Source organism: Mytilus californianus, unplaced genomic scaffold (genome assembly GCF_021869535.1).
Source record: "Mytilus californianus isolate M0D057914Y unplaced genomic scaffold, xbMytCali1.0.p SCAF_14, whole genome shotgun sequence".
Classification (NCBI taxonomy): domain Eukaryota; kingdom Metazoa; phylum Mollusca; class Bivalvia; order Mytilida; family Mytilidae; genus Mytilus; species Mytilus californianus.
The window spans coordinates 27187822-27259910 of record NW_026262626.1 but is presented as its reverse complement, the minus strand read 5'-3'; the positions used below and the strand labels follow the sequence as shown (position 1 = coordinate 27259910).

Sequence of the window (72089 nt, the reverse complement as noted above, 5' to 3'; positions counted from 1 at the left end):
GTTCAAATTCCCGTAATTGTTTAAAAAAAAGGATTATCATCATACTGTGTGTAAAATCATATGGCACTATCAACTTCTGTTTATATAAAATAATTAATGGCAAGTGCGATTGGTCGGGTTGTGGTAAGGTGGGTTTGATGGCTGTAACTATTCACAAACGTGTGAATTTTGGACTGGTTTGTTTAACTAAAGACTCGCCATTTGAATATGAACACATATTGTTTATTAAATTGTTAATCCTTTCTAGATCATCCCGACGAATGATATAGGGTGAAGAGTTGAAAGAACAGAAAATAATTGGTGCCAACGTATACAGAAGAGAAAACAATGGTAAACAAATTACGAAAAGAGAAAGATTACTTAAAAAACACAGACTTTTAATAATATTTTTAAACATGCAAGTGTTCAAGAATCATGTTTATTTGTTGTAGCAATTTGTTTGAAAGTTTTTCAAAGTGATTGATATGATAAATACAAAACTTACAATACCCATATTTCTTTACCTGTTTAATTGAATGTTTTAATGAAAACAAATTTGAACGTTTAAGAACCACAAATCGTACAAAATTTAAAGCGAGGACCAATTCAGCCTACGTTGTGTTGTTTTATAGAAATTTGATTTGGTCGTACCTAAACAGTCCAGTAGTCATTCATGTGATGACTAAGATTGCGCTACGAGAACGGGTTTGAATTCCTGGGGACAAATAGTCGTTATTTTGATGTTGAGTATACAAAATAATGGCATATATAATGTTTTGTGGTATTGTGCACAAGTTAAACAAGGTATAATATCGATTTGTACATTAAAAATTAATACTTGATTTGGGACTAAGATAAGTTTTACTTTGAAAGGAAAATATCACAACAAAGTGGTTTTCATTGCTTATGCATCATTTGAATTTGTTGATTTTAATTAATTAAATTTATTTGACATCAATAATCATTCTGTTAATCTTGTTCGAATTCCCTTATTGTTTGAAAAAAGGATTATCATCATACCGTGTGTAAAATCATAAAACACTTTCAACTGCTGTTTATATCAAATAATTAATGTCAAGTGCGACTGGTCGGGTTGTGGTAAGGTAGGTTGATGGATGTAACTATTCACAAACGTTTGAATTTTGGACTGTTTTGTTAAAGTAAAGACTTGGCAATTGAATATGAACACATATTATTTATCGAGTTGTTGATCCGTTTCTAGATCATCCCGACGAATAATATAGGGTATGTATAGAGTTGAAAGAACAAAAAAATAATTGGTGCCAAAATATACAGAACAGAAAATAATGGGCATAACATTACATTGCCAAGCACTTTTCATTAGCATTATTACTTTAGATTAAATTTGTTCTTCAATGTAGAAACTAAGAATTTTTAAAATCAATTGAATAGTCTCAGTCTATGCTAACTGTCTGTACACATGATTTAACGTATTACACACAATATTACTAGTATTCATTGTAAAACTATATCAAAGCTAAATGGCAGAATGCTTTAAATAAGTCACTTCAAAAAAAAAAAATTTTCTGTCTAGGTAACAATTATTGTAACGAGCACATGTTTACTACTAAGATTGTACCACTGTGTAGCAATACCAAAAAATGACACTTCTTTATTGCATTTATTATTAACTGAACAGTTTGATATCTTGCCATTGCCGGAAAGAGTTTTTACTGGCCTCTAATGAGACTAATCACCGATTTTGTACTTGCGATGATATTTTTAAAAAATGCAGGTTTCCAAGAACCAAGCGTTCATTGTAGCAAATTGTTTGAAAGTTTTTCAAAGTCATTATAATGAAAAATTCAATACTCACAATCTGTTACCAATATTCAAAAACATCTTAAATTAAACATAATATACAGTATACACATTTCATGCATATAGGTAAAAATATTATAATGCTTGTTTATGTCTTATAACACCTGGTCTCGCTCCTTTTGGGATTTATGCGATTCTCTCGGTTTTTGTTTGTTGCCTCTTCTTAAGCGAGTTGTGATTTGACAGCGGTAAACTACTGTGCATTAATTCAAAGCGTCCATGTGTATGATAATTTGTGCACAATACACTGTTTAGAAGCAAAATCGCACTTTTATCAATAGACTGTGTTTTTCTCTTAAACGAACGTTGACAAATAGTATATTTTTCATGCCATCTATTAGTTTTTATAAGTACTTTTGTTTCACTCTAACAAAAAAACGAAAATAGTAGTATTTAACAATGAAGTTATATTTCTGTATATCTTGGCAATTCCTTATGACATTTCCCGATCGGCCAAGAACGTTAAATGCTTTATCATTTAGATAATAATTATTGAATAACTTTCAATTTACATTTTTCACATTATGACTTTAACTTTTTCTGTTCAGACACATTGTCATTTACCTTTTAAAGCTTTACCATTTCATTTTACAAAACCAGTTGCAATCAATTACGTTTCACGCATGGGTATTCGGAGGCCACCTCACCCTTCCCAAAATAAGGTTTGTCTGGAATATGACGTGACGATTTAATTTTCATCTTGTTCCAGTGCAGTTTAAGAACCTGTGATCATGATTTAGTTAATACAGTAAATTGGGTTATTTTGGTTGTAGTTTTATTTTGGTTTATTTGGTGCCTCCAATGAAATTGCCAAAATTAAACACACGAAAATAAAGCGAACACTAAAAATTGAAACGCCAAATTTGCGTACCGGTACGACAATGTGTAATGCTAATTGTTGGGGAAAATATTTTATGTTATTATATCTTCCGTATATTTCCTACAATTCTATACATAGCCAAATCTGCAAATAAATACCTGGTATACGTTGAAAACAACACTATATAATTTTTACTTAATTGTCAATTTTCTGAAATTGTTAAGAAAACACAATATAAATTTTTATTCACACATGTCATAAATATGCCAGGCTATTGCTGATTAGACGCCGTTTTTGGTAATTAGAATATCAAAACTCCTTGTAATCCTTTATCTTCAATTAATTAACATGTACTGCCAGAGGCATAAGGATTAAAATTTAAATCCTTGATTGTCAATAGATTAACATGTACTGCAAACGAGATGATTAAAGTTTATTTCATATGATATTTGTAAAAGATAAATAATCTATTTAAAAAGTGATTTTAATGTTTAAGATTTTATTTCATATTTTCTTTCATCTTCGAACCAGGATATACGGAATTAGTTGCAATTGCATCCGTATCCGATTCCTTTCTTATATTAAATTGGTCGTGTTTCTAGTTTGAGAATTTAATGATATTTTGCCAATAAACAGGTAAATAAAGGCAAATATGAATGAGCTTGCTCACTACTGTTGTTCTAAAATTAAAACATATCAATTGGACGAAGCACCAAAATTACACACACCAAAATAAAACACATGCCTTTCGAGAGAAAACCGCCAAACTATCTCGACGCTAAAATTTCCCAATTTACGGTAAAAGAAATAACATCCTTTGCGGGTATTTATCAGTGGAAAATAAGTTGCAGATAGGCAAATTGAGTTATCTCCTTTCAAAACCTTTTAGAATAGATAATTCAGGGAATTCATCCGGTAAATTCCAACATATTTGTAACGTTAAAACAGACTCGACAAATTATTTGTACGATATCATTGCTAAGCAAGTAATAGGGTACCATAAGATAATCACAACACATTGTAGTATCTTGAATTGAAAATTGAAAATCCAAAGTCAATTTCTTTTCCCATCCTTCTAGTATCATCAAAATGAACAGTGTAAATCTATGTTAGATTCGAACATTGTTAACGCTCTTTCCAATTAAGTCGAGATTTACATCGATACATTTGTTAATAAAATATAGTCTATACATTATCTCTTCGATGAAGTAACACACTTTGACTAATGATGACAATTTGAAACAATGAAAACCAATATTTTAAGTTCATACGATGTAGAAAAAGAGAATTGACGTTATCAAGGAGGCAATACAAAAATAAAAACGTGGCATCCCCCCCCACCCCTCCCCCAAAAAATATACAACAAAAACCAATAATAGTCCATTAAACACTTCAACACTTGCAAATCTAACCCAATAAAAAAATGGGCAAGCACTGAGGTGCTCCGAAATGATAAGCAGTTGTTGTTCCGCTGATGGAACCATTTTGTTTATCTAGACATTTAAAAATCCGATGGAAATTCACATTCGGTGATGTCATTTATGTTTTTAATCAACTCATTCTTGATGCGGAGGATACCATGATTTGCCTTATCGTTATTAAATACCTGTAATTACTACATACATATGATCTAAATGTCGTATTCATATTCTAATGTTCGTTTTCCCGTTGATGACAACACCGATTATATCATAACACATCTCTTTAAACCTTTCTTTCTATAACAAAAAGATTTTATGGACCTCATTGTATACAGGAAAACAAAACAACCATTATGTTGAATATTAGAGACATATATTTTTTTCAGCGAGACATTGAAATACGGAAGTGACCTCTAGATGGCTAGATAGGTAAACGTTCTTGTACAATCTGATAACAAAACACAGAACTTCTTTTTATTCCGGATCATTGTTATCCAAATGAAAATCTAGAACAAAATATCAAAGTCCTTAATTTTTACATTCTTTTTAAATATTTGTGTCGTGTCAGCATATCCTTTCAATAACATGATAATGATTGTATGCATCTGTCAGGTTCAACCGAACGGTTCACATGGTTCATACAAACCAGATCTTCCGATTTAAGTCTAATCTAGTCTCAAATATATACACCACAAATAATAAAGTTTAAGAACAAACTAAAATAATTGCAAATCTTTCCATGTTTTAGTTAAGTCAAACAGATACGAAAACTTGTAAAACTATAAGATATAATGAATATTTTTTTGCACTTCTTTGAACAATTCTAAACGGAAAGTCCCTAAGCAAATGGCAAAATCAAAAGCTCAAACACATCAAACGAATGGATAACAACTGTCATATTCCTGACTTGGTACAGGCATTTTCTTACTGAAATAAATACGAATATATCCTAACTATGAAACTTATATTTTTTAGTTTAGTGCTAGTACGAACAGATAATTTTCACTCGATAAAAAGATGAAGTCGTGTTGATTGTAGTTGCACAAATGAATCAGTTTAACGGTTCACGTGCACCTCTTAGGAATTGTTTGGTTTGCACTTCCAGGCTTGTTTTTGCTTCCGGTTCACAAAATTAGAAAACAATCGTGGATTTTGTCTGTGATATAAAACTGTTCAATATAATCGTAAAATGTCGACCTCACCCCACCATACAGTCGTTTTTAAAAAATATCTTCACAAAAGAAAATGAAGAGACCTAAATATTGAGACGCCAAATAAATAAACCATTAAAGAGCATCCAAGCTAACTTAAAAATGGAGAAAACGATCCTGAAGAGAAACAAACAAACACTATTCATATAAACAAGTTTTCATTCATTTGAACACGGTTTTGTACTGCCACATTTAAGATGCTATATGACACTTATATTTAAAGGAATATTTAAAAAGAATAAGTATATCTCTGAACAAGAAATGTTACATTGTTTAATTGTTATATATCTAGCATGAACATATCCTGACTGTGCAGTGATTTTGGGATAAATTTTGTGTTTGCACATTTTAGTCCATTGTTTGTAAGAATCGGGGAACCTAATCTATCATGAATCTCCTTGAACAAATGATGCTTCCTGTTTGAAAAGTCAATGTCTGTGCTAACTCGTATAAAAGCTTTTAGTTTTTCTTCACGGACTTCCGACGGATCTAACTGATGGTAATTTATCATTATGATTTGTCTTTCCTTGTTTTGTTTAAAGCTATGCCAAATATATTTCCATTCAACAGTTGTCCAAAACGTATCTTCGGTGTGATATTTGTCACAGAGTATAACTATATAATTCTTGCAAATATTTATATTATTAATCAATGCTTCTTCTCTGATATCCCCGAACTTACCGTCTCGACACGGTATAAAAGTCTTATAACAAGCGCCTTTCAAGTAGGAGGCCAATCTTTTCATTACCCAAAAACGCAGTTCCGTGTCATTATCATCAAAAGATATGAAAACATCGTATTTCAGTAATGGGCATATTCTCGTAGATTTCTGATTCATAAACCGTCTCTTTAAGATAAACAGTTCGTAGCGGAATGTATACAATACACCGAAAAGTCCCAATAGCAGAGCAATTACTATTCCAAATGAAATGTTTAAGAATGTCAAATTGGAGTCATTATTGCAGAAATCCCCTAAATCTAAATCAATCGTTGAAACATATCTATTCCCTATAAAGCAGATAATTTCGGTTGTGTTTTTGCATTTTTCTGCTCGCTTGTTTTTCACCCAGTCTACAAGCCAGTGATCACCACAACCGCAAGATATTTTTATTTTCCCCAATTTTGTTATACAGGGATCAAATGATTGAAAATCTCTAGGCAACGCATACATATTGTTATCAGACAAATCAAAAACTGCGTTGCTGTCTATAGATTCAATGGCATTGCTTGAAATTGTATGGAGTTTATTTTTTGATAGACTAATGACAGACGATCTGTTGAAATATTCTCGATATTCTAAAAATTCTATATCGTTTTCATCAAATAACAAAGTCAAATTATCGCCTTCAGGAACATACTTTGGCAACTCAAGTAATCCAACTCCGGTACAATTGACCACAGTTCTTCTGTTTTTCAGTTGATAAAAACAGTAACATTCTTTTGGACATTTATCAGCAGACGACTTGTTACAAACAAGCAAATCAAGTTTATCCCCCTCCATAAAAAAATCCGTAATTGACACCCCACGGTATTCCGGTGGATCCCAACATGTAAGATTATAGTAATCACGCCAGATTCTTTTTAACACATCTTGTGAAAGTTCAAGAAACGGTTCCATTCGACAATCACAAGTCCATTTCATATTTTGCAAAGAAAATCCGAATTGCATGACTTTTCCTAGAATATTAATGTCGTCTATTCCTAGATCTCTGAAGTCAAACCATTGTGTGATATCATTTGAATCTAAATAAACGAATCCTCCATGATAAATTTTGTCGACATCAATCTGAAAATTCTGTTCACTAACTATTTCAACGATTTTGTTTGAGGAAAAATCATACCGACAAAAACGATTTTCTGGAATTAAATTACTCAAATCAATTTCTGTCATATTGTTGAAGGACAAATCGGCCAAAAAAATTGACATCGTTGTTCCTGCCAGAGCGTACGGTTCCATTGTTGTAATACCATTATAAGTTAATCTCAATACTCTTAATAAAGGTAAATATTTAAACGTGCTATTTCCAATTGAATCGATTGAATTATGACTCAAATCAAGTGTATCTAGTATAGGTAAACATGATATGTTTCCAATCGATAAAATTCTATTATAAGTGACTTCTATTTCTACAATATTCACAAAATTGCATACGTTGGTTGGTAGATGCGATAAGAATCCATTATTATGTACCAATCTTGAATTCACTGTTATATCTCCTATGAGTTGAGCTGTACCCCCTCTTCGTGTATACTCCAAAACTAAATCATAAGTCAATGGATCAAATTTCCAAGACGGTTCAGCCCAGCACGTGCAGCAATCATTTTTCGTCGTAACATATTGTGTCGGGTCTCGCGTACAATGATCAGAAGGGCAAAGTAGATCTGTTCTGTTAATAGATGGCGGAATCCACTTTTCCCATGTCTCCAATTTTGCGTTTTGTATACATTGAGCAATAAACAGAAGAGAAAAAACATGATTAAACATTGCTTTTCTCACAATTTATGTTCAGTTGCAGCGATGTGTACACTATTTAACTATATCTTTCGTGTTAAGAATAAAATAAATGTTTATTAGTTATGTTTCAACCAATAGAAATGCTAAATACAAGTATACTGAACATCTAAATGATTGATTAAATGTGATTAATAGATGTTTGTATGTTCTTGCAAAAGGTTAATTCTATCATGAATGTTACAAAAGAATGCATTCAGCCATCAAAAGAACATAAAAAAGGTGGAATCTTTTTTTTTATTGTCCAGGAGAAGCGTTTTGTAAAGATTGACAAATGAACAGAAAAAAGATATGTCAAAGTATTGCTTGTCACGCCTTTACTGTTCAGCTTCAGTGATATCAAGGTAAATGTGTATTACTTTCGTTTTACAAAAGTTGAATGATCTTTTGAAATTGTTATATTTTAAAGGATAGAAAGTTGTTAATTTTGCTCACACATTGTTGTCAATATAATGGAACTATATGCGACTGTCATAAAAGTGAGAGGTTTAGCTAGCTATAAAACCATGTATCATTTACCACTTTCTACATACATAAGAAAATGCATATACCACGTCAGGAATATGATACTTGTTTTCAATTCGTTTGATCTTTTGATTTTGCCATTTGTTAACGGCCTTTCTGTTTTGAATTCGGTATTTTTGGTATTTTACTTTTTAACACAGCATCGACCATGCCATGTGTTTTTGCAATAGGTAAATTCTACCTAGATTGCTTCAAAAGTTAATAATCAATTTGTTACTGTTGTAATCGTATTTGCTAAAAGGAAACTGCTTGATTTCAGCTAATAAGATATTTGTTGCATATATTTTGCAATTTTATGTAATATCGGGATTAAATTTTTCATTCGATTATCTAGCTTTAAGATTTCACGTAAAAAGGTAGAAAATAATGTATCAAATATTAAATGTTACAGTCTTCTAATGGGAACATCTAAAACTTGCATTCAAGACTACAGAATCATGATACACAATGTTTTAAAATATGTATTACACAAAAATGTTTAAACCCGCCACATTCTTTATGTGCCTGTCCCAAATCAGGAGCCTGTAGTTCAGTGGTAGTCGTTGGTTCCTGTCTGTCATATTTGTTTTTCGTAAATTGTTTTGTTATTAATTAAGCCGTAAGTTTTCACAATTGAATAGTTTTTTTTCATGTCTGGGCCGTTTAAAACCGACTGTACGGGTATGGGGTTTTCTCATTGTTAAAGACCGTACGGTTGCATATTATTGTTTACATCCACTTCATTTGAACTTTGGTTGCTAGTTGTTTCATTGGCAATCATACCACATCTCCTTATTTTTATATTAAGTAATTAAAGGGATAGGATACAAAATAATTAGTTATGATTGCAGCAAGAATAGAAATTCGACATCTTGAATAAAACACACCGAACGCGACAATTCAAACCGACGAGACAGACTTATAACTTAGCAAAACCAAGCGTATACATTAGTTAGATATGTCTGACAAATGACAATACTTTGAGAGGATGAGTACAAAGTGTGCAACACATGTAGTCACTTCCTTTCTCACTATGAGAGAACGAGATAGTATAAATACTGTATTCTTTCTGAAAAACGACGAAAAATATCGTTCATAAGCTTTCTGATCGATGAACCTAAATGAACCAATTCCTTTTATATGATGGTATATTATGCGAATGTGATCGTTTTGGTTAAGAATTCATTATCGAGATCGCTTAGCATGTGAACGTTATTTGCTAGAACGGAATTGACCTTCTGAATTTGTTTTCTGTGGATTAAGATCCATTTTTGTGATGTTGATAATTTAAAATCATAGTATTAACATATTGTTGTGCTGTGTTCTGGTATTGTGCATACGGAATAAAGCTTTTAAAAAGGGGCAATACCGATTTGAATGTTTAAGACAGTTTATTAGTAACCAATGACATGAAATACATTAGAAATTTTCTATTTGATTACAATTCCATGATTTAGAGAACTGGTCTGTAATACAGGTATAATACAGAAGAACCGGTAAGTAAATTTTTTTTACTGGTCTCAATACAAGATTTTGACTTTCGTTTTTTTGGGGGTTCAAAAAGGAGTCAGATCAATGTGTCACACTGTGTATTACATGAAATATTACATTTCTTCAAGTTTGATGTTAAAGTGTTTGTTATTTTGCATATCTAATAAACAATATTTTTCTTTGAGTATATTCAACTATAGAAAGGACGAATATCTAGAATTGTCAAACGTACCATATTATTTATCTGAGAATGTAGTCCGAAGTTGAAAAAAAATTTGTCGAGTTGACGATCTTGGATATGCACCGCATATATGACGATATTTTCAGGCTTATGCAGAAACCTAACGTAAAATGGGTTTATTTCGTAAATTTAAACAATGTACTGAAACAAGTCAAGTTATAATTATAGATTTGTTGAAATAACAGTGTTATGAGTTTTTGTATTTTGAAAAACGAGAATAGCGACGCTCTGATTTAAAAACCAATTAATATATAACATGCACTAAAAAGATTGTATTAAGTTTGACCTTCACTTCGTTAGGATGCAAAACACAAATATACGGCAGGTGAAGCAGGGTAGAAAATAACATCTCGAATATTAACCATTTATATACATTTGATTCGATCAATTGATTTTAACGACGCAAAAAATATTTAAGATCTAAAGATGCAAGAATAAATTTGAATAAATTGAATTCAACTTAGAAAAATGTACATCCTCTCTATACATTTACATTTCGGGGCATGCACGTACAAATAATTTTACATTCAAACGCAAAACAGATCTATCAAAACAGGAGTTAAAATGAATTTAATTTTTTTTTCAAAAACACATTGAAGCGAGACTTATGGTACTGCAACTGACCTCGAAAAAGATTTTAGATTAACGAGTTTAATGTACCATATTCAAACATGGCTTAACATTGTTTAAACTGATAGAACAATATATATATTTTAATTTTCGTCTGATCACAGACAGTTTCTATGCTTACATTTTTTGTTGCTTACTTTTTATAATAGGTCAACCGAATCATTGTAATAAGATATTTTCCTAAAAATGACTAGTTTTGGAAATCCTTTAAAGTTTATTCATAAACGAGTGCTAAAAGAAAAAGGAATGAGGAAAATGTATCGTGGGTCAATAGAGCATGTAATATACATGCGATTCACGATAACACAATATGATTGAAGCTATGTATATTCTTAGAGATTTGGTTTACGACAAAGTTACACAAGACTAAGCATCACTGTAGTGTTTTAAGATTAGAAGCAGAAGACTATGTGTGTGTGACCAATCTGAGATGTAGCCCCACAACCTTACCCATTGATACAAACACGCTATCAATATCCTCCTTGAAGTTATCATCTCGTCTCAACCTCGAAAAGAGACAGATCTCTACACGAAATCGAGTGACGAGAACGTGTTCACGGTCTATTGAGTTGCGCAAATGAAATAATGATTTATCCATGGTTAAGATAATAATATATGGAAAAATTTGGGGTACTTTGCTAATTTGCATAGCGGCCATACTGCCTTATCATTACAACAGTCGTTACAATAGGGTAATAGATGCCCCTAAATATAAAATGCAAAAAATGACATTTCCTAAGTCGAATCAACAAGTTGTCCGCAAATTTGTGAATTGTACATGTTTTCTTTTGTACAAATTAACATTGTCTATTTTAAAAACTTCCGGTTTTTTCAGTTTGAAAAGATATTAATAAATACGAGCTTTTATCACGGATCAACTATGAGATAATTATCGTATACTTTTATACTATATGCAATATATGTTTTTTTATTATATTAATTGCTTACTTCCAGTGGCTCTCAGTCCACGAAGAAAATACTTTTAGAATTATACAAAATATTTGTCAATATCGGCCAAGGGAATTTTTAAAAGACACATTAGTTTCAGATCCAATACGAAAAAGACTATTATCCGAAAATTTGATATTTAAATCTTAAATCTACAACTAAGAGAAGTAATTTAATCAAATTAGCAAAAGTAGTATGAGTAAAAAAAAAGTGCCAAGGAATGTGCCATATGACGAGTGCATATGTTTTTTTCTTCAAAAGTTGTCTACCAATCAGCATGCATTATGAAGAATTTATTGAAATCAACACTTGTGCAATCAGACAATACAGATAAAGAGAAATCTGTGAATGAACTTGCCTTGAAGTCTTTTATTATAATTGTTAATGACAACCTGTTATTGCATACAAAGGGTTTTCTTAATGTCGCACATTCTTACCCCTACCGATCAATTTTGCCCCATAATGTCTCCATCATATATTTGTCAGCCAAACTTCAGAGCAAAGTAATCAGTTATAAAGTCAGCTAAAACATACTTCAGGCGCAGGGTGACCACGGAATGTCAAAAAAGTGTGCCATTGAAAACCTTTTTATTTCCCTTGAATATAACCATAGTTTCAATGAAACTTTGTTAGTTGCTTCTATAAATAAGAGTCTCGCATCGCTTCTCAAATTCATTTGTTGATTATTAGTTCCATATATATGAGGGACGGAATTGCTTTGGTATAGTTTCTTAATGTTTAGTAATTGATTACTTTTAGAGACTTGACTCTTGGTATATAAAATATGCAGTGTGTTAAGCCCTGTCATGTCAAAATTTTTACCTGTTGTACATGCTTTTACAGGAAACCACATCGTCAATGTTTGGAATAGAACCAAACAAAATGTTTACAAATTTAAAAGGACAATCTTGATAACTTAAACGATTAAGACCATCTTTCAGACGGTAACATTGTGGAATATGGTGCTGTCAGCACAACATTTGTTGCAAAGTTATATGACCAGGATTGATGGTCAAATGGGATCACTGTGATCACTGTGATCTGAAGAAACTTAAAGTAAGGAATGTTAAACAAAAAGTTGCTAGCCTGTTCAAACTGCCCCCATGCAAATGAAATTTCCAGCAACATGTCATCAAAGATTAACTGTAGACCAGTATTTGGACTTCTTCACTCTTAGCATAACCGTCAGAGCAGTCTCCTTTAAACTTAGAATGGAGGAAAAGTCCGTCTTTATTTGAAGGAGACCATGTCCTCGGATTGGTTCGAAAATAACTTTGTTCCTGCAAAAGTAAATCTTTGTGCTCAAAAGGTTGTGAAATATACTGAACTTTGTTCGTGTAATGGAAATGAAGCGTGTTATAGTGCTAATACGCGAAGCAGATCCGCAAACGATTACGAAGAGATTGCCGTCTATCTTAGATGTTTTTACCCAGTATTACCCAGTGTGACTTTTAAAGCATTTTTCCTGGTAACTCCTATTTAATAACGATCAGCGCTGTAATATGTAGCTCTTCAAAAACAACAAGTTACATGATGGCTCTGGCCGATTGTCAAATTAGAAACCAACGTTCTAATCATTCACTTCTTTAAAAATTAGTGAGACATAACATTATTATTAGGATAACCCAATCAAGAGAATGCCCATGGCATAAAACTCCTCACCTTCACCTCGGTTGACAATGATTTTTTTCAAAAGTTTATAAACCGGTCTGTCGACTTTCCATTACACTATATTTTTATATACCATCATACTCATATTTCGATTTCAAAAGACACACCATTTTGGGTGCAGAATGGAAAAATACAGTCGTATTTACGCACCTTTGGTTTTTTGAAAGGTAGAAAATAACTGAAATATGTTAAGAATATGATGTATTACATATTAGAAAATAGTTCTTTTTTGTAGCTTTTTACTTAATATATCTCTGAAAATTCCATCTGTTTATCTCATGTTTGAATTTAAGATATATTTACAGTGGTTTAAGAGAAAGTGTGACAAGTCGTACTAGTAGTCTTATAGAAAGCTTACAAACACAACCACTGGACTAATAATTGACTATTGTTAGTAAATTCATTCTTTACAATTTTATTCGTTAACAATAAACACAGCACAAAATTATATAGCTTGGTACACTTAACTACAGTTGATAACACTTCACGTACCACAAAACTAGCGTGCTTTGTACACTGTTTCAACTAATTGTTTGATTGTCCTTTTTAGAAAATGACAACATAAACACATCTCATTAAATTTCTTGATAGCCGACATTATTCAGCTTAGAAAATAGAAAACAAAACAATTTCTATCAACATTCAGTTGTTTAGAATGGAGTACATAGATTATATTTAAAAAACAATCTTTTATATAAGATAAATGTTATCTTTTTTTTATAGATAAACACAACTGCGAAAATTTATTAGGGCTTTGAAGGTCTTAATCTTCATAGTCCATCGCATATTGCTATTTCAGAGAAATTCAAAGCAAATCTGGTGATTTTTGAAAATTTGATGAACGAGTTTAAACCTGGGTGGTTGGAAAAGCAATGTTATGTTGGTTACATAAAGGCCGCATGTGACCTACCACAAAGTGACCATGGTAGTAACCGCAGTTGTTCATGATAACCGTGTCTCAAGGCTGCAGAAACGTATTTCCACGGTTATCACAAATTAACAGCACTATGAGTCCGTTAGATAGCCTATTAAAAAAGTTGGATTTTTTTTATGCCCAAAGCATTGTAAAGGTCCATGAAAAATGTGCTTTGTAATTCCGCAAAAAATAGTTAAACAGGCCATTAAACAGAGCAATGCACTTTTTAGAGTATCTGTACCTCCATAACACTTTCCAATGCAATTTCATGCTTTTGTCATAGACTTGCCGGACATTCAGTTTGTGCATTTCCCCATTTCAACCAGCAAATGCCTATTGGAGCCATACAAAATTTCCTTAAATGCCCAATCAAGTAAAAAACAGCTACATGTGCTTCCCGATACTACCGGCATTTCCAACGCTAAAGTAAACTCCTCCATTTCTTTTTATCAACAGAGCAGTGCAAACGGAAAATTTTTCCTACCCACGCAATGTGAATGGAATACAGATCTGACGAGGGTGCCAACTCTGACAATCTGAAATTTATCGGAATGATCGACTTATATTTTAACATTATCAACTTTAACTTCGAATTTATCGACTAGTCTCTTATATTATTTAAGCATAAACATAGATTTAGTCAACTTAAATCTAGAAATTATCAATTTTTAAAAAGAAGCGTTAAATACCAAAAGGACATTCATTTTATCCCGGAATTATTGGTTTTAATCTAAAAAAACAATCCGACTTGATATAGATTTATCAACTTACACATCGTACTTATCTACTTTAATTAGATGGGCAAATCTATAAAAGCACTTTTGACCCATCATTTATAAAGTGTTGTTTTTATTGTTTTTACTCTTTTGGAAATACTGACTTCTGATACAAACAGTTAGAATTGAGAAATATACACTGTAAACAAGAAAATTTTCGCGGTAGTTTTATTTTGTTATTTTCAGGGTAAGAGTCGAAACGCGAAAATAAAACTACCGCGAATATTTCAAGAAAAAATCGATTCATAGGATGGAGAACACAAATGAACTTATATCAATGGGATATGTAGGTGACTAATTTACAACATCGGATGTACAGACGACAGATCAATACTTACAAATCACAACTTTATTTCAAAATGAAAGGCAGCATTAGAAACCAAAATTTAAATCATGATACTCTAATAAACATTCCATAATCACAATGGTAACACTGAAAACGTCCTAAAAAACTCATATCACAAGGAGAAATTGTTCTATCCTGTGAATTTTAGGGTATTCAAATATAAAGGACCAATGTAAGCAATATTGTCAAGTTTCATAATCCATTCGCAATAAACATCACTTAAAAGTGGGAATCAATCTGGCTTTCCTTGATCCCCAACGAATTGTTACCAATCTTCCCGCAATATAATCACACACATGACACATAAATAACATGATTTTCTGTCAAAACATTCGGTTAAAAATAATAGAATTTTCTATAGTCCCAATGTACCATTGTAATGACATAACCTTGAAATCACAGAGACTGTCAAAACAATTAGAGAACTCTTATTTCAATTGACAGAACAATTCGTTTCCTTTCTTTCCTACCCTAGCCCCTGTTTAACTAATTTTTATTTGTTTATTGTGGCATCAATCTCATACAGTGACGTAAATAATAAACAATCAACCAATCCAATTATTGGAGTAAAACAGAAATTTATAATCGCCACTCGTTATTTTGAAAATGATCTACATAGGATAAAAGACATTTATATGTTTATATTGAATGCTGATTTTTTTTTTTTTGTTGATTGCAACTTTTATTCTTTTTAATCTTTAAAACTTGTTCAACACTTTATTAGCTGCAGTTAGAATTTCTGACCTGTCAATCTATACCAATACTTTATTCTTACTTCCCTGATGAAGACATTCACTGTCTTGTGGCAATAGTAAATACTTTAAATTTTGTTTGAGTCCATGTACTATTATGAGTATAACATGAATTAACGAATATAAGAAAAATGAAAATAACACAATCAAAATAACAAATGAAGACTTAAAAAAGAATAAATTAGAATTCTAAAATATTTTTAAATGTATAAGCACAAGCACACTTTTTAGAATTTCCTTGCTCTTCACTGAAAGATTTAAATACTAAATATACTAGTATATAATAAATATACATTATAAATGTAAACTCATAAAATATGAAATTTTGAATATAAATATAAAATGGGAATAAGCGAAATGTTTTAATATTGCTGTATATATAGTGTACAATTTTGTGTAAAAGTACCACAGTTTGTATATATAAAAATGGATAAAATGCTACATATATGTTCTCTGAACTGGCAATGTTTTTGAAAAAAAAAGAAAAAAAGCAAACGCTTTATGAATGGTGTAAACAGCAAAAGTGCAATATACTAATCGCACAAGAAACTCGCTTTGTATATAGCAATGTCAATATACTATAGAAACTAAGTTTGAGGAAAAAACTAATCACGGTATAGGTAGTTCAAATTCTAAAGAGTATCAATTTCTAATTAATAAAAGATTAAATCATTCTATTATAAATAGCTTCGAAGATAAAGAAGGCAGAATAATTTTATTTAATATAGAATTTGATAGCAATATTTTTACATTGATTAATTTGTATGCTCCTAACATAGAAAGAGATGGAAACGCCTATTTTGAAAAAGTACACACTATAATAGAAGTATAACGTAGAAGCACTAAAGAAAAACCTACTGTGATGTTAGGCCTGTTTAAAATTCAAGTAAGTGAGGCAACTATCAACTATCGTGAGGCTAGACAAAAAGATGAGAGAGAAGAAGTTAGAAATTTAGAGAAAAAAGAGATATCTTAATAAAATCTGTGAAAATGAATTAAATTCACAAAAACAAAAATATATAAATAAAAAATAGAGGATACAGAAAAAAGTCTTGAAAAAACATATGCAGAAAAATTAAGAGAATCCAAATAAGATCAAGAATTAAATAGATTGGGGAGGGAGAAAAGAGTTACAAAAACTTTTTTGGTTTGGAAAAATCTAGATAAACACGCGAAAATTATTACATCTCTAAAAGATAACCAAGGAAAACTAGGAGATGATCAGGGTAAAATAGTAAAAATAGAAAGAGAGTATTATCAAAATGTATTAACATAAAAAAAACCGTCAACAATCACAGTATCACATCTTTCAACACATTAACTCCCTGTTTGTATCTTCCAACGATTTCTGCCAACATAGAGATTGATAGCAACTATTGTACCAGCATTAGGATAATCTTTTCTACAAGTTAGATTTAGACGAAGACAGTCATCACCAGAACCATCTTCCACTAGAAAAACTAGGTGAGCCAGACGAATCGATTAACTGAAACTAAGTTATCAAAATTTAATTAATTATTACTGTTAGCATATCTTAACTTACATCTAGAAATTGACAATGAGTGTCGGTTGAAAATAAAACTTTACGACAAAAGAGATGATTTCAGCTTCCCAATTGTGAACTTTCCATTTCTATGTAGCAACATTCCAGCAGCGCCTGCATACGGAGTATATATCTCCCAATTGATACGATATTCCCGGGCTTGTGTTTCCTATCACGATTTCCTTGATAGAGGATTGCTGCTCACAAGGAAGCTATTAAACCAAGAGTTCCAAATGGTGAAGTTGAAATCATCCCTTCGTAAATTTTACGGACGCCATCATGAGTTGGTTGACCGTTATGGAATAACCGTTTCACAGATGATATCGGATATGTTCCTTATGTCGTAACTACAATACCCTTCCCTTTTCACGAATGTGACTTACCGAATTAGACTATTTACCGGATTTGTAATAACATAAGCAACACGACGGGTGCCACATGTGGAGCAGGATCTGCTTACCCTTCCGGAGCACCTGAGATCACCCCCAGTTTTTGGTGGGGTTCGTGTTGCTTAGTCTTTAGTTTTCTATGTTGTGTCATCTGTACTATTATTTGTCTGTTTGTCTTTTTATTTTTGGCCATGGCGTTGTCAGTTTGTTTTCGATCTATGAGTTTGATTGTCCCTCTGGTATCTTTCGTCCCTCTTTTAGCACAAATTAAGATTTTAGGATGTATCCTAAAAAAACTTTTTTTTTCGATAAGTCTGTGGCGAGATTAAGTGTTGCTTTTATGGGAGCCTTAAGTAATTACTGATTCAGTAAAAGTAATTTTTATTTCATTAGATATTTAGAATCAAAATTAAAGTTAAAAACACCAAACCTTGTTTAATATTCAGCACGTAACACTTTCGAATTAAGCAAGTCTGAGTAGAAAAATCTGCACTTTCTAGAATAGAATAAATACGCACATCAAGAGAAAAAAGTTGTTTCACAACCACTGTATTGATCCAGAATGAATGATCAATAACCTTTGATTTGGTTTTCAAATGAACTCGCTATTTTGGATAATATATTGAAAAATGGGTGTATACAAGGATAATTTTGTTTTAGCCAATTATTTTAAAGCTCTTCAAAGTAATATTAAAATTTTGTTAAAGATCAAATACTCACAGTTTGTTACCGATATTCCAAAAAATAACAACACACACATAGCATCAATATACTTCTAAGATTTAATGCGTACAGGTTTAAATGCTTAAATGCCAATTTATAGCAAAACGTATCCTTTTTTGTGACCGTTTGCCTCTAGTATATTGTTTAGAAGTATAATCGCATGTCTATGAATACAATGTTTTTTTGTTCAAAGACAATTCCCCGTTTCAGAATCTAATGCATTTTTGGTAATATTTTCAAAGGCGTACACCATAACGCTGTGAGTGGCTTACAACGTCCAAAACAATTGAAATTCAACCAATGACGTGTTTTCATTTTGGGGTACGAACAATGAGATTACCCATGTTCCTTTAGATTCTGAAACGGCGAATTGACAACTAGTACTTTTTTATATATTCTACTAGTTTGTGTATGTTTATTTTTGGCACCCCATTTCATACATGTATAAGGAAAACTGGTACAATATTAAACAAATATAGTTACATATACACATCTCTAGCTTTACCATTCATAAAATACATTATAAATCATTATTTTACATTACACACACATACAACTAAAGCTGCCACGATTGATTGTTTTCAGAGCAGCAAATTGATAATGACTGCTACAACAAGGTCGCTTATCTTTTTTTAAACAACATATGGATAGTAATTATAATAAAAAAAATGCAGTTTTCTTTTTTAATTAAAGGTTAACGGAGCAAAAAATTGTCATCTTCGTGACATATTTGCAAATGAATTTTAAATGATAAAAAGGATCAACATAGATAATACTCAAATACGATATGTAACCACTCATTAAACAAATAATGTTCCAAATGTGAATTTAATGGACTGACAACAATCAATATGCACGAGACTTTTTAAAGTGTTTTTACATGACAATAATATATATATATTATAAGAGATAACACATGTTAAGAATACTATATATTTATTGGCATTAAGATTAAATCCTTGGCAATAGGCTAACGCCTAGCTAGGCATTAAGTTATCGCCTGAAATTTTCAGGCATTAAGCTTATTTCCTGAAATCTGATGAAGAATATTCAATCTATTGCCGAACAGTATATAAATAATATGAAATTTTTACCATTAGAGATTTGAATGACTGGTTACCACAGTTACCGAATACCGGCTGGGAGAATAATATACTCTGTATGTAGTAGCTGATGGTATTTAACATAACATCGAAGTAGGCTTTGGACACAGGATGTATTAATAGAAATGGGAAAACATGAGATATATTTAGGATTGCCATTACGTCTTTTTTTTTTACATTCAATGAAAACTTGTTTCCCAGATGTTCATATATACTACTACATTAAGAACTAATGTCTTAATTTGCACATTAAATACGAGCAGACGTACTTAAGTTCCAAGTATCAAATCTAATGACATTTGATAAAAGAACTTCAATACCCATGTTGAATATGAATCTCATATAGTCTTGTATGTTTTCAAAGAGACATACAATTACGTAAAAATTGTACCAGTTGGATATAATACATTTAAAATGGTATAAATGGAATATAGTTGCGCTACTTTTCAACCATTCTGAATTATTTTATTCCACTGTATGTAAATAGATAGCGAAATCAATATTTGATTGGTTAAGGCGATCCCAGGTGACATTGAACAAAACTTCATATTCCCCTCTGAGTATCATATTCCCTTCTGAAATGTCAGGACTACCTCGTGCAACGTTAAGCGCGGTTAATTTACGTAACGTTTTAAACGTTTCTTTTAAATAGCGATATCGGTAGTAAATTACTGTGTACAGAACTATTTCAGATTTAAAACAGAATACAGAAACATTGAACTTTTCATAAAACAAATGATCAACTTTTGATTGGTATTGCTTATCAATGTTACTGTCGTGTTTAGTTATAAAAGTGGATATGAAAAATTGTATGAAAACTAATAGTTTATGTTCATGAAGTTACAAAAAGTATAGACAGTGGAATAAAATATTTATTTCCCTTGACTTAAGGAGATATGAAGATTTGTTCACCCTCGAAAAGTCATATTTCCTTCGGGCGCTGTCCTCGGGAAATATGATTTTCTTAGCATATTCCATAAAGGGCTTGTCATATCTTTCTTAAACATTTTCTCCAATTCTGTTATTTTTTGAGATGTAAACAGGAAGCTCTTTGACCTGGACTGAACGGTGTCAAAAGCGTCACCACAAGATAGTCGGTGATTCGTTAATCGTGTCTTTTTACTTAACATTTTCATTTTCTTAAAGACCCCTCAAAACGTTTTGGTTTAAAAGATCCTCATTTTTATGATCAGTTTTGTATTTTCAAGTGTTTAGGCCTTGAGCATCACTGAAAAGAAGATTATTGTCAAAAAGCGCATCTGGTGCAGAAGAATTCATACCGTTAATGTTATTACAACATAAATGCTCAAACAAACATTGTTTTCTTCTTCATAAATGAATCTTTGTATCATTTTCTATTGTTCCAGAAAATCATTGTGAAAATTTCAAATTCATTTCTAGCGATCTTTTACTTGATGAGTCAAGTTCACATTTAGTACATTAAATTGTAATTTGACTACTACCAACGGAAAATTCTTTTCTTTGACAGAATAGCATCGTTGGATTTTCAATGATCAAAGGAAAGTAAACTCATTGAGATTCAAGAATACAGTTATAATCTGGCACACTTTTATGTGCATATTCCTATGAATACATGTAACTGCTTTTCGTTTATATAAATCAAGATCGACATACCATGATCTTAGCACTATTAAAGGAAGTCATGCTGAATTTGTAGAATATATATTTTTCGTTAATTTGCTTTGATAACTTTGAGATAGAGTTTTACGAAAAATCCTACAGCAATCGATTCTTTAAAAACCATAAATCCCTTTTGTGTATTTTGGTGGAATTAACATAAAATTGTCTGGTCAAACGTAATTTGATATATAGTGACTTGAAAATATTAAAAAGTCAAAGGTTGAAGAGACTTTTTTTCTGTTTTATAACAGAGTTAGAGATGCAAAAACCCCAAAAAACAGAATAAGTGTACACTCGTTACACTTTAAACCAAAATCAGTAGTTGTTCACTGCAAAAGGATTATTCAAACATAGAAATATTAGCAGCTTCCTATGATAAGCAGTCCTGAATAATATAAAAAAAATCAAATTGTAGTCGATTATAGATGTATAATTTTCCAGTTTTGAAAAAACTTTCTATTTTCTAAAAAAATATCATAAGAATTTTGTAACTTCACGTAACCTCCATTTTAAATATATCTATCTGTCATACATTTATATATGTTGCATCATTTGTAGGAAATGTTTGTATACTAGTAACATTCATTCGTTCTACACTGCTCTGTTCGTTATGTCGATGTATACATAAATATCTGAGTGGAATAAAAACTTGAGCTTGAAGCATGAAAAAGGATCCACTCTCCGACCCCATAATTAATTTGTATAAAATTAAACGAAATTACATCTCAAAAAATCAATTTAGAAAAATATTGTGAATCGGATTTAGAACTACAGATATACTATTGTTTTTTAGATAATTTGACAAGAGTTTCACTGATTTTTCGTTCATGTGTTTGACATCGCTCCTTTCTATGACCTTAATCTATCAAATTTTTAATGTAAAAAAAAAGATGTGGTGGGATTGCCAACAAAACCACTTTACACCTGGGACCAAAAGGCTTAGGAATTAGCAACCGAAGTCACCGTCAACAATTAGCAAAATCCATACAGAATATCAAGCTATAAAAGCCCCGACATGACAATTATAAAACAATTTAAGCGAGAAAAAATAACAGCCTGAATTATGTAATCAATAATTAATGAAAAAAAAATTATATAAAAACTATGTATTCCTAATTATTTTCTTAGTATTATTTTGCTATTTTTTTATACATTTTCCAAGAGAGCGTGTTTTCGTAATATTAGTATCCACAGGATATATAAATTTCAGTTTACTTTGTGTTCATATAAGAACCTCTTATTATACAATACATTAATTTTCGTAATGGTAGTCAAAATATTTTTTTAAAAATATACATCGGAGTAAAACACATACCTGTTCATTGATAGAAAATACTGAGAAATCTTAACTGATTTTATTAAATTATAGGAAATGGAAATACAGCAATATTTACACCAAAAACAATTCTGTGATTACAATTTTATTTATATTTAGGCAATTCAATCTGTTTTATTGTATGAAGAGCCGTTTAATTTTTCCATGGTTTGAAATCAAAATTATGTTCTCTGAAATCTGGTAAATCAAACGTTAAGTTATTTGAATTTAACTTTTACAACAAAACAATGTTGATTTCAATCTCTAGAAATTTATGAATTTTTAGTAGCTCTTGATGGAATTCAAATTGCACTGACAATTAACATTCATATTAAAAACTTGTACGATGCAATATACCAAATTTATTTTGTAATTCAGGAAAATAATTTTAAAAGACTTCTATTCTTAAAACAAGTTACGTTAAATTGTGTAATGTATAATAAATATCTAGTGCGAAAAGCTCATTATTGTGTAATGATCTTGCAGCAAATTGTGTTTTTGCACATTTTAGTCCATAGTTTGTACGAATTGGTGAACACAATCTATCCTGAATGTCATTGAAAAGATTCTGCTTCTTGTTTGAAAAGTCAATGTCTTTGCCAACTCGGACAAAAGCTTTGAGTTTATTTTCAAGTACTTCCGACGATTCTAACTGATGATAATTTATAACTATGATTTGCCTTTTCTTGTTTAGTTTAAAGCTATGTCATATGTACTAGTATTTCCACTCGACAGTTGCCCAAACGGTTTCGTCTGTGTGAAATTTGTCACAAAGTATGATTATATAGTTCTTGCAGATATTTATTGTATCTATCAATGCTTCTTCCCTGACGTCCCCAAACTTCTCATCTCTACACGGTATAAAAATCCTATACCCAAAATCGTGCAAGTATGAGGCCAATGTCTTCATTGCCCACATCATTATCATCAAAAGATATAAAAACGTAGTACTTGAGATATGGATAAACTTTCGAACATTTCTTACTTATAAACCGTCTCTTTAAAATAAACAGTTCGTAGCGGAATGTATATAATACACCACAAATTCCCAAGAGCAGAGCAATGATTATTCCAATTAGAATATTAGAAAATATGTCAAATTTGTGTCATCATTGCAAAAATTCTCTAAACTAAATCAATCGTTGAAACATACATTTCTCCGATAAAGCATACAATTTCTGTGGTGTTTTTGCATTGTTCTGCTCGCTTATTTTTTACCCAGTCTTCCAGCCATTCATCATCACAATCGCATGACATTTTATCTTTCCCAATTTCGTTATGTAGGGATCAAATGATTTAAAATCTCGCGGCAGCTCATACATTTTGTTGCCAGACAAATCAAGAATTGCGTTGTTGCCTGTAGATTCTATGGCATTACTTGATATTGTATGTATCTGATTGTTTGATAGACTAATGGTATACGACCTGTTGAAATATTCCCGATGTTCTAAAGATTCTATATTGTTACCTTCAAATAGTAAGGTTACATTTTCTCCTTCCGGGACATGTTGCGGCAATAGAGTTAACCCAACTCCAGTAAAATTCACAACAGTTCTCCTGTTTTTTCGGTTGATAAAAAACAGTGACATTCTTTCGAACATTTATCAGCAGACGTTTTGTTACAAATAAGCAAATCAAGTTTATCCCCTTTCACAAAATGTTCCGTTATTGACAGTCCACGGTATTCAGGTGGTTCCCAACATGCAACGTTATAGTAATCACGCTAGATTCTTTTTAACGCATCTTGTGTTAGCTCATGAAACGGTTCCATTCGGCAATCACAAGTCCATTTTATCTTTTGCAAAGATAATCCGAATTGCAATGTCGTCTATTTCTAGATCTTTAAAGTCAAACCATTGTGTGGTATCATTTGCATCTAAATCCACAAACCCTCCGTGACATATTTTGTTGACATTAATTTGAAAATTCTACTCATTAACTATTTCGACGATTTTGTTTGAAGAGAAATCATACCGAGGGAAATGATTTTCTGGAACTAAATTACTTAGATCAATTTTAGTCATATTGTTCGAGGACAAATCGGCCAAAAAATAGACATCGTTGTTCCCACCAGAGCGTATGATTCCATGTTTTAAATTCCATTATGAATTAATCTTAATTCTCTAAATAAAGGTAAATTTTTGAAAGTGCTATTCTCAATTGAATCGATGGTATTATAACTCAAATCCAGTGTATCTAGCATCTGTAAACATGAAATGTTGCCAATCGATGAAATTTGATTATAAGTGGCTTCAATTTCTACGATATTAACAAAATCGCAAACATTATTTGGTAGTTGGGATAAGAATCCTTTGTTATGCACCAAACGTGAATTCGTAATGGTTGTATATCCTATCAGTTGAGATGTACCTCCTCTACGTGTATACTCCAAAACTAACGCATGAGTCAATGGATTAAATTTCCAAGACGGTTCTTCCCTGCACGTGCAACACTGATTTTACGTTCTAACGTGAAGTGTCGGATCTAGAGTACAATGATCAGAAGGACAAAGGAAGTCTGTTCTGTTGACAAATGGCGGATTCCACATTTCCCATGTCATTAATGTAGCGTGATGTACAAACTGAGCAATAAATAGAACATTTGCTAGACTCGCATTTATTGTTAAGCTGAAGCGATTAGTAAACTTTTTTGTATTTATACTCGGTGTAAAAGAGAATGAATAATTATTCTATTTTAACCAATAGAATTATTCAAAACAACCATACGGAACATTTAAATGCTTGTGTAAATCCAATGAATTAATCATATCAAAATTTAATAAACCATTAAACGTGTTTTTACAATAGCTTACAATATGTTATTTCTATAACGATAAATAAACAGACCACTCGCGTTGAAAACTTACAATAAAAAGTACAATAAAACACAATATTTAATACTTATAATACAACAAGTATATATACAAAACCATGTACGTGTGGATATTTGATAGGCCCCAAATAACACATTTTACTAGATCCTGGTAGACAAATAACCCGATAGCCAGTGGATAGAAGAGGGCATATAAGGGACTCTATGATAACATACCTGTCAAAAATATCCTTTATACCTGTAATCATTGACAGGACGGAGAACACGCTCTGTTTACACACATATCTGCAAAAACGACAGTCCATCTGGTTTTTGATTCAAAACAACCCGAAATACGTGCAATGCGGAAATAATACCTCCCTTCTATTACCAACAGTGGAGAAGATTCCCTTGATGGCAAGAGTAAACCGTTGGATTTTTTTATACAGTTCAGCATAGAGCCGGTAGGGTAGAGATATGTGCTTCAAGAAGACCGTTATAAGTCCGTTTATTGTCTCCCGGAACCGCCCCCGAACAAGATCTGCGACTTCCTAGTTTCATTGCTTAAACTAACAATTATCTTTTATTATAAAAAGTTTGATATGTACAAAATGATTCAATTCTTTTTTTTTAATTTTATTCCCTTAATAAGATATGTAATCTATCTAGAACAACGATACAAAATTTAAAGTAAGTCATAAACGGTTAATGTCTAATCGTCAGATCTTTAAGAACTTTCTCCACATAATCGACATAATCAAATTAATTCTTTCGTCACATGAACACAGTATACATAAATTTACTAAATATTTCATATTTTATATTCTTTACATGCAATTACAAGTACAAACTCAAATATTTACAATACATTATAGGTTACAATAAACCATAAGATTTTATGAACGCAGCCATTTTATGAAGATAACATGGTAGGTATTCAGAATTAAGAGTATGGCTAATCCTGATTGGTCGATATGTGCACCCGTTATTTTTTATTATAAGAGACTTCGTGCACTCTGCATTAAACCAAAGGCAAAATAGTATATTTTCCTTAGCCCTAACGGAACTGAGATGTCTTTTCTACGCTAAGATGAGACACGTGTTTTTAAGTGCAAATTTGATAGGCAAGGGAGATAAGTACAAATTACGTCAAGAAAAGACACGGGAACATATATTTTTAGACCAACAAATACTGTCCGAATAATTTTTCTTTAATTGTAGCAAGGTTTGGTTAAAAAAAAATCAACTTTCTAAAGTCTATATCTCGAAAATGCTATCATTGTCGCCTATGGGGAAATGAATTGTTTATTGCAATCTTAAAGGGAGTGATGGATGGGATTTTTTGTTAATCAAATTGTTTAAATATAGTTAAAATACTGGCATTCCTCAATACGTGTCACTGTAAGCTGACACTTTTATAATAAAACAAACTTGTGTCTTTCTATGTTGTGATGTAACACTATTTTTTCAGATAAGGGTGAAGGTTTGGTACCATTAAAACGTTCAAACCCGCTGCAGTTGTTTACACCTGTCCTAAGTCAGGAATCTGATGTTCAGTAGTTGTCGTTTGTTGATGTGGTTCATAAGTGTTTCTCGTTTCTCGTTTTTTATATAGATTAGACCGTTGTTTTTCCCGTTTGAATGGTTTTACACTAGTAATTGTTGGGGCCCGTTATAGCTTGCTGTTCGGTGTGAGCCAAGGCTCAGTGTTGAAGACCGTACATTGACCTATAATGGTTTACTTTCATAAATTTTGACTTGGATGGAGAGTTGTCTCATTGGCACTCATACCACATCTTCTTATATCTATTTACACCAGTGTGCTCATTTAATTCAAATATCCAATATACTATAATTACTAATAATAAAATGATCACTGGCGTGAAAATTTCAATACAATATAGATGTATATATTGATTTAATACATACATTGTTTACTATGTATTATTAAACCTTCAAGTACAATTAAGTGCAGATAAAGCACAACATTAATTAAACGCACATTAACGACGCGTGCATCCAATTTTCGCGTTAACTAGTAAAAATGGAAATTTCTAATGTCTTCTTGAGTAAGCGCGCGTTTTTTCAGTAGTTAACGGGCGTTTACTTCAGATTTAACATCTTTACGTGTACTTAGAAAATGCTCTTTACTCTGCAAGTTAACTATTTGTGAAAATTATAAATAATCTATATTATCTTGATTAATCAATGTCTTTCAGTACGGATATTGAAACGAAGACGGGGTACTGTCTATGGGCCTTCAAAAGGATTTTGTATTTTTTAGACAGCAACCCAACAACATTTCTTATAGTATGGATCTAGGGTAGGGTTCGGCCTATGCTTTTTCTCTAGGACTTCACAAATATATATATTTTTTTTTATTTTTAGTATTTATAACTTCCAATTTACAACATAATATACACAAATTATAATAATATATAATACATAAATCTATTGATATTATACAATTATAGCCTTTGTATGAGGTCGATACGAGGTTATATCGACCCAAGAGAAGCATATCGACTGAGGACGAAGTCCGAGGTCGATATGCTTCTCTTGGTCGATATAACCTCGTATTGACCTCAAACAAAGGCTACAATTGTTATATTATTAATCTTGAACTATTGCATGAACACAATATATGTATTTGCAGAAAGGACATCTTCCATGTCTTCAAAACCATTATTACTGTGAAATTTTCAAATGTACATAACAGAATCACAACAATCAATATATAGATGTTTCTTATTTAATTGAAACAAGATATAACAAATAACAGATTAAGTAACAAGAAATTTACAACAAAAACATTTTGTATATGAAGCTATACCTTTGCTGGGTTGTTCACATATGGGTGAACATTGTAATTTACATTAACAGTTACATTGCTACAGTTATTTAGAAATGGCATTTTCATATCTGGATATGGTTCTTTTAAAAAATTTGGATTTGGCATCAATGTCTCTGGCTTCATTATATTTGTATTTCTCTTTGAGGCACCATTACTGATTTCTGTCAGAATTTCATCAAATTGATCATTAGGCGATATGTCTTTCATAACAGTTTCACTCTGTGAGTTTGATAAAAGCTCTAACTCAAAATTTGCATCATTCAAGTCAACAGGAATATGTTCATGATTTTCCTCTCCTTCAACTGTAATGGTACTTTGAGACAAGCAAAGAAAATCAATATTAGATATACACGATTTCTTTCCACACGTTTTTGAGCTTAATATCTCCGACATATGCCGTTTTTTTTTCTCACAAGTTTTTCCAGAGTAAGTTTTTAGAGATGTTTCTGATTTATGTCCCGTAACTGTCATTATATGTCTGCTTGGAATATCCGCTTCGTCAAGAAGATGAACAGTTGTTGCTCTGCAAGAATGATTTGTATATAGTTGAGAAAGACTTGCCATTTTGCTAATTTCATTCATGAATTGGCCAAGTCTATTATGACCTAGAGGTACATTGTCATAATACACGCCTTCTTTAGGGTATGATCTTGCTTGTTGAAATAATTTAACACACTTTGGATTCAACCTTCTGATATATTTCACAAAAGACTTTACTGGACATCTTTCGCCATCTGAAAAAGCATGTAAAACATTAAAAAAAAAAATACTCTAGATTAGAGTGTTCTGCAGCCAAATAAGGTGTTTTTTTTATATGATCATAGAGTCTATACAATAATTTCTTTATTATTTTTGGTATGTTTCCCATGCATATATTTATCATATTTAATGTACATTGTATTTACTAACTGTAAATATCACATTTGCCTATTAATGTACAAATGGCAAAATAATATTAAAATGTGTGCCACTGTGGTTCCAATCACTTGATGAAAAAAAATGGGATACATGTATGTAGGTAAGTTGTCACTGTTGATATTTTTTTAACACACTAACGGTTATTAATTATGAAATGAATCATGTATATTTGAGTTTTAATCAGGTCAATAAAACTAGTGTGTGGTTCAGATAACTTAATGAAAAAATGTAGGTTGGTCCATTTGTTTTCTTTTTATTTAAATGCAATGGTTAAATATAGATTGCATCTCATGCATATAAGTCATGTAAGTATACAAGTTATGATCAAGCCAAGAAAAATAATGTTTGGATACATTAAGTTAATGCAAAAAACATTAGAATAGTTACAATGTAGGTCAATATATATAGATAAAAGTTACCTGTTATTTCATACATCCGTCCATCTGAGGATAATTCACTGTCTGATTGGTGGTTTTTTGTTTGCTCATCAATTACTTTGTAGACATACAACTTTTCATCAGCACCACGCTTAACTGCAAAATGCTTTCTTGTAAGATTGGACAGGTTTTCCCTCCCTCTACGACCAAAGTGCAGCATGATGTCAACAAATACCTAAAACATAGAAGAAATTTTATAATTCATTGTCATTTTTATTGAAATGGACAGTACATTGTATGTACACAAAAAGATACTCAAGACACACACAGTTTTCATTATTGTATACCCCTTTTCTCAATGAACACACGATAAGTATTTTATTGTACATGATTATATAATTCTGCTATAAGTGTCACACTGTTTAGATCATAGATGAATGTGAAATTTTCTGCTAAATATACATGTGCAATAAGCATGTACATGAATAGGTTCATATATATACACATGGTACACCCAGTATGATTTTTCGTATCCAATGTCCTTTGAAGCGAAGTCATCCTGACTTTGAAATTCACAATAGTAGGTTTATATTTACACCAATAAGGCATAATGATCCATTATGCATGGAATTAAAAAAAAATGTCACATGCGTTATAAAAATTACCTTATACTGCAAAAGCTGTGCATCCTCCAGATTTTTACAAAAATATGAGTACATCTTCTCAATATCACTCTCTTCTATGGAAGGGTGTTGTTCAATTGCAGCTAACCCAAGGCGCTTGAGTTCCTTTGTCATACCCTTGAAGGATTTAGTGGATTTTTTGAATATATCTTCATTGCAAATGTCTATGTCCCTACATTTCTGTATATGTCTGTTTAAACCTTGTCTATAGGATTGCATAGTTGTCTTTTTATAATGTTTTCCCTCCTTACTTCTCATTTCCAAATAAAATGATGCCAATGTATCGTCCAGTTGCTCCACAGTGTACTGTTCGAATTCTATCGGCTTGCTTTTCTCGGTCAAATATTCCCTGAATAGTTTAACAGCTGTGGTATTCTGTCTTTTTGTGTTTTTCGTTTCTATATTTTCCATTATATCGTCCCTTTCATCTTGTTCCAGGGACGCAAATCTACTTTCCGCCATGATTGTCTGCAACTCCTGCAAACTGTCTACACAGGAAGTCGTTTTGATTGGCCGAGAAGAACATGTGACGACAATTGGGGATTTTTTTAAATGTATTTTTAGTAACATGCTGTATGCTCTGTGCAATATGCTGTTTTTGACCTACGAAACGCTAAATATAGCAGAATTAGCGTGCAGCCTGAGTAAATACAAAACAACATGTGATCAAGTTTTAACGAATCACGAATCGCTAAAATAATACGATTAATAATATTATCTAATGAATACATCTTTATTCATCTAGACATTGAATTCTATTTTAGTATAGTAAATACAGCATTTTCATTTATAACATGTATAATATTAAATGTAAAGTATATACATTTTTGTACTTAACTAAGTAATCTATCAAAAATATTCCATTCTCTGAGAAAATGATGTTCACATTTGTTTTTCATAGCAATATTTTTGTCAATTGCATACACATATTTCATCTTCTCTTTTACTGAGTTTATTGACAGTTTTTTTTTTTTTAAACATCTGGTATTATAAACATATTGCTTTATGGTAAGAAAAAGAGTATTTTCTGCATTGCCTTTTGATATTTTTGCAATGTTACCAAACAAAAAAACTTCTTTTGTAAAAAGTACACTAATTCCATTGGTCAGAAACCAATTTTCAATCTGTTCTAATAATAATTGTGTATGTTCACATCCCCAAAATAAATGTTCTAATGTTTCAATTTCTCTATTACAAAATGTACAATTTGGAATATTATAAATCTTAATTTTATGAAGAAATCGGTTTGTAGCTAAGATTCGATGATTGAATCTATACTGTAGTCACAAATATAGTTGAGCCCGTCTTTAGAATATTTTAAAGTTTTATAGGTATATTATTTACCGGCTTATGCCACCAGTTTATAATTTTTTTAAACCTGTGTGTTCAAGACATAATATATCTGATGGTTATAATATCCATACCTCCACTGTCATAAGTAGCTTCTAGGACCTTATTCAAACAGTTGATAAAGAGTGACTAGTCTGCTCTTATAACCCACTAGATTCTAACCTTTGACCTTGACTGCAGTCATACTTTCATAGTATCCGACTATCTATACCACCATGTAAACAAGTCCGGTTTACAACCATCACGAGACAGGACAGGACCTGGCAGTGTACCAATTTAAGGTTATTGATGGAGTTTACCAGAGAAGTCACAAATTCAAGTGTTCTCGATGAAGTTCAGTAAATTATTTATCTTATCGGTTTCATATCACAAGCATCAAGCTGCATCTAGGATACAATGTCTCTCATTATATTTAATTCTAACTCAAATATGAAGAACAATCCCAATCTATCTTTATAGTTGGCTTTAGAGTAAAAGCTACTACATGTAAATAAGTCTAGGGTTATACAAAGAATAAAGGTGGAACAGAGCAACGGACAAAATGTAACTAGCCCGACTTGATGATAGTGGTCGTTTCAATCACGGGAGAACAAAAGTGTAGCCAGACTTTTTTTAAAGCTAGTTGTCAGTTTCAGGACCAGTAAATTAACAAGGATACAAAATATTTAAATAATAAGTACCAGTGTGTAAATCACTGAAAATTTAATCAAAATGGTCCCGTTCTGTCCTGAGAATGCTTACACGCAAACGGTCTGTAGACATGAAAGGCTGAAAAGCCTTTCAGTAACTCAATCTTGCATACCAAAAGTTCAGAATTGACAGATATCAATAGTATCAAACCATGAAAGTTAATTCTCATGGGGAACGGGGTCAAATCTATGTAATATTCTGTACAAAGGGGAGTAACAAAGAGTAATGTTAATCACAAATATTAACTCAGGCCAGGAACAAGGCTTTTCTCTGTAAAAGAATAAACAAGTTGCTTTTTAAAAAAAAAAAGATTTGTGAACCTTAGAACTTTTTTATTCTAATTATTAATTCAACTGAATAAAAAATTATATATCAGTGTTTGCATGGTCATGTGTGTGGAAGATAATATTTTCTTTTTATTGTAAATCATTAAATTTTTGGCATGTTGAGAGAAGTGTTAAATATAAAGCAATGAGGAAAAAAAATAGATTCCCAGACGTTTAATTTCTTAAAGAATAATAATGATTCAAAACATGAGGGACAGATGTACCTTCTTCCAAAAATTCATAAAATTAATCTAGAAATAAGTAATGAGGCATTGCGAACTGGTCAGCTAGCAGGACACATTAATGTTCGCATAGCCAGAAATTAGTAGTACTTTTGCTAATTAATATTCATAATATGTAAATGAGAATTGTACCACGTGATAATAGTTTGAACTGGACTGGCTTGATATCATTAAAATCTTTAAAACACGGATATTATAAGTTGCCCGTCACAGAGTCCTTGTTTCTAATCACTCTGATATTTCCGTAAAGTTGTCAGGCTGTCAAAATCAAAACAATGAACGCGAAGTTAATGAATTTTTCGTGTTTTCGTGAGTTTACTCTTCTTTAAATAGGGCCCTTTTAACTTTACGTGGGAACCTAGAGTTCAACGACTACAAGGTTTGGACTTGCTTATTCTTTGGACATTCAATTTTCACCCCGGCTACCTGTTTTTGTAATGACCTTGTTAGCCAATTTTCAACACGAAGTTTGCAAATTTGACGTTTCAGCCATTTTAGCCTGTATTTTATACTGCAATGTTAAAAGCCTCTCGCTTCGATTTTTAAATAGCTCATGATCAGGAACCTTGATTTTTGCAACGACAGTCATTATGTTTCGTTTAAATGGTGTATATTGTTGTGTATATGTATTTTCTGTCCCCGCAACCTGTCTATCACTTAAATCAAAGTTAAAACAGACATTTTGTTTTTCAAAATTCCCTATCATTTCAATATAATTTCCGTGACCCGTATCCGAAATTTTTTTGTATAATATTCAAATAAGCAAAGTGGCGTTGATTTCTGGATATGGTTACCGACCAATCATCAATAAATGCAACTCTCCCGCGAGAGATACTTACTTGATCTAATTATAAAACCATTATTGAAGAGGCATAACTTTTACATTCAAGATCAATAGATTCCATTAATAAAATAGAGTCACACAAGGTCAAAAAAGAATGCATTCTTATTGCCTATGATGTACGTCAAGGTACACAAATATGATCATTGATAATTTAGAAGAAACTGTTATCAATGCATTAGAATTAATTGACACACGGGAGAATATACTTTAAAGATTCTCAACAAAATAGATTTAACTGTATTTGTTAAATTAATTTTTAGAAACAATGAATTTGAGTTAAATGGACTGTTATACAAACACATTACAGGAGCGCCCATGGGTGGTATATTTTCACCAACGTGCACAGATCTGCATCTATCTGTCCTATTCATTAAAATCTTAGATAAGTTCCAATGGAGAGAAAACATCAAATTACACTGTCAATAGGGATGACTGTTTTATGATCTTCACAAGCAAATTAGAGCAAGTTGAAGATTTCTTTAACCTAGCAAACGAAATTGACCATCAACATCTAGTATGACCTATTTAGAGGGTGGTAAAGGGTTATTTCGTGCAACGTTTTCGGCCTTTTTATTTCACGTGATTTCGTGTTTCGATGTTTTATTTCTCGTTTTCTCGTGTTTGGTTCGACGTGCGTGCTTCGTGTTTTCCCTTAATTATTTTCCGTTCTCGTGTCGGTACTCTTATTCTCTCGTGCTTGTCCCGCATTTGATTAAAAAGTAAACCGGGACTAATTCAAAGTCAGCCCAGATATTGTTTTAAATTATAAACTAATTAACTGGTCCCAAGATATTTATTAATAGCCTATTGTATTACTATGATAAATCGTATGCAACTAGAGGACTCTAAAAAGTGACCACATGCAGACCCCCCCTTTTTTTACCACCCTCTATTTAGAAACCGAAGTGTACAAATGTGATCGATTCCATCATAATGGAATTCTTGATGTTAAGTCACGTATATTAAAACCACAGATTTACCAATCACTAGTGCACATCCAAAACACACATGAATTTAAGAGTATTAATTTACAGTGTGTGAATAATATAAGTAATAATAGTGACATCAATGAATTAAATAAACATTTAATTAGCTTACAAGATAACTTAATTGATAGAGAATACTGTAAAAAGGAAACAGTAAAAGTTGTAAAAAAATGTATATTAACGAATAGTCTTTTAATATTTTACTTGTTTTATTTTCATTTGAAACAGATTTGTCAAAATGACAAGTATGCATAATGATTTCATTGTTACAAATCAAATCCCAAAGCCCACTATAACTGATTATGTATAAGCCACAGCACTATTTTAAAATATCTCTCTGTGAATATCTAGACACAGATGTTTGATACCATATGCATAGGTCGTTATAATTAAATCTTCACCATTTATCTTTCACTTGTTTATCAAAGGGTACAACTGTCAACTTTGCTCAAGTCAGTAAACCCTTGCAATGCATAAAATGTAGCTTTACAATAAATATACATGTTTGAATATGGAAAGCCTCAGCTGTCATATATTAGAGATTTACAAAACGTTATGCTGAAGCTTAAAATGTAAAGTTAAGACAGCGTGATGTTGAATTGAGTCATCAAAATACTTACTCTAAATTACAATATGCTAAGTTGAATTTGCTCAATGTTGACTTGCAATGACAAGTGCTTTAGTCGTGAAAGTATAATGATAAGTCACGATGTTGTGATGATATGCCAAACACACGTAACGTTGGGTTTAAAGTACATGATGTGAAGTTGACGTTGCATGATGTTAGCTTGCAGATGTATACTGCTCAGTCGTCCACTTCGATAGCTATGATAACAAATAAAATGAATAGCTAAAATGTATGGTGCTGACTTGTTATTAATAAATGTTGAGCTGAGATAGTACGGTGTTATATCATTGTGATATTACGATTGGTCTATCATGCAATATGTTGATTTAAAACACCATGATGCACAGTTGAAAGTACATGATGTTAAGTTAAGATAACACGATGCTACACCACTATATTGAAACGAAAGGTTTACTATACAATTTGTTGACTTAAAACAACACGATGCAACGTGTTAAGCTAAGATGCTCACTTGAAACTACACGACGTACATTTTGTAATGTTAAGCTACGATAGCACGATGTTATATCATTATAATGACACAATAGGCTTATTATACAATTTGCTCATTTAAAACTACATAACGTACAGTTGAAAGTACGTGATGTTAAGCTAAGATGGCACGTTGTTATATCATGAGAATGTCACGATAGGCTTACCACACGAGATGCTCGTTTAAAACTACACGTCGTACAGTTGAAAGTACGTGATGTTGAGCTATGATAGCAATATCTTATGTCATAATAATATCACGATAGGCTTGCCATACAATATGCTCATTTAAAACTACACGACGTACAGTTGAAAGTACGTGTTGTTCAGCTAAGACAGCACGATGTTACATCATTATAATGTCACGACAGGCTTGTTATACAATTTGCTCATTTAAAATTACACCACGTACAGCTGAAAGTACTTGATGTTAAGCTAAGATAGTATGTTGTTATATCATTAGAATGTCACGATAGGCTTACCATACGATATGCACATTTAAAACTACATGACTTTCAGTTGAAACTAGGTGATGTTAATCTAAGATAGCATGTTGTTATATCATTTGAATGTCACGATAGGCTTACCATACAATATGCTCATTTAAAACTACACAACGTACAGTTGAAAGAATGTGATGTTGAGCTATGATAACACGATGTTATATCATAATAATATCACGATAGGCTTGCCATACAATATGCTCATTCAAAACTACACGACGTACAGTTGAAAGTACGTGTTGTTGAGCTAAGATAGCACGATGTTATATCATTATGACGTTACGAGAGGCTTATCATACAATGTGTTGACTTGAAACTACACAATGTAAATTTGAAGTAGTTTGGTCTTGACTTAAAACAGTAAAATGTTAAGCTATAAAAACAGAACGTAAAGTCAAAATAAAACAATGATAGGATGACATATACTTGTGCAGAATTGAAGATTTTTGGTGTTGACCTCGAATATAGTACAAATATTAGATCGTTTTATGTTAAATTGAAAGAAAATAATGATGCGTAAAACATTACAGAATTATGTGAATTGAAACTGCAATTCTATGGAAAAGAATGAGGGACAAATCCCCAGGATTTTTCTTCTTCATTTGCAAGTTCGGAGGCAAAATGATATACAAAGAAAGTTTTTCATAAATTCATAAAGCAAAAGAATTACCCATCGCTATATATTTAATACACTTTAATACAGTTTTGCCGTATATTTTACATGTTTTGTTTGGATCTTTTTTTATAATTAAAAACCAGACTTTTTTATGAACAATATTTAAGAAAATATTTATCTATGTTGTGTGTTAATACATACAATATAATATTGTGCTTATAAGACTTCTGACTGTGAGGGTAAAATTTTACTCATATAAAATCACATCTATGTAAGAGTTAGTGGAGAATTTGTATTTACCACTCCCGTTTTCCACGAAATAGAACATAAGAATCTGAAAAAACAAAGATGAACTGATATGACAAATAATACGCTTAGCGTAGGACTGAGAGGGTCAGAGCTATATCGGAATTTACCCCCCCCCGGGCTTGTTAGAGGTATCTGAAAATTTGTGGAATTTTCTTTTCCACGAAATAAAACAAAAGAATCTGGACTTAATCAAAAGCGATGCGATTACGATTCCAATAGAATGTCAGAGACGGTTTGTCGACTAGTTCGTTGAAAATTTGGCTAGGCAAGTAAAGTATGTCTTGTAACAAAGCAGGGTTTATTCATATTCATATCACACTTACATGTTCTCGTCCTGTTATGCATGTAATATTTGCCACTGTACGTAAAACGCATCCTTTTTCCCCGAAATAACACCAAAAAAACTGGACTTAATCAAAACCGATGCTATTTGGATTTCCATAGATTGTCAGGGACGGTTTGTCAACTAGTTTGTTAAAAATTCGGCTAAGCAAGCAAAATATGTCTTGTACAGAGAGCCAAGATTCATATTCATATCACACTTACATATTCTCGTCCTTATATGCATGTAATATTTGCCACTGTACACTAAATACAAATACATTTTCATCAATTCTTTTTTATGAAAAGGAGCCTATTCTAAGCACGTTCATCGATTTGACACCCTGTTATTCATGTTTTTTGGGAGTTCCTCGAAAATTATAAAACATTCCTTCTTTATTTACAAAATCGCCAAGTGACGGGTGCCACATTTGAAACAGGATCTGCTTACCCTTCTGGAGCACCTGAGATTACCCCTTTTTTTAGGGTTTCGTGTTGCTCAGTTTTTGGTTTTCTATATATTGCTCTTAATATACTGTTGTTTGGCTTTTGATCTTTTTTCTCTTGTTTATTTCGGCTGATGAGTTTTTGTCATGACATTGTCTGTTTGGTTAAGATTTTTACTATCCCTTTTGTATCTTTCGCCTTCTTTTATCCATTTTTGTGTATTTGTTTTTTCGATTCTCCCCTCATCCTGAACAGTATAATAGATAGATAAATGAAAACAGAAACCCTTTTCAACAAAAGGAGATCTACAAGTAAATTGTAAATTTCTTCCTCATTAGATATATTGCCCTTAGGGTAGATCGGGTGTCTTCCGCCATCTTAGGGAGCTACCATTTGATTTTTATTCGGGGCTAGGATGAAATTTGTAAAAAAAGGCAGGACAGGAGTTTTGAGTAAAAAAAAAGGCAGGATGAGCAACTTGGCAAAAAAAAGGCAGGTTGATAATTTATGAAAAAAAAAGTCAGAATAAAAAAAAAAAAAAAAATGCAGGACCGAATAGAGTGAAAAATAAAAACGCAGGACAGAGATTACAACTAAAAAAAAGGCAGGTCAAAATTTTTCATCCTAGCACCCCCCCCCCCCCCCACCCCCCTAAAAATCACATGGTAGCTCCCTTAGATTCTCATATAGCTCAACACAATCGGTCTAGATCTAAAAAAAATATAATATACACATTTTGAGAGAGGAATGTTATTCATATGTAGTACTTTTCATCTTGATGAAGAAAATTATGAGATTTATTTGATTAAAACGACTATTTGTTTTTGAATACAGAACGTTTTTTGCATATGTTTTTCAACTTTTCCATATAGGGTAGATAACTCGGATAACTAAAAAAAAAAATGTTTTTGAATACAGAACGTTTTTTGCATGTTTTTCAACTTTTCCATATAGGGGAGATAACTCGGATAACATTATTTTTTGTCGTTATTTTTTTTCTTTTTTTCCATGGCATACACCTTATCGCTATTCCCGCTTGACCCGAGAATCTGTCCCGCTCGAACTTTTGACGTCATACAACAATCACTTTTCCATTGTGGCGTCAGACATTTTCTATTATGACGTCAAAATTTTACGGGAACTTGTGTGATGTCCAGTAATGGCGGACAAATAGCGATAAGGTGTATTGTCAGTCTGTTTTCGACTTATGAGTTTGAAATCCCTTTGGCATATTTCGTCTCTAATGATGGAATGTGTAGGGCCTTTATCTATTTTGTTTTGTAGACAGAAAACGAGTCTCGTGATCCCAATTTTTATTTTTATTTTCTAACATTGAGTTTTCCATGTATAGTTTATACAAAATCTGACAATACTGCATAACCTGTAGCTTGCAAAATGCTCTGTGACCCAAACTTTTTATTATGTTTTTCAAAAAAGAATAAACTACATTTTGGCAAATAATTAAAAAAAAATCTACCGATTTTAATTTTGACCAAACTCATGAAAACTATAAGAGAGAGAGCGAGAGAGAAACTGTTGACATCAAAAAAACAAATCTACAAATTAATCAAAGCAATACCAAAATAATTCATGGACTTTAACAATTTTTACAGATTTTTGATTTTTTTTCTTTTTCTTTGAAAACACATATAGATAGAGAGAAGCTGCAAAGAACCAAGAAAATCAATTTGGACAAGAAAATAAGTGACGAAAATCATTAATTGGCTTATTATTATAAGTTATAGGGGTCATTGTCCATTAATGACTTTACCAATTTAAAAAAATGAAATATTCTCCGAGTGGATATATACATAAACCTGGGCACTATCTTACTTGGTGCTGGAAAAATGGTTGGCACTGCTGTAAATGATGTATTTTTTTTTTAAAGTCGACGATTTAGACTGGAGGCTCTAGGTCAAATTTCATTAGGTTTCATATAGACTTCATGTATGAGCGAAAATTATACAACAGAATCTACCATACTTTATGTTTGGGTTGGCCCCATGCAGTAGGATTCTTCCACCTAATCAATTCTTTTTGTTTTATTTCGTGGAAAAGAAAATTCAAATTTTCAGATACCTCTAACAAGGCCGGGGGTTGGGGGTCACATTCTCATATAGCTCTGACCCTCTCAGTCCTACGCTTTAGCGTATTATTTGTCATATCAGTTGATCTTTGTTTTTTAAGATTAAGACTCCAGATTCTTATGTTTTATTTCGGGGAAAACGGGAGTGGTAAATACAAATTCTCCGATAACTCTTACATAGATGTGATTTTATATGAGTAAAATTTTACCCTCACAGTCATAAGTCTTATAAGCACAATATTATATTGTATGTATTAACACACAACATAGATAAATATTTTCTTAAATATTGTTCATAAAAAAAGTCTGGTTTTTAATCATAAAAAAAGATCCAAACAAAACATGTAAAATATACGGCAAAACTGTATTCAAGTGTAATATATAGCGATTGGTAATTCTTTTGCTTTATGAATTTATGAAAAACTTTCTTTGTATATCATTTTGCCTCCGAACTTGCAAATGAAGAAGAAAAAATCCTGGGGATTTGTCCCTCATTCTTTTCCATAGATTTCAGTTTCAATTCACATAATTCTGTAATGTTTTACGCATCATTATTTTCTTTCAATTTAACATAAAACGATCTAATATTTGTACTATATTCGAGGTCAACACCAAAAATCTTCAATTCTGCACAAGTATATGTCATCCTATCATTGTTTTATTTTGACTTTACGTTCTGTTTTTATAGCTTAACATTTTACTGTTTTAAGTCAAGACCAAACTACTTCAAATTTACATTGTGTAGTTTCAAGTCAACACATTGTATGATAAGCCTCTCGTAACGTCATAATGATATAACATCGTGCTATCTTAGCTCAACAACACGTACTTTCAACTGTACGTCGTGTAGTTTTGAATGAGCATATTGTATGGCAAGCCTATCGTGATATTATTATGATATAAAATCGTGCTATCATAGCTCAACATCACATACTTTCAACTGTACGTTGTGCAGTTTTAAATGAGCATATTGTATGGTAAGCCTATCGTGACATTCGAATGATATAACAACATGCTATCTTAGATTAACATCACCTAGTTTCAACTGAAAGTCATGTAGTTTTAAATGAGCATATCGTATGGTAAGCCTATCGTGACATTCTAATGATATAACAACGTGCCATCTTAGCTTAACATCACGTACTTTCAGCTGTACGTGGTGTAATTTTAAATGAGCAAATTGTATAACAAGCCTGTCGTGACATTATAATGATGTAACATCGTGCTGTCTTAGCTGAACAACACGTACTTTCATCTGTACGTCGTGTAGTTTTAAATGAGCATATTGTATGGCAAGCCTATCGTGATATTAATATGACATAAGATATTGCTATCATAGCTCAACATCACGTACTTTCAACTGTACGCCGTGTAGTTTTAAACGAGCATCTCGTGTGGTAAGCCTTTCGTGACATTCTCATGATATAACAACGTGCCATCTTAGCTTAACATCACGTACTTTCAACTGTACGTTATGTAGTTTTAAATGAGCAAATTGTATAATAAGCCTATTGTGTCATTATAATGATATAACATCGTGCTATCGTAGCTTAATATTACAAAATTTCAACTGTACGCCGTGTAGTTTCAAGTGAGCATCTTAGCTTAACACGTTGCATCGTGTTGTTTTAAGTCAACAAATTGTATAGTAAACCTTTCGTTTCAATATAGTGGTGTAGCATCGTGTTATCTTAACTTAACATCATGTACTTTCAACTGTGCATCATGGTGTTTTAAATCAACATATTGCATGATAGACCAATCGTAATATCACAATGATATAACACCGTACTATCTCAGCTCAACATTTATTAATAACAAGTCAGCACCATACATTTTAGCTATTCATTTTATTTGTTATCATAGCTATCGAAGTGGATGACTGAGCAGTATACATCTGCAAGCTAACATCATGCAACGTCAACTTCACATCATGTACTTTAAACCCAACGTTACGTGTGTTTGGCATATCATCACAACATCGTGACTTATCATTATACTTTCACGACTAAAACACTTGTCATTGCAAGTCAACATTGAGCAAATTCAACTTAGCATATTGTAATTTAGAGTAAGTATTTTGATGACTCAATTCAACATCACGCTGTCTTAACTTTACATTTTAAGCTTCAGCATAACGTTTTGTAAATCTCTAATATATGACAGCTGAGGCTTTCCATATTTGAAAAGGATCTATAGATTGTTTATTATCATATATCAGATAAGTGAATTAGCGATCTGTGAAAATTCTTTATTGTCATGTTTTAAACATCTTAGATACCCCATATGGATGTGCTCTTAATTGCAGGAAGCTAATACAGATAGGATGAATAGGTGTTCCGAATGAACAATAATTTAGCTTCCGAATATTCATCCATAGACTATATTTCTAACTAATTTATATGCGTGAACCCAGCGTGAACCCAGGGGTTCACGCAATAATGTCTCAATATTTCTCAAACCACAAATATAAGTGTTTCAACAAATATAATTTTCGTTATGGACTCATTCTGTCATTCTGCTCAGGGTTTGCATTTAAAACTCACTTTACGATTTAACACTTTAAATTTCTGCCTTTAAGTTCAAGTCATAGATGTGAGACACGTACGAAAATGTCAACAAATGATGACTCCGAACTTCAATCTGTTTCAAGCAATCTATAAATAACTTTTACCTAAAAAACTGATAAGCTGAACAGTTAAACGAATCTCGATATCCGCAAACTGACAATTTCTATTCACTGACAGTTCAAAGAACTATTCAAATAAATTCTTATCTAGAAAATGTCGAAATACACATTTTCGTCAATACACTAAATATAACACAAAATAGCGCGACACTCCTCACAGAGACCACTTAAAAAAAATCGGGCACATGGTGGAAAGTCTTTACCATTACGTCTACATACCTGAGAATAATGTCCAGAAGACAATCACTGCACGAGCCAAATTTCCAAAGGATAAATATTTTAAATACTAAATCAACATGTAAAGCGAGGTTTGCTACGCCACTAAAATTTATGAATGAAAAATTCTGAAAGTAATAAAATAATAATAATAATCAATCTTTTGAGAAAACAATAATAAAAAAATAAATAAATGAACCAAATGAAGTGACCCAGAAACGTTACAATATGCAGTTGTCATGTTAAAGTCCAGTGGCAAATATTACATGTATTTTCAGGGCTATACTCTACAATTTGAAATAAGTGTGTCTAAAAGACACTTTTGATGCAGCCGTAAAAAAAGGTTAAACATTCTGTTACGTTTGTAGTTGTGAAAATTATAAAGAAAATCAACATCCTGATAAAATACACATTCTAAATATAGTATACTCTGTATGGTGTAAACGTGTGGGTTGTGTGTGTAGTTAGTCGGACAAATCTTGGAAACTGTATGCAAAGTTTCACTTAAATTGACAAAGTTCAACATTCTGTCATTCTAGGAAAATTATTAAAAAAAAAATCTTGAGAATATATATATGCACCCTCAATATAGGTAAAAACTCTATAAAATCCCTATATACCAATTGCGGGACGAACTGTCAAACAGACACGGATAAAACAATATGCTCCCAGCATTTTGTCGAGGGAGCAAAATATATATTAGCATATATGATGATGTTCTATTTTATAAGGCATTTGGTGACAAAATATCTTTTTGAATAAGCAGTTCAAAGTGGAATGGTAATTGGGAGATCTCAAATGTAGCAAGTAAGGAAGCTAATATCTACGTCATTTGGTCTTTGATGGAAAATTGTCTCATTGGCAATCATACCACGTCTCCTTATTTCATAATGGTTTGAGTTTTCTCCTGAAATACAAGAAGTTTAAAGACTAACAAATACGTACTAGGAGACTGAAATATGTTGCTGTTTTAGTTAAAATCTGGCTTTTGTTGTGAAAATGTGATGTTATAATTTTATAGATTTAATGCTTTCTATACTAAATATATTTGTATAACTTTCCAATTAAAGGGACCAACTAATCTTTACTCAAACTACAAATAAGCAGTAAAAAAAATACTCGTCCATCCTGCATTAGTCACATGTTATCTAGATGTCTTTGGTTTTGTGTGTCGTTAATTGGCCAGTTACTGTTCTCGTTCACTAGATTGCCCATTACTTCATAACTACAAAAACAAAAATGTGCTTTGCTTGTCAACAAAAATTACAAACACTTATAAAATTCTAAAGATATACATTTTGGGACCGATTGTTGCTAGCTTACCGTAATGCAAATATACATATAATGAAGTCATGAAACAAATTACCAATGTAAAATATGATAATAATCAATAATGACAAACAACTCATCCGTAAATATGAATTAGATAAAACAAAAACCATCTCTATATGATGTATGTCATCTTCACAATTAAATGAAGCAGCCACAGGCTTGTTGCTCATTTAATTGGCCTATCAAAAATCTATATAAGCCCAGTAGTAATTTTTCAATCCTAGCTGGGTTGATCAGCCTGTAGTAAATCTTGAAAACTGACATAAAAATGCAATTCGTTGCAATAGATACAACACGAACAGCAAAATTTAAACATATGTTGTATTAAATTATAATAAATATCAATCAGACAGATAAATTAATTATTATTTAAGGCTGTGACCGGTTGTTTATTCAAAACAATGTTATATGCAATGCATTCAAACTCTGTACTTTATCATTAGTCAATGACACCCATATTTGAATGATCACTAACGAATGCTTAAAGAATGGTTAAACAAAACATAAGAAACATTAATTTGCTCATCAAAAGCAAAATATTTTATGGATGCCATAAATATGATAAAAACTGTTAAATTTGATGCCCAATGGAGTCCTTACAAACGAAGATGATATTGTAAACTGCTGAAATTATCATTTAGTACCGAAGGTGAGTAGCTAATCCAAAATCATCACTAGTTTTAATCTGAGAAATTCCAGAACTACGTAAAATCTAAAATGAACAATGATGTTAAATTTCCATGAAAAACTGTCACAAATGATGAAGTTGTACAAGGTACTGGAAATCTTACTGCTATTTTACTTCTATTCTGTAAAATCGTTCATCCTAACTCGTTCGGATAATGCAAAAAGTTAATAGGAACCATTGTATCTGGTTATATATCTGCAGCGTTGGAGTTCCACAAGGTTCTACACTTGGACCTTTATTATTCCTGGTCTATTTAGATATTTAACTAAATAATTCTTGCAATAATTTGTCAAAGATTTAAAGGAAACACCATAATTAAGATATATTCAAGATCAAATTTTTAACTTTTTAATACCGGTAGACCATACCCCATATTTATGAGTTTCGTTCACCATCAACCTGACATTGGAATGTACATATCAATAACATCGTAGCTAAAGCAAATAAATTATTAGGCTTCCTGAGAAGAAATATCAATAAATTCCCGGTAAAAAAAGGAAAATAAAGCATATCACGTTATTGTAAAACCAAATGTAGTATATGCCAGCAGTGCTTGGGATCCATACCAGGAAAATCACATAAAAATAGATAGAAATAGTGCAAAGAAGATAAGTACGTTTTATTAAACGTAAATACAGTAGAGAAACTGGTTCAGTCACTACCATACTTTAGGAATTAAAATTATCGTCATTAGAAACCAGACGAAAAATCAAAAAGCTCTGCCTGTTTCATAAAATACTACTGTAACATCATAAACTAGCCATAAATATGCCAGATAATATAGAACATCAATACAGGACAACAACCAATATATATTCAGAAATCATCTAACATCAACCAACACTCACAAATACAGATTCTTTCCTCTTATCATCAAAGGCTGGAACAGCTTACCAACAAAACTATTAAATATAGATGATGCAAAGGCATTTAAGAATAGCCTCACATCTTATTTAATAAGAGTAGTCACGCAAGAAAAACATGGGCGCAATACATCTTATTAGTGAGAAGTGCTGAACTAATCGAAAGGATGACCAATCTATAAATAAAACCCAATATTCAAATAAATTATCTTGGTAATAAACTTCGAGGAATGATTTTTCCCCTTTTTTTCCATGTGGTCGCTTTGTGCTTCTGTATTTCAGTCAGCATATGTTCAAAAATAATTCATAATTAACGTCCCTATATGACGAAACACCTCACTTGCGTTAGTAAAACCAGATATGACTTCAAAGGTTTAAATAATTCTAAATATTCCCTGACAATATTAAAATTTATCTATTTCTTTTGGTTTTATATTTTAGTTCAATTGTCTTCTGCCTTCTTCTTTGGATCCAAATTGAAAAAGGCTCGTTACGTCATATTTTAAGGTTCAGTAACCACCAATGAGATTATGATATACTTAAACTCACTAATAACCAACCAAAACATATATGGTACAGCGCACCGTGATAACTGAATTTAAGTACAAGACTTAAATTCTATTAATTGGCCAGTTACTGTTTTATTTTACATCCCACATTTCCATTTATGCACACAAAGAAATAACAACCCTTTTAATTTACATACACACTTTTTATACTTGTTGTAAAAACTCTTTATAAGAATGCGAATACTCTCGGGCTTTTCCCGACACCTATGTGAGCAATATGTTCATCCCCAAAAAGGCACCTTTGCTAATCATCTGTGAGTCGTTTTGTCTCCCCACTTGAAAAGGTGCGTTTTTACCAGCTGTACCTGTATATCATGTCCAACTCAAAACACCAAAAACACACCCATCCCCGAAGACCAAAGTGCAAATTGATATGAATCTAAAATCAAAACGATTTTAAGATCACGTTGGTTTTTTGTTCCCCGCGGACGTCCTTCAGTCCGTCCGTTTGTCCGTCCGATCTTGTTAGCTCTCTCACGTGTACAATTCTTGCCAGATTTTTATAAATCTGATATATTAGGTTTATATTAGCATTGTTGCTGACAAGTTTGAAAATCAGTACCGATCAATTATTTTTAAAAGAGTTATACCCCTTCGAATTATTATAATTTTATGAAAATTGCATTGTAAGCGCTCTCACGTGTACACTTTTTGCCAGATTTTTATAAAATTTATATCAAAGGTTTATATTAGCATTGTCTTGGATAATTTAGAAAGTCAGTGCTGATCAAATATTTTTAAAAGAGTAATGCCCCTTCGAAATATTTATTTTATCAGAAAATTGTATTGCATTTGCTCTCAAGCCTTCATTTCTCTAATAACGATATTTATAAAAAAAAAATAAAAAAACCAAACATAATTTTTTTTTTAGTTGTAATGTCCATGGACAATATGTGCAACGCAGGGGTATTGGAACTCTGTTTTTTTAATCAGTTTGTTTTTGCTGTTTGAATAAAATAGGAAAATGAAAATATCGTTTTACAATTTGTTTGCGTTCGAAGCGCTTTTTTGGATTTACCTTCATCGAAGCACCATTCATTTATTGTGGGACCACAGGTTTTTAATAAATCATTTGATTGTAATAATTTATTTCAGAATGGAATTGAAGTAAAAATGTGACGGGATCTGAATGATTTAGTTTTATTTCGTCTTAACCGAGTGCAGTATTAGTGTTGACATCCCATATATTTAAGCCTTTGTTAACTTTCTCCTCATTCCAATGTAGCTGTCCTGTGTATACTGTGCTTATACAATTTCATTGCAAGTAGTTTATTTTAAACAAGCTTCCATATCGGATTTTTCTGTACAGTCCAATAAATTTCAAAGACTGTTTACACTTGAAACATAGGGAAAGTTGTTCGGCCAAATAGCCAAGTTCAACTACTCTTCTTACAATTTCTTTTTTTAATTGTGGTATAATTCCTCGTATTTTCACACATTATCATGCGTTTCTATAATTTGTCTACTTCCAAAACAAAATTTCTTCGGAAACGGCGTGCATCATTAATAAGAATGTACTGCAAAAAAAAAATAAAGAGCTGCGCCATGAGCGTATGATATACGCCCGTCGCTTTTCAACGAATGCTCCAGGACTCCTCATGGTCATATCAGAAATTTGTAAAACAAACTAAAGGGAGGTTATTTTAATAGATATAAACCAGTCACCAAAGAACTTTTGAGTTTTTGTCCGAAAAAATAAAATCGCATAACTGGGAAACGTAAAATCTAAAATTTATAACAATCGAAAGGGAGCTTAAGTCAACAGATATAAACAATTCACCAAAGTTTCATGAAAACTGCTCAAAGTTATTGTCAGAAAACTGGAAACCCCCCCTTTTTAAATGAATAAAACCCCATAACTCGAAAACGTAAACTCTAAAATTTATAAAAATCAAAAGGGAGCTTCCGTCAATAGATATAAATAATTCACCAAAGTTTCATGCAAATTGGTTAAAGCGTTTTTGAGTTATTGTCCGACATGTTGACGACGGATGGACAGACAGACGGACAGATGGACGGAGAGACAGACAGACAACGGTATACTATAATACGTCCCGTAAACGGGCGTATAAAAACTGACCAACCCAGAATAAAAAGCTCAGTCTGTTATGCATAAGAACACATATATAGATAAACCGGACAAATGCTAACTTATCAAAAGAAACAGAACATTTATAAAGTATATTTAAATGAAAAGAATGAAAAGATGAATGTCAGATAATTTATTGCATCAAATTTCTCGGCACTCTGCATCTATGCAAAGTTACTATTAGAAATGTTTATTAAAAATAAAAGGTTAATTTATTTATTTGTTCATTTCGCGATAAAAGCCTAAATGTATTGTGTCGTCAACCGCCATACAGAAACACGATGGAACCTGCTCCATTGACTGGTATGAACGTTGTACAATAACGTCAGGAAATATAACTCATAACGTTTTCTGAAATTAATTTTGAATTTTATCGTGCGTTATTCTCTGTGCCTTTGTCGCTTATCGAAAAAAAAAAAACAAAACACCAAAGCTAAAAAGGATGTGTTTGTTATAATTCGACGAGACAACATCCCAAGAGACATAAATAACCAAAATGACTCCCCGTTGTTTTTTTTTCAATGTGGAAAGATCCACATCCGCTTTATGAAGCTAGCCACTAAACAAGGGTATATATATATTAAATATATTTATTTTTTGCCTTTTAAGTGTAAAAACATTTATTAAATATTTAAATAATATGTTTAAATTCGCTCTAATATGCTAAAATCAGCATGACTAATATGGAATTCAAAAGATCAACTCATATTAACCATACGTTTAATACGGCTATTTGGCCCGGTTAATAAGTTTTTCCATACGAACCGGCTGTATCTACTTCCAGTCATACGGACTGGTCATACGGACCAGCTGTATCTACTTCCTGTCATACGGACTGGCCATACGGACCAGCTGTATCTACTGCCTGTCATTTGGACTGGCCATACGGACCAGCTGTAGCTACCTTCTGTCATACGGACTGGCCTTACGGACCAGCTGTATCTACTTCCTGTCATATGGACTGGCCATACGGACCAGCTGTAGCTACTTCCTGTCATACGGACTGGCCATACGGACCAGCCATATATACTGTTTTGATTATCTAATAAAAGTGTTACGAACCTTCTGATCCTGTATTGGCCCTGTATTGATTCTCGGTCAGCTGTACAAGCCCTCGGCCCTACGGCCTTCTGGACCAATACAGCAGACCTTGAATTAATACATGGGTCAATACAGAATCAGCAAGTTGGTAACACTATAGTATAAGCATAAAATTTTATAAATTGTTTAGAAGAAATTTTATTTATTTTTTGTCGTGACTTGCAATTCTGGGAAAACATAACAGCTGTTAGTTTTTGAAAACTCTGCCAAGAATGGATTTCAATTAACCTTTTTGGATTGCATGATCATGGTGATATTAAAAGTCTTCAATTGAATACATCTTCAATGTGTGTAATACACAATCAAAAAACAAAAGCAAGGCACCTGTTTTAATTCATCAATACTGAGGATTCAAAATGATGTAAGTAAAAAATATTTAGTTCCATAACAAACATTATAAGCGCATGATTTTTTTTATGAAATTGAAATAAAAAAAAAAAGAAAGAAAAAAACCATATAGACGTGACAGAAAATTATTCTAGTATTATAAAGCTTTAAAAAGGGAAAAGGTTAGGACTTTCTGCTTATTCTATGCGTCTAACTATCAACTTTTTTAAGACGTAATAAGCACGAAGTTTGTTGATTTATCAATGTGCATGCACTTAAAGCTAAGTCATATCAACTTTTTTAAGACGTATTTATTAAGCACGAATTTTGTTGGTTTTTCAATGTGCCTGCACTAAATGAGGAGCCAGGTCAGCGAATGGATATATTTATTTCGAGCGATGTAGCGCTTGCTTTATGCCCGGGTAAAGCTGTATATAATATAGTATATGTTTGTTGTAACCTCATGTTAACCTCTTATTTGTTTTATTGAAATGTAGAGTTTCTGTATCATTGACGTTTTACTGTAGGCCATTTATTATTCTAAAAAATAAACAAATTGACGTTGATTTAACGGCTAAACAATATCATTTGAATCACATCTCCACCTTACCTACCAATCACACTGTGATGGACATGCATCCTTTTTTAGAACTATAAATGTAAACGTGGGTACTGCAGTAGTCTCCAAACTTTGTAACGACAAACGTATAGACATGAAATATTTTTAGAGTTAAAAATACTGTTTTTATAGCTTTCCTAATCCAATCGTCATTACAATACTGACCTCCATCCTGACATCAGGCGGGAGCTGTCACAAATCCTGTTCAAGGAACGCCATTCTCATGAAGAGTATTCAGTACCAGTTGAAACTTGTGGAAGATAATGACGGAAAGTGTGATTGTAACCACAGTCCTTCATCTCCGAGTAAGTTTGAATATAACGATAACAAGTTTAAGCTTTCTAAAAAGATCTGGAGTACTTCGCAGTATCATAACTTACGCCAACATGTAGCAACAATTAATACCCATACTGTAATTTAATTCCTTATCTTCCGTATTAGATATCCCCCCTGACGTGAATATTGAATGAAACTTATAGCTTCGCACAGTAGTGCGACGTAATTACGAAATTGAGCATTCATTTATCCATATCGCTTCAACATTATCAAATAATCAAAATAAACTGAATGAGAAAATAATTCATTAATCGGGTTTCGGATCGGATCTTGAATACCCATACTGTATTTTTTTCGTATTTGAAATCTCCCCCTGTCCGGGACATGTTCCCAATTCTATATCTCATTCTAGCCAATAGAATCTTTCCTAAATTATAAGGCAACCAATTAGAACCGATATTTGTTACGTAATAATTTCAAGATGGCATGAATACCAAATTTTTAATAATCTTGGTTATATTCATTCACAGCTTTCCTAGAGCGGTCGTCTTAGAGATTGACGTGTAGTGTATAGCAACCTATTTGGAGTTGAAGATATTTTGTTCTGCTTCGAAATTACATTTTCAATATTCAAACCCACATATACAAATATTAAGCGGAGATGACACTACTCCTTTAGAAGCAAATTATTTTCCGAAATTGTAAAAGTTACAAATGATAAAAAATTTTGACCCCTCAAATTAGAGTTAATCTATGTTCTTACTCAATTTGTAACACGTACCTTCTAATTGTTCTGAAAATACTGAAAAAACATATGATCCCGATTACTTTTTTCTTAATAGGTTTTGGAAAGGTTGGTTTTCTGGTATCGAATTCAGGATCTTTGCAGAATATTGGTAATGGTGCTATCGTTGTGTACGACACTGTAACTACCAACCTCGGAGGAGGGTATGATAAGTCAACTGGTGTGTTCACTGCACCTGTAGAAGGCCTTTACTACTTTTCCTGGACAGTTCTTGCTTACTATGGCAAATCTTTCTACACACAATTAAAACTGAATGACATTGTTGTAGCAAAAAATCATGCTGGAGCTACAGGGATGTCTACAAACATGCCATCTAGTCAGAGTTCTGTTTTACAAATGAAGAAAAATGACAAAGCATCTATCAGAGTTCATAGTGGAGGTTTATACATGATCGGAGATAAATGGTCAACCTTTAGTGGCTACAAAATCTGAATCAAATAAATTGAACTTAAAGATTGACTCATTTCATTTATTCCTTACATTTAAAAATTTCAGGAACATTTGTTTCCAATATAATGGAGGCCTGAAAAATCAATTGAGACTATGCCACATTGATTGTTTTAATTATGATAGTTTGTGTGAGGGTTTTTTATTTCCGTTTTAGACCTTTTTTCTGTGTTCTTTCTCATTACCCATTATTCTCTATTCTTTATATTTTAAAACGCCGCTATTCCTTTTCTTGATTTTTGTCAATTTATTTAATATTTTTTTTGGGCACATTGTTCCCGTTTCTGTAAACCCAATACAATACAGACCCTCATTCATATTATTTCAACAGAAGCCTTGTATTGAGGAAAACACAATCACAATATTATGTAATCAAATTCCAACAACTCAAAACCGCCAAGAATCAATCAGGACAAAACAATCAATGATATATAACTTGTGACAATTTGAAGATTCCGGTACATTTTGCGAACTGTCCTGTATAAAACGACTACAGACAGCATAACTTATCATTTCGATATAGATGACAACTTAATGAGACAAGGGTACATATCTAAAACGTCCTCCTTTGATATCATGTATATTGTTGATAAAAGACAACGTAGTCAAATGTCATCGCAAACCACAAATAAAGCATCATACTAATGTAACACTTGGTTGTCTATTGTCTCTATTTAAAAACAATGGTAGACACCAATTATTATTCAAACTGGGTCAAATACTAATTAGGAAACGGATTTTTAATAAAGAGTGTTATATTCTATCATTTTTCAGTCCACCTCACGAGTGTTCGCGTACCATAACAGCTTCATGTTACCATAGGCCCTTCTCTTGTATTTGTAAACCTTAAGGTCTTATAAGGCATTTTCTAGAAATGAAATACATTAGGGGCATACGATACAGTTTTGATCCCACGGTGATTTTTTTGCGAAAATTTGCATACAAGCTATATTCACTTATTTAATTCAAATATGTAATAAAAAATATACCTTACTGTGCTAAATTTAGAGCTTAATGGGGTCGAAAATTTAGACATTTACTTAAAGTTACGGTTTCTTGGACATTGCTAACCTTTGGACAGACATACGTAATTTTTTTTTCAAAAGAAAAAAACATGCTGATTTTTGTAAAAGATTTGGAATACTTCTTTGTTAAAGTTTGCTCTTAACTTGTGTAACAATTCTATGCAATTAATTTATTTTTATTAATATTTTATGATTTTAGTAAAAAACGACATTTCTTAGCTGCATATTTATCTGATTTAAAAAAAAAAATTCATCGGTTATATTTTTCATAAAAATTTGAACAAATAATCTTCATTCAGTATCAAGTCAAATGTCATTTTAAAAAAGAGGTGTCCATGTACTCTTTTTGAAGTTAATGATTAAAATCACTCGAAAAATGCATCTTTTCCCGATATGTTGCAGTTTGACGTCGCGAAAAATAACATATTACGTTAGCAACGTCATTACCTCCCCTGTAACTGTATCGTATGCCCTTTTATTTAAAACAGAAATATTGATTTTTTTTTAACTTGTCTAGTATTTTCAAAAGGTACTAGCTACGATTTAGACTAAAAAAAAGGAATTTTTAAATACTATTTCGATATTATCAGTAAGTTTGGTTAAATATTGTCACAAAAGGCTCAAAAACAACGCTTATTTATAATTGGCCTGCAAGTCAATAGTTTATCCTCAATTGAATACAGGTATTCACGCGACCTACAATATGATACTTATCTGGAGTTGGATTAATCTGGGTGTCTGAGAAATTCCAACATACTTGTTCACTACCCCAGAAGAAGTGTCCATCGTATACTGAAAGGTTTGCAAGCGTTGAATTTAAATATTCGAAAAAGTCAAACAAGTTTATTATGACGGTTTTGCATATTATTAAAACAAAATTATAACTCAGACTCTATTTCGAAAAAAACCTGCTTTAAACTATAAAATGTAATTTCTCAGGTGTTATATGTTCATAATCTATTATTGATAAAAACAGTTTAACTGCTTGAGAAGTTCCACGAAGTTCAACGAATTTTTAAAGACTATTCATAAAACAAGTGGGTCATAAGAGCTGGAATTTTTTGTATAGCTCTTGCATCAATGATTTCTGTTTAATGTATGTTAATGTGTGTTTGAACATGGCACGTATAACGTTCCCCTCTATCTATCATAGTTTCTGCAAAAAAAATAAAAGAAATGGTTAACGTTATCTTTTTAGGGCAAAAACTCTTTAATATAAGGGCTTGATTGACACTTTTGGTTATTTGACTTATTTGTAGGTCTTACTTTGATGAACAGTTTTGCCTTTTAAAAAATTAAAAATTATCTCTATCTATCATATATGTAAAAAAAATCTAAAACCATTGCATCTTTCACGGTCAATAACTCATATAAGGGATCAATTGACGTATCTATCATAGTTTCTAATTGATAATTTCGGTCATGTTGACTTATTTGCAGGTCTTACTTTGCTGAAAATGTTTGCCTTTCAAAGTTTCTGTTTATCTATCATAGTTTCTGATAACCTTAAAACCTTAGATTTTTAATATTTTTTTAATAAATATAATTTACTCTTATAGGGGATCAATATTGACGAATTCGGTCCTTAGACTTATTGGTAGATCTAACTTTGTACATTTACATTTTACTGTATCTATAATAGTTTTCAAGATAATAACCAATAACTGAGAAATTTCATAAAAAATACTATTTCAGAGGCAATAACTCCAAATTGGGGTATCTGGTTAGTCTGAAAAGTTTCCAACAAATAGATCTTGACCTGCTGATCATTTCTAGTCAGTTTTGCTCTTACTGCTAAAATGTCAGCCAAAAAATGTATGTTACCCCCTATGTTCCATTTTTTTGCCATTGCGGATATCTTTGTTGACTGACCGGAATAAAAAAAAACACACACTTTTTACTTGATACCATAAGGATCATTCACCCTAAGATTTGTTGAAATTGGTTGAGTAGTTTTAGAGGAGGAGACGTTTGAAAAAGTTTACGACGACAACGACGGACGACGACACCGGACGCCAAGTGATGGCAATAGATAGGACCAGGTGAGCAAAACATTGAGTGTTTCTCAGAACAATTTGTTTTGTACTTGTTACTTTCGGCACAAGCTACCAGCTGAAACCTTCAGACATATTATCGTTTTTTTGTATTTGCTATTTTCGATTAAAAGTCAAGAGCCTTTATTCTGTCGACTTTTCGTCAGTTAGTAAAACAATTGACCTCTTGCTTAACATGAATTAAGATATTTTTGAAGTTATCTTCCGAAGCCTTTAGCAATAACAAACCGATAACGACAATGTACTTTACTATTATTTTAACTTTGGAGTAAACTTCATTATCTAATTTATCTAGTAATGATTACCATCTAATTAAATAGCTCCAAATTTAAATTTTATAAAGTCTTTTTTTATGACCTTATGAAATCGACAGTATTAAAGGTACACGTGTTAATTACCCGGACCATACCATTATGGTCGGATCATATGACCATACACTTATATGGTCCTGCTCCAAATACTCATATGCATTACTTATATACAAAAGCAGTCAGTTTCATATAATTTTCTTTCATAATAAATACTGATTAGTTAAGGTATATTTCATTGCGAAAAAATAAACAAAAGCGTTTAAACTTACAAATGCCATCTCCAGTTAATAAACAAACAAAAACATATTCATCATCAACACATATGTAAATATATATTGAATGTGGAAAAAAACCCAAATCAATTGTATGAAATAAAAAGGAACTGAACACTCATACGGCATGATGGAATTGTCTACTGAAGTATGAAAAGATCAAACGGCGAGAAGGGCTGGTAAGATAAAATGAATAATACAAAAATGTTTTGTGATCAATTCCTGTCAAAAAGTTTTGTTTGTTTACTATTCAATTTTAACATTTAAATCTTAAGACAAAGCATCATCTTCAAAAAGTAAAATTTCAGTTTTTAATTCCCTTAGGAAGTTTATTATAATTTTCAGCTGTTTGCGTGTCAATGTACAAAAAGAGCATTTAAGGAAATACTGTATTGAGTCTGCAACTACACATCCACAGACTCAACCTGGATCCTTCACAAAATTAAAACGATATTGATCAACATTTAATGAATAAGTACAAGCAAGTGATAAAACCTGGAGATCGTAGGGGCTCGTAACAGCCACAGACTTCATAATTTGTTTAATGGCAGTCATAATTTGTTTCCCGTTTTGTCCATTCCAATGCCTTTTGTATTTCATATGAAATATAGAATTGTTAATGTTCATCTTCATTTCATGTCAGCTGTTCCTGTTTATTTCCAGTTCATATATATGTCATCCATTCCGTCTTCATCTTGATAAAACCTTTCTTTTCTCTTGAAGCGTTAGCATTTTAACATTTCGGTCAACAATCAATATTCTCGATTCCTCTATATGCTTCTTATGCCACTTGTGGACCTATATTTAGTAATAAACAATATTGTTGTTATTGTTGTATTCTACAAACACTTGCCTATCGTTGAAGACTGTTTGTTGCTCTCTAAATATCGTTTGGTTTTGTGTCGTTAGGTTGATGTCTCTTTGGCGTTTACACATTTGAATTTAGCACTTAATCAGTTAATGATCTATTGATAACTATAGAAATAACAAGAATGTGTCCATAGTACACGGATGCCTCACTCGCACTATAATTTTCTATGTTCATTGGACCGTAAAATTGGGGTCAAAACTCTAATTTGGCATTAAAATTAGAAAGATCATATCATAGGGAACATGTGTACTAAGTTTCAAGTTGATTAGACTTCAACTTCATCAAAAACTACCTTGACCAAAAACTTTAACTTGAAGCGGAACAGACGGACGGACGAACGGAAGAACGGACGGACGAACGAACGGACGCACAGACCAGCAAACATAATGCCCCTACTACTATCGTAGGTGGTGCATAGAAAGACGTTTTATTTCCATTAAATGGACTCACAAAGAGCATATTCATTACAATATAAGACTTTATTTAAACAACAAATTAAAAAAAACCAATAATTAATTTTACATACATAGAAAATAAAAAGGAGTTTGAACACACACTCATAAATGTATATAAAGTTTTGTTCTTCCCTCAGATGGATTTGAACCCTTGCTTCTGTGACATCGTGACAACACCGCCTGCACCGTGCCCTAAACCACTCGACCACCTAGGCTATATAAAAATATAGCTTTCGCTGGTCGAGTAATGCCTTTCCTCGTCGGCTTTATCTAGGGTTGTAACTCAGTACATGATGTATAGTGGAATGTACATGGTGTACCTTTGAGATCAGCAATTTTGTCTGTCGTAAAGGATGATAATGTTACTTACCATGCCGCCACCTCAAATTTTCATCTTATTATACACGTCTAAACATGTGACAACTTTATGACAGACATTATCCATCGGATAGCACGTGGTTATACAGGGCTAGCACCATAATATATATATTATTCGTCTCAAATTTAGACAAACAATGTTAGATCTTCAAATTTGCGTTAGCAAAGTTTTGTTCCTCCCTCAGAGGGATTCGAACCCTTGCTTCTGTGACATCGTGGCAACACCGCCTGCACCGTTTCCAGCGCCCTAAATCACTCGACCACCTAAGCTATATAAAGATATAACCTTTCTTCGTCGGTTTTATCTAGGGTTGTAATACAGTACATGATGTAAAGTGACAAGTAGATGGTGTACTTTTTAGAGCAGCTACATGTATTTTGTCTGTCGTAAATGATGATTATGTTACTTTCTATGCCGCCACATCAAATTTTAATTTGATTATACACGTCTAAACATGTGACAACTTTATGACAGGCATTCTCCATCGGATAACACATGGTTATACAGGGCTAACACCATAATATATATATCATTCGTCTCAAATTTAGCCCAACAATGTTAGATCTTCAAATTTGCGTTAGCAAAGTTTAGTTCGTCCGTCAGCGGGATTCGAACCCTTGCTTCTGTGACATCGTGGCAACACCTCCTGCACCGTGTCAAGCGTCCTAAACCACTCGATCACCTAAGCTATATAAAGATATAGCTTTTGCTGGTGGAGTTATGCCTTTCTTCGTCGGCTTTATCCAGGGTTGTAGCACTGTACATGATGTATAGTGGCTAGTAGCTGGTGTACTTTTTAGAGCAGCTACAAGTATTTTGTCTGTCGTAAAGGATGATAATGTTACTTACCATGCCGCCACATCAAATTTTAATTTGATTATACACGTCTAAACATGTGACAACTTTATGACAGGCATTCTCCATCAGATAACACGTGGTTATACAGGGCTAACACCATAATATATATTTAATTCGTCCCAAATTTAGTACAACAATGTTAGATCTCAAAGGTGGTCGAGTGGTCTAGGGCGATGGACACGGTGTAGGCGGTGTTGCAACGATGTCACAAAAGCAAGGATTCGAATCTCGTTGAGGGAAGAACAAAAATTTGCTAACGCAAATTTGAAGATCTAACAATATAAGGCTTTATATATATATACGTTTACAAGTGTAATACCGCCTTCTCATTTACACCCAAACACGAGCAGGTGCTTTTAATAAATTGGCAATCTATTGGATATGTAACTTAACTGCAAAAAACCGCCAAGGGACGGTGTTGCATAGCAAGTGGGAGATAGGCGCACATGGTATACATGTATGTAGATAGACAATTTGTTAAAATATAATGAGCAGATGCACAAACCTGGCATTCATCCTCGTGCCTGTACAGAGTGGCTGATACATATTGTAAGGTGACCCGACTGCAAGAGGCACCAAGGGACGATGCTAAATCACATGCCAAAGTATACATAGTACTAACTAGAAAAATACTTATATATAATATATATGGGAATAATTCTGTATGTCAATGATAAAATAAATACAATAAGGAACATTATTGTTATTGGAGAGTCTAAGTAACCACCATGCCATCATCTCTAGTGCAGAGAAGCTAGATCTATATTTTGCCTTCATCAATCAGATCACAAACAGATATTAATATATCAGCAATCTCTACATTAAGAAGCCAGATCAGTTTAAAGCTAGGAATCAAGTGCTTAAAGTTAGGCAAAGCGAGTTAATCTTGGATTACATGCAGTTTCTCCTAGTTAAAGACGATGTGCATGAAAATTAAAAAAAAAAAGTTCATCATCAATTTCATTTGAGTTGCACCTGAGGCATACTCTGATTGTCGAGAAATACCATGATATCAATCTTGTTCAATTCTAATTCTATATGACGAAATAAGCAATCGAGTAAAATGTCTCTTCTATTCAGAAGATCGCAAGACAATAAGATATCTTTCAAGACCAAAATTTGTGCTTTCCATCAGCACAGTTGTGCATTTGGAGTCTTTACTGTACTGGTACAGACTATTTTTGTATAAAAACTAAAAGCTGGTATACTTCCCAATGAGAAAACCATCTACCAGAGGCCAAAGGACGTATTTGTGAGGAACTATAGGTGACCGTTCAGCCGTCGACAGTGAACAAAAACCCATTAAACAATTCAAAAGAGAAAACAACAACGTCTGATGTATGCTTAAATCATTAACAATAAGCAAACAAAAAAAAACAACAAAAAAAATAAACGGAAAACAACATCTAACGAAAACCACTAATTTACAGGCTCCTAACTTTATACAGGTAAACGTATTTATAAAAACTTATTGTTTGCTTAAGGTCGACGCAAAAGGATCTTAATATATATATATATATATATATAAACAAAAGGTACTTCATTTATAGATTAAAAAAGTTTTGGTGCGGGATTTTCTCGCTGTGTTGAAGACCCATTGTTGGACTTAGGCTGTTTTATGCTCTTAGGTCGGGTTGATATCTCTTTGACGCATTCTCCGTTTCCTTTCTCAATTTTATTTAAAAAGAAATGACATACAATCACTAAATATAGAGACTACTTGATAAAGAAAAATATTTGAAATTGATAGCGCATATACATGTCAAAAATTAAATAATCAAAACCAAACTTTAAAAAACTACCTTGTCAAATATTCATCGTGTTTATCTTTGGAATTATACAACTGACAGTAAATCACGCATAAGAAGAGCAAATAGAACTTTCTACAATAGAATGAAGACATGAGAAACAATATTTCTCAGCAATCGGACGTTTATGGATGTTTTAAATAATGTTTTGAAAGAGAATACACCAAAATTTAAGATTTATTTTAGTCATTTGTTTCAAAGATTTGCAAGATACACCTGTAGTTTTTCATGAGATATTCCAATTTTCATATGTAAACAATCCTTCATGTCATTGTCCGATAGGTCAAGAAATAATTCATTATAAAAAAAAAACCAATATTTTATTAGCTGAAATAATGATTTCCTATACTTGTAATATAATTTTCATTATATGTCTATTATTTTATTGAACTATTCGATTTACAGTTTACAGTTTACGTATTTAGTGGTATTTGTGTACTTAAACATATTAAACTGATGTGAACGAACCCACCAGGACCACAGTAGTTAAATTAACGAAAATAATCTTTACCATTTCAAACTACCATAACTTCATATCAACTCAAGAAAGATTGCCAATTTCTTGTTTTCGTTAAACTTTCTAATCTGCTTGACAGTGGCGCAATTTATTCGATAGTTTTGGTCGTCAATGTAAATTCCTTTAAACTAGGTTAACACTGCCGATCAGATCAACTCGATCAAGCCCGATCAAGACAGATTAAGCGATCGGGAGACTGGTCTGACTCGTTCAACAAGAATGTTCGGGTGTTCTTACCTTACGCGTCATCGCTTTGGCTTTCTACCCGACAATTTTTGACATGTAGAAAAAAAATCGAATAGGGATCGAGAAGCCAATCACTCGAGAAGATATCGGGAATTCGTAAAGTAGCGGTCGAATTGATCGAGACAGGATCGTGAAGAGATCGACATTGGTCGGAATACAAATATTTTAGAGATCGACTAATATCCGATCGCTTCTCGATCAACGCCATCCTGTTTCATCTGTGGATCAGATTAACTCGACCAATGCCCGATCGCTTCTCGATCACTACTCTTGTATTTGATCACAGACCGACTCGACCAATACCCGATCTCTACTCGACCAGATCCGACCACTTTTCGATCTGTACTCGGTCATACACGAGTACACATGACGGCTACAAGATTCCATAAAAGGGTGTGCAGATCTGATTAAATTTATATGGAAAAATAGTTTTATATCCTTAGTTGGATTTGGATACTTTTTGGATCTTTTGGTGTATTGTTCCAACATTGAGCTTATCTACATGGTCTTCCTATACGTTTCTGGTGTTCACTTGATTCCGCAAAAATATATATTTTGTCAATGTGTTTTTTTAAAACTGTACAAAAGATAAACTCCGCAATAATTCCTCCATGTACAGTACTTGGCTGTACTGTTACAAGGAGAGTTAAAGTTTTAAAAGAGAGGCGAAAGATACCAAAGGAACAACTAAACTCAATGGTAGAAAACAAAATGACACAGCCATGGCAAAAAACGAAAAACGACGATTAGACAAACATCAGTCCACATAACACAACATAGAAAAATATAACTTAGCAACACGAAACACAACAAAAAAATGGCGTGATCTCAGGTGCTCTGAAAGGTACTAAGCAGATCCTGCACTACATTGAATCGTGGTATTGCTTAACATAGGTACCAATCCGGTGACAAATCTCATTTGGTGTTGTCATTTTCAATTAAAGAGCAGTACATTTTATAAATAAGAAAATACAAACGGTTCAAATTATTATTTTTTTTCCATTTACATATTCCATTACAGGTTAGTCTTAAATAACAAAGTTATGAACTACATTTAGCAAAATTAAGCCACGTTAGTTATAAATTATCATAAGCCTAACGTATATCTTTTGCTGTTTGAGGGTATCAATTTTTTCATTCTTTTCAAGACAATTTTCATCAGGGTATTCCCTTTTTAGTCTCTTCCGGTACTGATGAAATGCAAAAGAGAAGGAACTCTATTGGTTTAATGTAACAACGGAATTTAAATTGTTTTATTGTTATCAATTTGCGAAAGAACATCAAAGTTATCAATAACTTGTGATAATAGTCTTGCATTGAATACATTTTGTATAATTCCACATTCTATATTTTTACTTTGCAGACTTTCCCTCGAAGGCGAGCGGTGGAAAACGCATTTGGTATCCTTGCCATGTGGTTTTAATGCCCGCTTGGCTGCTTGAATCAGTCTCCAGAGACCATTGAATCCATCATTCTTGCATGTATTACACTGCATAATCTTCTCAGAATTCGATATCCTTCTATCGTACGCCAGGCCGTTGACCATGAAGATGAGCACAATCAACTACAACCTGGTGAATGGCGCCAGGGAAGGCAAATGGCAAATGGTGATCATACCCATGGAAGGAATGCTGTGACATCCACTGTGGTCCGTCAAAGAGAGTATGATTTAGTTCAGCAGTATAATCATACAGTTACTTGTAGTTTCACCGTGAAACCGATGATGTAGTTATTGTAGTATGTCATCTTGTTTATGTTGTTTTCATGGGTTGTAAAATTGTCAAGATTGTTTTAAAATAGTGGTAATTATGTTTTGTTTTGTTTAAGGTTTAACTTTAGCTTTGTTATATGTATTGCCTTTATTCTGAATTACTATCCAAAACATGAAACAACCAATACAATAAAAACATTTATTAGGCTAATGAAATGGATTCACACAACACAATAGTTCAATACTGTCCAATAAACAAATTTAAGAATAACCAATATAGAAATTCAAAAATTGTTAATACATAAAATTAACCCTAAAACCAGTAGAGAAAATAACGATAACGAAATACTCATAAATAAAAATGGGGACGGGTGGGCGGGTTAAAAAAAAATAATAATGTTCTCAAAACTATCAAAAATTGTTGATCGACGCTTCAACTCAAATTTCAAAAATAATATATAATAAGAACTAGGTGTTTACCGTGTGAAAACAAATCTTGGAGTGAAGTAAAAAGGTATGTAATTTAACAGGTAAACGAAAGTGAGTAGAATTCAACTAATAATCCAATAAGAAAAGTTATGACAAAATCAGGATGACGAAAATAATGTAGCATTTAAATAAATAAATTCGTTAGGAACAGAAAAAAAATAAAATTCTAGCAAAAATATAAATTTCTTTCTCAGTAATTAATCATTTTTAATAAAATAAAAAATTTCCAAATTACTATCCAAAACATGAAACAACCGATACAATAAAAACATTAATTAGGCTAATGAAATGGATTCACACAACGCAATAGTTCAATACTATTCAATAAACAAATTTAAGAATAACCAATATAGAAATTCAAAAATTGTTAATACATAAAATTAACCCGCCATACCGAAGGTCAGCCAAAACACAGTCAGTGTAAAAAGAAAAATTGAACCAAGAGTACACTCTTAATTTTAATATAAACAGAATCTGCTAACAGATAAGCCTCCCTAGCGTCCAAAAAAGGACCAAATTAGAGATAAGCTAAAGTCAGCCTTCTGAAAAATTAAATGAGAGAAATCTGCTACAAAAACTCTCCCCCTGCATAAAAGGGGTCAGAAATAAATGAAGCCTTTCTCGTGAAGAGAGTTCCCTCAACTCAAATGAAAACAAATCTTGGAGTGAAGTAAAAAGGTATGTAATTTAATAGGTAAACGAAAGTGAGTAGAATTCAACTAATAATCCAATAAGAAAAGTTATGACAAAATCAGGATGACGAAAAGAATGTAGCATTTAAATAAATAAATTCGCTAGGAACAGAAAAAAAAATAAAATTCTAGCAAAAATATAAATTTCTTTCTCAGTAATTAATCATTTTTAATAAAATAAAAATTTCCACATTTTAAAAAAATGTAGTTACTTGGTTGCACATTTATAAGAATAAAAAAATAATAATGTTCTCAAAACTATCAAAAATTGTTGATCGACGCTTCAACTCAAATTTCAAAAATAATATATAATAAGAACTAGGTGTTTACCGTGTGAAAACAAATCTTGGAGTGAAGTAAAAAGGTATGTAATTTAACAGGTAAACGAAAGTGAGTAGAATTCAACTAATAATCCAATAAGAAAAGTTATGACAAAATCAGGATGACGAAAATAATGTAGCATTTAAATAAATAAATTCGTTAGGAACAGAAAAAAAATAAAATTCTAGCAAAAATATAAATTTCTTTCTCAGTAATTAATCATTTTTAATAAAATAAAAATTTCCAGATTATACTGTTGAACTAAATCATACTCTCTTTGACGGACCACAGCGGATGTTACAGCATTCCTTCCATGGGTATGATCACCATTTGCCATTTGCCTTCCCTGGCGCCATTCACCAGGTTGTAGTTGATTGTGCCCATCTTCATGGTCAACGGCCTGGCGTACGATAGAAGGGTATCGAATTCTGAGAAGATTATGCAGTGTAATACATGCAAGAATGATGGATTCAATGGTCTCTGGAGACTGATTCAAGCAGCCAAGCGGGCATTAAAACCACATGGCAAGGAAACCAAATGCGTTTTCCACCGCTTGCCTTCGAGGGAAAGTCTGCAAAGTAAAAATATAGAATGTGGAATTATACAAAATGTATTCAATGCAAAACTATTATCACAAGTTATTGATAACTTTGATGTTCTTTCGCAAATTGATAACAATAAAACAATTTAAATTCCGTTGTTACATTAAACCAATAGAGTTCCTTCTCTTTTGCATTTCATCAGTACCGGAAGAGACTAAAAAGGGAATACCCTGATGAAAATTGTCTTGAAAAGAATGAAAAAATTGATACCCTCAAACAGCAAAAGATATACGTTAGGCTTATGATAATTTATAACTAACGTGGCTTAATTTTGCTAAATGTAGTTCATAACTTTGTTATTTAAGACTAACCTGAAATGGAATATGCGCTCTTCGTCGGTTAGGTTACTTCTGGAGTATGGCTTCATCATCCAGGTCCTCAGTAGGAATGCATCATCTCCAATCATGAAGTATTGGGTGTTCTTGTCATCGTCGGGCAGTGGGTCAGGTGACAGCATTCCGTGGTTGTTTTCCTCATCATATATAGTCCTAAGTTCAGAACAGAATGGTTAAAGAGCTGGGCGTCGGACGCACTTCCATTAGCACTAAACACTGACCCATATGAACTTGTAGTCTGCGTCGACGAGGACCAGTAGTATGATTGAGAAAAATCCTTTGTAGTTGTAGTACAGTCTATCAGAGTATCCTCACGTGCTTGCCGACCAGTGCTCCACATGCATGAGAAAAGTTCCACTAGGCTTGAAAGTCATCGGCAATCTGTTGCCACTATTCGGATGTGACGACGGCTGGCATCACTTCTTCCGAGTACTCATATATTACAGCTTCCAAAACTTCCGGAACGAACAAGCAAATGGTGTTTTAGCCACTCGGAATGAATACATGAGCTCTGCATAAGAAGCGTCAGTTGCGAGATGGCGAAGGGTGACAGCCAATTTCAGTCCAGGCTCTAAGGCTTCTCTGAAATATAATGTTTTTTTTTAACCTCAATTTCATTCTGATAAATATATCAATGCATAAACATGTCAATTTACCTAAAATTGGTGTTCTGTTTTTCAATTCTGTGTGAGATACGGTTTATAAGCTCCCCAAACATACTCTGAGGAGGTTTTTATAACCATTAGGGTCCTCTCTGTTGAGCTCCTGCAACAGTCTCTCATTCTTCCTATACAGTGGTCGCCGTGTCAGCCTCATCCAGATTTCTCGGCGCCGTTGCTGTCTACGCCTTCTTGTTCGTCTTCTACGCTCCTCATCAAACTCAACCACAGCTATGAACCTGTCTCTCTGGAGCTCTAACATCTAACATTTGTACAACGAATTAATTTCATGTAGATTATTGTTGAGTAAAAAAGTAATGGTACCAATTTTACTGCACCATATACTCATTTCGACAATTATTATCTCTTTAGTAAAGCACCAGTCCAAAACATAATACACACGTTGAAGAGCAGATAAAATCAAAAACACGTACCATATAAAAGAAAAACTATTCATTGGTAAGCATGACCTCATGAGTTTAAATGATCTGCCTCGATCATACTTAAGAAGATTGGATGCATGAAGGTTATTACAACTTTACCGACTTTGAATCACATTTGTTGAATTAATTGGGATTCCATTTTATGTACTACGCATATCATTAAAGTAATATCTGTTGTACTTTTGATTTGCAATGAAAGATAATTATCATCTGAATCAAGATTCCTGATATACATGATATAGTATTATATTGTTTCTAAGCAAGACATTAACAAATCGGCAACTACCGACATCATAATGAATGATTTCAAAAGTACCTGATGAATTTGAACAACGGCGTTGATATCACACGCTTTTGCATTTTACGAACGTGTAGATTCTATGAAGTCGCTAAAATTGAAACACCCGAATAGATACGATGACCTATACATGTTATTATTGTTTACCTCTACGTCATTTGGTCTCTGGTTGGTGGATAGTTATCTTATTGCAATGTTACATGTACATTAGTTTTCCATGTTGTGTTTTGTGTAATTTTGTTTTTCTTTTGGTCGTTTTTCGTTTTGCGCCATGGCATTGTCAGTTTTTTGTTCGATTTATGGGTTTAAATATCCTTTTGGTAACTGTTACCCCTTTTCTTATTCTAACAGAATGTGAGACATTGTTTTTTTCAAACACAACATATTAAACAACATAGTTTGTTTGTTTCATTAACAACCAGTTTTAATTAACTTATTGTTAAAAAAAGAAGCGAAAAGGTTTCATCACACTTTCCTTTATTTCGGTTATTGAAATTGTGCAACCATATTATGCTTAAAAATTTCTGTGAAAAGTCTTTTTCTTGATGAAGATGTCTTCAAAATGTATGATGCTGTAAAGCATATGCAAGTATTTCTTTACAATTATGATGACATATATGTACCTGGTGAATTTGTAAAACGGCATTGATAACGCATGTTTTGAGATCGTACGATAGTTTAGTTTCTATAAAAAAAAAATGAAAACATCATGTTATAAATTTCATGCGTCCGAAGCGCTTTTCTGGATTTACCTTCATCAGTTTGAAAATGCTAAAATTTATAAATCTGAATAGATACCGTAAAGCTGATGACACAGTTTCTATAAAATTCGTTACATGTATATTTGTAAAACAAAATAGAAACAACGGAATATAATACAGTACATTTACTTGTTATAATTGTACAAAAAAGTCAACAGAAAATTGTTTTCTGATTGCTAATCGGTATACAAATACTATGAAAAAATTAAAGAAGAGTCCAAGAGGGCAATCGAAATCATAATGTTCTTTTGAAAATAAAGTGTCAGTTCACGATATAATGAAATTTCGAATTCCCGAATTCCCGACGATTTAACTGCCTGCAAGTTATATGGTTCAATCCTGACGTACCTAAAAAGGTCCTTCCTCCCAATGTTGCGGAATAATGCATGCGTCCTAGCTTTTTGAAGAATCAATATCGGATCCGAGTCTAACAAAAGTTTTAAATTTGTTTTCACTTACATTGAAGATTCAAGCTGAGCGTAATTTAAAATAATAATTTGTCTTATATCGGTTTTGCCTGTAACTATGCCAAATGTTATTCCAGTCAATAGTTGTTCAAAATATCTCATCGGTATCTCGACATTGTATAAAAGATCTGTACCCGGTACTCAGCAAATGTATATCTAATGGTTTTATCACCCAACTTCGTAGCTCAGAAGGAACTGAAATCGTCATACTTCACTTTTGGATATTTTGTAGAATATTAATTACTTAATAGCCTTCTTTTCAAAATGTGCAATTCGTAGAGGAACATGTAGAAAACGCCACGAACTCATAACAACACAGTAATCATTATACCAAATAATAAGGTTAAGAAGGATAATAACATTGAGAATGGAAATGGGGAATGTGTCAAAGAGACAACAACCCGACCAAAGAGCAGGAAACAGCCCAAGGCCACCAATTGGTCTTCAACACAGCGAGAAAACCCCGCACCCGGAGGCGGGCTTCAGTTGGCTCTAAAAACAAAAATATATACTAGTTCAATGAAAATGGACGTCACACTAAACTCCGAAACATATAAATGGACTAAAATTAAAAAAAAACATACAAGACTAGCAAAGGCCAGAGGCTCCTAACTTGGGACAGGAGCATAAATGCAGCGGGGTTAAACATGTTTTGTGAGATCTCAACCCTCCACCTATACCTCTAGTCAATGTAGAATAATCAAACACACCGCAATAAGCACAGTAAAACTCAGTTTAAAAGAAGTCCGAGTCCGATGTCAGAATAGGTAACAACAATAATAAGTTTGTATCATCTTGACAAATGCTTTTCCAGTCTAAATCATGAAATCTGAAGCATCCACATTTTTGATGAAACAAATTACTTTTGTTTTATTTTTACATTCAGCTGCTCGATTATTTTCCACCCAGTCATTCATCATCGCAATCACAAGAAATTGCTATCCTCCCCAATGTTGTCAAACAGGGGTTAAATGTTTGAATATATCGTGGAAATTTGTAGATCACATTGACCTAAATGACAGTGCTACTGTCTATATTCACAAGAGCATCTTCCGATAAAGCCTGAATTTGGTTGTTAGTTAAATCAATGACTGTTGACCTGTTGAAATACTCCCGATATTCTTATAATTTTACATCGTTGCATTCAAATATCAATGTAAGGTTTTCTCCATATATAAAATCTTTGAACTCCACAAAATGTGTGAACTTATTTGAATGTTTCACCTGAAGATTGTTGTAAAAACAAGAAAGTACTTGTGAATATTAAATAATATATGCATGATCCGGCAATATTGGAATTTTTAATTGATAAATATATAAATATAATATATTTCGTCTCAAATTTTGCCCAACAATGGTAGATCTTCAAATTTGCGTTTTTTTAGCAAATTTTTGTTCTTCCTTCATCGGGATTCGAACTCTTGCTTCTGTGACATCGTGGCAACACCGCCTGCACCGTCCCCAGCGCCCACCTAGGCTATAAAAAATATACCTTTCGGTGGTTGATGTAATGTCTTTTCTCGTTGGCTTTATCTAGGGTTGTAACACAGTTCATGATGTATAGCGGCAAGTAGATGGTGTAACTTTCAGATCAGCTAATTGTCTGTCGTAAAGGATGATAAATATATATATACAAGAACACACCCGCGACAACGCGGGTCCGTGACTGAATTAAAGTACCTATGCCTTTTTTTTTTTTATAAAATTGAGAACGGAAACGGGGAATGTTTCAAAGAGACAACAACCCGACCACAGAGCAAAAAACAGCCCAAGATTTTGAGTATTTGTATTGTCATCTGATTAAGTCATGCTGATTGTAAGTTGCACAGTTTTCTACTTTCAAAATCTTTCTGTTAGAACCCGTCCTGTTCTTCTTTATACGACAGTAAACTTAGTATTAACTAATTTAAATTGTATCTAATTAACCAAAATTGATAGTGGTATTGAGGTGGAAGAAAACAGACTTGTTAAATAGTGTACTATATTGTAACATAGAGATAAAACAACTACTGGAAGAATCCCAGGTTCTCCTGATAAAGGAGGGATTTACAGAAGGTAACAGGCAAGTAAAACTACAACCGGAAACTACTTGTGATATATACTGTTGGTATCGGTATCGGATTCGACCCGGAACTTGTTAGTAATTGGCAATATCAATTATGTGGAAAACAAAAGGGCCTGGAATGGTGTAATATTAAACAACACCATTGTTCTATATTGGTTATATATAAAGTTAAATTCTTGTATTCGTAGTTTTTAAGCCATGTCGGCTAACAAATTGGACCTCGTTATTTTAGTGGTATAAATATACAAGTCTAAATTGAAAACAACGTTCAAACCTATGATTGCGTTGGATAAAAACCGCAATTTTTATACGTGTGCATGCAAAACAAATGTCTTGGTAGAGGGGTCTAAATGCAGCACAAACAACATTTTCCAAAAGGCCAAAAAAGTGAAAAAGTATATTTTAACAAAACGCATTTGACTAGCAGGTCGAACAACGGATGTTCTTAACCCCTGCTGACTGCAATGGCGATTGCCAAATAAACGGATCACCACATGTTACAAAATGGATCTTAATTAATAATTTAATACCAAACAGAAAACAATAAACTTGCGGAAAAGATGGTATATATATATATATATATATATATATATATATAAACGCCTATAAAGTGTACACAGCAACACCAATAACAGAAAAAGGAACTATAAATGTAATTATTTATAAATATTTCGGATAACAGATATCCTTCATCAGTAAATATGATTGTGATGTTGAATGAATCATATATCAGTCTACTTAGATTAAACTATAACAATCTTGAAATTTATACAATAAAAAAGTCAAACCGAACATCAGGTAAGACGCTTGCACAATTCTAAATATTGTCTTCAATATGTCACCGGTAGTTTTTCACTATATATTTTGAATATCAAACTGGCACTTTGAGCCCTCCGTAAACATAGAAGACAAGAAGTTTACCCAAATTCCGTTCGGTGTCATTTGTATCTTTATATCAACTAACTATCTGCATAATATTATGAAGATTGAGAGATCATGGAGGTCTAGCCATCGCCCTGTGCCCTTTTACCTGAATTTTCGACGATTTTCAGCTGAAGAGTGAAAATATCTATTTCTTTTGGCTTCCATAATTATTTCTATTTATATTTTTAAATGTTACTAGAGTGATCGTTTGTTTTTATTTCTAGAAATATCATGTATAAAACATGTAAAAGTACATAATCTGATTGCATTTTATTGATAAAAATCTATATTTCATAAAGACAAATGTGCGATTTACATAAGGGCTCAAATATTTGAGGACAACGAGAATTTACGACAGCTTGATAGGGTCATAAAACGATTTCCTACATATTTTTGTAGTACTTTTAACTGTGACTATCATGCTTTTAATGTTATCGAATATTTAAATTTTTATTATACTAGTAACGAATAACGAACCGGACTCTACTTCACATACATTAAACCTCTGTTGTCTGTTTTTTTTTAACTGTATGTCTTTTCGTTTTAGATCTCTGTTTTTAAATTTAAGTATGTTTTCGTTTTTGATGTCTGTTTTTTAATTTTAAGTCTGTTTTCGTATTCAGGTATTAGACTTATGTTGTCTTTTTTCTAATTGTATGTCTTTTCGTTTTAGATCTCTGTTTTAAATTTTTTAACGTCTGTTTTTTAATTTTATGTCTGTTTTCGCTTTTGGTGTCTGTTTTTTTTTTTTAATTCTATGTCTGTTTTTAATTTTTAACGTCATTTTGTATATTTGTTATGTCTGTTTTCGGTTTTGAAGTCTGTTTTTGGTATAAACGGCTGTTTTTAAAATTTTGTTCAATTTTGCCCGATGGCTGCCCATAAGAAACGTTTCGAACGGGAACTATATATATGTTACATATAGGCGTATTCAGCGTCAAGAACACAATGTAAAGACCATCACCAAGGTAAACCAGAAATACACAATCTTTTCGAAACACAAAGTTAGAGCTGAATATACAAAATATCTCCGTTCAGCTAAATGTCTTCAGGACAAATTGTAGTGGTTAAAAATTTCCCCCTTATATTCATGTACTATGTTTTATCTAGAACTAATACTGTGAAGTCTGGCCTAACGGACACGTCAAAAAAGAAAAGCTGCTTTGAAACAATTGGAACAATGGTAGTTATTAATACGTGCTTTTTCTGATATTAATTTTGAATGTTATCGTACGTTATTCTCCATAC

The 72089-nt window shown here is 32.4% G+C and overlaps 3 protein-coding genes and 1 pseudogene across 3 annotated transcripts; 1 reads left to right on the top strand and 3 right to left on the bottom strand.

Moving 5' to 3' along the window:
- Positions 1-5414: 5414 nt before the first annotated feature.
- On the bottom strand, positions 5415-7803 carry LOC127724462 (toll-like receptor 7). The gene has a single exon (XM_052231426.1). It carries the CDS (start codon positions 7756-7758, stop codon positions 5554-5556), a length of 2205 nt encoding a protein of 734 aa, XP_052087386.1. The 5' UTR covers positions 7759-7803; the 3' UTR covers positions 5415-5553.
- A 15262-nt stretch (positions 7804-23065) lies between these two features.
- On the bottom strand, positions 23066-26968 carry LOC127724940 (uncharacterized; annotated as a pseudogene).
- Positions 26969-28024: 1056 nt separating this feature from the next.
- Positions 28025-31120, bottom strand: LOC127724463 (uncharacterized). Its single transcript, XM_052231428.1, has 3 exons — positions 30400-31120; positions 29777-29969; positions 28025-29173 (listed from the first exon to the last, which is right to left on the bottom strand). The coding sequence occupies exons 1-3, from the start codon at positions 30985-30987 to the stop codon at positions 28413-28415; spliced, it is 1542 nt and encodes a 513-aa protein (XP_052087388.1). The 5' UTR covers positions 30988-31120; the 3' UTR covers positions 28025-28412.
- Positions 31121-50160: 19040 nt separating this feature from the next.
- LOC127724939 (cerebellin-3-like) lies at positions 50161-52290 on the top strand. The gene is made up of 3 exons (XM_052231941.1): positions 50161-50165; positions 50883-51055; positions 51869-52290. Exons 1-3 carry the CDS (start codon positions 50161-50163, stop codon positions 52261-52263), a joined length of 573 nt encoding a protein of 190 aa, XP_052087901.1. The 3' UTR covers positions 52264-52290.
- The last annotated feature ends 19799 nt before the right edge of the window (positions 52291-72089 follow it).

Excerpts from the sequence above, each read along its gene's own strand:
- LOC127724939 (XM_052231941.1), top strand. Across the intron at positions 51,056-51,868 it reads CCACAGTCCTTCATCTCCGA|GTTTTGGAAAGGTTGGTTTT; the intron begins GTAAGTTTGAAT and ends TTTTCTTAATAG.
- LOC127724463 (XM_052231428.1), bottom strand. The coding sequence starts at position 30,987 with ATGTTACTAAAAATACATTTAAAAAAATCCCCAATTGTCGTCACATGT. Across the intron at positions 29,970-30,399 it reads CACAGCTTTTGCAGTATAAG|GTATTTGTTGACATCATGCT; the intron begins GTAATTTTTATA and ends TCTATGTTTTAG. Across the intron at positions 29,174-29,776 it reads ACGGATGTATGAAATAACAG|ATGGCGAAAGATGTCCAGTA; the intron begins GTAACTTTTATC and ends ATGCTTTTTCAG.
- LOC127724462 (XM_052231426.1), bottom strand. The coding sequence starts at position 7,758 with ATGTTTAATCATGTTTTTTCTCTTCTGTTTATTGCTCAATGTATACAA.